General features: G+C 41.1%; 1 protein-coding gene across 1 annotated transcript; it reads left to right on the forward strand.

The window, feature by feature from the left end:
- The first annotated feature begins 6,610 nt into the window (after positions 1–6,610).
- LOC138752818 (G-protein coupled receptor 20-like) lies at positions 6,611–49,205 on the forward strand. The gene is made up of 2 exons (XM_069915450.1): positions 6,611–6,728; positions 47,208–49,205. The coding sequence occupies exon 2, from the start codon at positions 47,227–47,229 to the stop codon at positions 48,259–48,261; it is 1,035 nt and encodes a 344-aa protein (XP_069771551.1). The 5' UTR covers positions 6,611–6,728; positions 47,208–47,226; the 3' UTR covers positions 48,262–49,205.
- Positions 49,206–72,089: the final 22,884 nt, after the last annotated feature.

Below are 72,089 nucleotides of genomic sequence, written 5' to 3' on the forward strand. Positions count from 1 at the left end.
AGATGTGAATACTGCTGTCGAACAATGTTCCTGCTTCTGTCCAAAAGTTGAGTGATTGAGTCAAGTATTCACCACTTTCATACTGGTCCTTGGCCAAGAGTTTCCAGCCATTACATTGCTTGCTCCCGTCACCCTCCCTCAATTGCCAAAAGACTTGAGAAAATGGTCCAAAGAACGAAGAAGCCTGTGCATGTATTGATTTAATGTGTGCTTAATGTTGAACTCCAAGAAGCACATGAAACTTCACAAATTAACCAACTAATTCCAATGGCACGAAAACCACAATGATTGGAGCTGATGGATTTGTTGCAGCCTTCATCCACTTTCACAGCCATTGAGTTCAGAGTAACTTCATCCACCTGTTCCACTGCTGAGGTCTTGGTTGGATTGTTAATTGTCAGGGACTTCACCCTCAACCTTACCGCCATTGGTGGCCCTACCAGGAGCATAGGTCCAGACGGCATCACTCTCAGGATCATAAAACCACACAAGCTTCTCCACCACAACAAGGTGACAATCCATGGAGAAGAAATGTTAAATATACTGATACCTTGACAATTATATGACAAAAGAGGGCTCAGAAAATCTGTGATGACCCTTACCGCCCCGCGTGCAGGATATTCCAGCTACTCACGACAGGAAAGAGATATAGAAGTAGTAGAACCAGAGCCACCAGGCTGAGGAACAGCATCTTCCCACAGGGAGTGAAGATTTCTGGATGATTGATGAACTGCTAAAGCAACCCTCCTAAAGTGAGTAAGGAAGGATGTTAGCCCTTCTGTAGTAGAAGAATCTCCCGACTCCTGGGTGCCTCAGTCTGCTTTTTTTGCTGGCTAGAAAGTGTCTCCAGTAGAGAACAGCTTCAATAATAGCCTGGGCTTCTTTTTCAATGGCAGGATGTTTAAGCTCAGATCCATGTAACGTATGGGAGAAGAATGCCACAGGTCTGCCCTTTTGATTAAGGGTTTCTGCCAAGGCACAATCTGAGGCATCAGTTTCCACTTGGAATGGGACATCCTCGTCAATGGATGAAAGTACAGCTTTGGCAATATCAGCTTTAATTCTCTCGAAAGCCTTCAAGGCCATTGGAGAGAGAGGAAAAGATTTAGTGTCAAACATAGGGCGTGCCATCGTGGCATAGTCCTGAACCCATTTGCAGTAGTAGGAAAAGAATCCCATACATCTTTTAAGGGCTTTTTGCTGAGTTTGGGGGTGGTAACTTCTTAAGAGGGGCCATTCTTTCCGGGTTGGGGCGGATTTCGCGCTTGCGGACAATGTAGCCCAGAATGGGTAGCTCTGTCGCGTGGAACACACATTTGCCCTCGTTAAATGTAAGGTTGAGTTCTTTAGCTGTTGCTAAAAATTTCTTTAAATTGTTGCTGTGCTCAGCCTGTGTTTTCCCACAGATAGTGACATTATCCAGATAGGGAAACGTACCTGTAACTCATACGTGCTAACAATCTTATCCATTTCCCTCTGAAATACGGACACATCAGGTACCCTTTTAAACTGGTATAACCACCCCCCCCCATCAGCCTCAAAAGCCATATAGGGCCATTCCCTTTTCTTAATGGGGATTTGATGATAAACTGCTTTGAGGTTGATAGTGGAGTACACTTTGCATTGCGCTATCCGATTAATCATTTCATTGATGTGTGGCGGGGGGTAGGCATCCAGGTTCGTGTAACGGTTGATTGTCTGGCTGTAGTCAATAGCCAGTCGTTTCTTAGTGTGATTTTTCACGACTACCACTTGGGCCCGCCACGGATTCTTACTAGGTTCAATTACTCCCTCTTTAAGCAGTCTCTGGGTCTCAGCTTTGATAAACTCACGATCCTCTTTGCTGCAGGAATGGCTCTTAGTGGCAATCGGCTGACACTCAGGGGATAAATCATTGAAAAGGGAAGGAGCTTTAATCTTTAATGCAGACAGACTGCAGTAACTAGCACAGGGGAAGGTAATTATGGATAGTGGCCCACCGAAATTTAACAGTATTCTGTTCATCTAACCCCAGTACCACAGGGGCGCAGAGCTCCGGCATAATAAAGAGCCACACATCAGCTAGGCAATGTCCCTGCAAATTTAGAGTAACTTTACATTTGTCCCGTACAGTTTTTGTAAGTTCACTACAAGCCATCGATATCTTTCGGTTTGCTGGATATCTCCACAAATTTAAGGCTCTGGCAACTCTCTCGTGGATGTAGCTGTCAGTACTTCCCGAGTCTATTAGACAATCAAGGGTCTCACCATTCACCTCTCCCTTCATAGTCGACCTTTCTAGTCCGTAACATCCTCCAAGCTTTGGAGTCAATTGAGCTATCACAGGGGAATCTCACCTCGCCATCACTTGAAGTCGATTCACCCTGCTCGTCTGAAGATTCCCCCTTTTCACAGTTGTCTTCCATTCCTGCAGCTCCAGGATGCATTTTCTTGGTGCTTCTCTTCTTCTTCTTATCAGAGGGAGTACTTTTCACCTTACACGCTTTAGCAAAGTGGCCGAGTTTCCCACAATAGCTGCAGGTAGCAAATCGAGCCGGGCACTTCTGTCTGGGGTGCCAGCTCTTATCACAGAAGTAGCATTTTTCAGGAGTTTGCCCTTTTCTTTACTTTGGAGTTCTAGCATTCCTGGAAGTTTCCTTTTCTGTTTCTAGCATTTCACTGGACTGCATGGCATTTCTCAGTGCTTTGGCTAGATTGACTGCCCGGTCGTAGGGCTCTGTCTCCAGCAGCCTCTGTCGGATGTAACTGAAGTCAATCCCGTTGACAAAAGCATCAAGCTTCAAGGCATTGCGGTGTTGTTGCACATTGACTGCCCTGACATCACATTCGTTTGCCAGTGAGTCGAGGGCCAGTGCATAGGCAGCATTTCTTTCCCTGGGTTTCTGGCGTCTAGTCAGCAACTGGTGTCGAGCAAGCACCACATTCCATGGCGCTGCATAGTAAGTAGTCAGACGTTCCCGGGCTATAGCCAGAATATTAGCTCCTTGCGTTACGGCAAAAGGGACCTCATCCAGCAGAAAGTTCAGGTGGCCCCACTGTATCGCTCATCGACCACGTTGTTTTGACTCATGTAGTAATCGAAACAAGCAATCCAGTGGTTGAAAATTTCTCTGGCCCTCGGGACAGACTGGTCGATTATCAGCCGCCCTGGCTTGAGTGCTGCATCCATTTCTGCTAATAAAATTGAAGTGCCAGTTGATGAAGTAGACAAAGATGATGTGGTCAAACAATAATCATGGCTTTTATTAGCAGAAACTCATGGTACAATAATGAAAGACTATAGGTGCATATACAGTTATATCCAAGGGGAGTGTCCTTAACAGTAGAGATAATGCACAGTCAATGTTAGTACAGCAAGGCTCGCCAGAGGGGAGACAGGCAGCTTGGCAGACATTCACCACACCTCCGAGACTCCACAATTTATTAATAATATTTATTTTAAATATACGTATACTTGGGCTGTTCTTGTCTGTATGTGTGCTATGTCTGTGAGTGTGTTTGCACTGTTTTGCACTATGGATCAAAGAAAACTGTTTCATCAGGTTGCATTGGTAAAATCAGATGATAAATAGACAAACTTGAACTGTAAGGTAGCTATCAATCTGTTAGCAATGTATATTCGGGACTACTGTTGAATCTATTACTTAGCTATTATGCCAACCAGCATAATATATAGTCAGTGCTTGCTGTCTGCTTGTCATTTGACCCACAATAAAGACCAGGTCCTACGCAACTTCTAAGCTATGCTTTCACAACCACAGGTCAACTGTGTCTCTGACTTTATCTGCCTCATATTTCCCTGTGAAACTGAGCCTGTTTCCTTTGTTAGTACAATTCTCTGGCAACTGAGGACTCCTGAGAACAAGCTGAGAGATTGTGGCTGAGTTCCAGCAACAATTTGAAACAGATAAACCAGAGAGAGAAAAAACTGCCCTTCTGTCTCCATCAAAGCTGGTTCACCTTCACTAGGGACTGAGCTCACGCTTTGGGAATCAAATATAAATTGGATAACGTGACATTTAGATGTGAGCGCATCGGACTTGTCAGCCACAAACGAGCCTGCAGCTGACGTGGACATTACCCCTCCATAAATATTCGTCCGCGAAGCCAAGCCAAAGAGAAGAGAAAGTGTCCTAACAGTCAGTCTAATCTCACCACTTAATTTATATAATTATCTTTACAAGGCTCATCTCCTTTCCCATTATTGACGCAGCCTGCCTTGATAACGCCAGGAAATATCTGAATTCAAGCTGTCACAGGCCTAATAATGAGCATAAGAAATAATAGCAGAAGTAAGCCATTCAGCCCCTCATGGCTGCTGATATTTTTTACCCCAGTGCCACTTTCCTGGACTAGTTCCATATCCCTTGATTGCCTTAGTATCTTTGTGACTGCTTCCCCCCCCCCCCCCCACCCCACAGCCCTTGGGTTGAGATTCACCATCCTGGGTAAAGACCTTTCTTTCATCTGTGTCATAGAGTCATATTGTAGAAAACAGAAATGGACCCTTCAGCCAAATGGGATTACCTCAAGTGGACAACTTAGTCAATACGAGGAGGGTGTCTGTTTCGATGACCCTCAACATGTTTCCTTTAGTTTGTATGACAGTCAACCCAGGTATTCAGCCTTTCTGCTAATGGAAGCACATTTCTTTTCCCTGGATCTTTATTTTGTTTTCCTATAAGTTAGTCACACTTACGCTGACCCTATTTAAACATAAAACCTCATAAATTAGGATAAGGGGAACTAAGAGTTTGCAGAATACAGTGAAGAGAGTTGGTTTCACTTGAAATATGATACTGTTCTCTGCCCTCCACACATAACAATGTATTTTCTATGCATGCCAACAAAAAAACACAAACATTTCTTGCTTACTATTTTTCCACAGCAAACCCGACATAATGTGTTTTGCTTTTAAAGCTGGAGGAACTCAAAGGTTCAGGTAGTATCCATGAAAGGCATAGAAAGCCATCGTTTCAGACCAAAGTCCCTCATCAGGATTCCTGAAGGTTGACTTTCCATGACCTTCTATTGATACTGTCTAACCTCATAAGATATTCCAGCATTTTGTGCATTGCTCCAATTTTCTAGCATCTGTAGTCTCTCTTGTTTATCTCCATATATGCAGGAAGTCTATCTTTGGCTACTGTAGAGCAGAAAGAAACCAGGGAACAGGATTAAATCTGTTTCTCTAAATTCTTCAAGGGAGCTACGAAGGCTGAGTTTTGAGAACATCCACTGTCTGATAAATCCTATCAGCCTGTGTTTAAGTGAACAGGAGAGGTGATTCATCTGCAGGCAGATTGAAAGTAACTTCCTGTTGGGCACAAACATTTGGAAATTTGAGCTGAATATTATCTTCCAAGAATTAATTAAGAGTGTTGGAAACCTGAAGGAGACAACTTGAAGACTGGTGAGAAGTTTCATTTGGCAAGCCATCCAGGAGGAGAAAATATATTGTAAAATGACTCCAACTGACTGAGCAAGATGACAGGTACATGGACAGAAAATCAGAGAAGCTGCAAATCTCAAAATTTTAAAAATATCATGTGGACATTGCTTTTCTTCTCCCATGATTATGAGTCTCCAGAGATAAGGAACAGGGTATCTAAAGGAACAAAATGTTACTAGAACAAATTAGACATTTTAAGAAGGAGTCTACAGGAAGGATAAAGACTAATAGTGAAATATAACTCAAGGTCAGAAAGGTTGACAGAAGCACCAATCATCTTTGCATCTACAAGGTACCTGGATGAGCTTGTGATGCACCCACTTAGTATGATTCAATCCACTTCAAAATCAGGTTTGATATGCAGATTGCTTATAATCAACTTTCAAGTGGAATTCATTTTGGCATTTACAGACTATGTTAAAATGTTGCACTAAGTTCAAATTTTGAAAGCCCGTGGCCACCACACAAAAGTGTCCTGCGCTGTCCGTAAGGAGGTTGTACATTCTCACCATGTTTGCATGGGTTTCCTCCCATACAGGGGTTGTAGGTGAATTGGGTGTAATTGGATGGCACAGGATCATGGGCCAGAAGGGCCTGTTACCATGCTGTCTGTCTAAAAAAAAAATTAGGATCCTAAAGTTAAATGAGAAAACCTGTAAAAGAATGGCTGAGAAAAGTGACTATCTTGAAAACAGATGGTGACATGGTTTCTGTGGCATAAATCTATAAAAATAATACATTTTAAAATGTCTTCCCTCTTTTTAACAATGAAATGTGATGTTATAGTTAAATCCAGAATTTATTTATTATTCACTTCTGTGCACAGTAATTCAAGGATATAATTCTGCACGTAATGGAAATCTGAACTACCAAGATGATTGTTTTTTTACAACTTATGCCCAAAGTTTTGTGCTCCATTTGTGTGAACAATGTATGTACAGTTTATAATGTTACTCCTTTTGATTAAAAAGTTGTTAATCGCACTTTTCCCCTTTTACACATTTCACTAATTTAAGGGTTTTTTATTTGAGTTAATCCCACAGCCCCAGAGAGTCGTGGGTTGTAAGCAGTTCACAGCATTTAACCAAAGCTGTTCAGACTTCAAGTGAAAGAAAGGAATGACGTCAGATGCTTCTAAATCATCCCTGAGTTCCTCAAAGCTGGCCAAAGGCTAGTCCGAATCGATGCACTGGGTCACATCACTGAAACATCTGAATTACAGAGGGAACCAACTACTCTCACTGAAGTCGACCGCAGTTCTCCTGGTGTGCACTTGGTAAGAAAAGTTTTTAAAGGACTGTTTATGAAATGTTATTAATATTTCAACCTACTTTAAAATTCCAAAGTGAAATTCTCTCTATAATCTGGGTCCTCATTCCTCAGTGAAACAAATCAAGCATGTTTTTAGAAGTAAACTTAAGAAGAAAGTTTGGAATAAATTAAAATATAAAGTACTCCAATACTTACTTTACCAGCTATTACATGAATTTCAATGTTAGACATATTGATCGTTACATGAGTTATGTATAATGTTGGCAGTAAAACTGGACTCCTTCAGTAAAAGTCCTGTATTAAATAATAATTTAAAGTAAATCTATCATGGATGTTATTTGCAATTCCGTTAGTTCCAGCACTGACTTTAAGAGAACATAGATAGTTTATAATCTTTTTTTGCATATTTTTAAAGTATTATACATTTTAAAGTATTATACATTTATGTATGCTATCAGAGAAGAAGTGTTTTCTACGAGAGATTAAACCGAGATAAAAACATTTCTGGCACTTGGTAATTTTTCCTCATATTTACTGTTTTAAAAATAAAATGTGCTACTGTACAGAGTAGAATCTTTTGAGTAAATGTGGAGGTTATTTGTTAAAACCACAAGAGGGAATCAACATTAGCACAGATAATGTAAACGGTATGTTAGATGGACACTTCCAGCGGTCAGATTTTGAGAGGCTTTTGTAAAAACTCTGGGAGCCATGGCAAGTGTACATGAGGAGACAGTTTCAAACAATGAAGTAAATGTATTGATAGTCAGGCATGTTTATTTAATACGAGGTAGAAAGTAAGTTGACAGTGGTTTGGAAGTGGATCTAAAAACTGATGGCTTGGAAGTTGAGCATTGGGAAAAAAATGGTACTCAGAGATTTCAAGGGAAGTAATTGTAATTAATTAATGAAAATGAACTTAAATACCAAGTTTTAAATGAAGTGAAGTTGTGCAAAAGAGATGATTAGTGTGGACAGAATTTGATAAATCCAATCTAGGAATGATGTATGCACAAATTTTGAATTGAGTGAGAAATTATGCTGTAAGTAAATGATTTGGGGAGGTAGAAAATAGATTTTTAGTGATAGTCAAAAATAACCTTAAGTATTGGGAAATGGATTCACTGCTGCTGTTCAGATCATGAATTACAAAATACAAGGTTTCCTGGAACTTCTCGAGCTGTGATTCAAGATCACTCTCAAGAACTTTTAAGAGCGCAATCTTACCCCACCCCATTCCTCCCCCCGAGTTTCTAAACCTTTAGCTGGACCTTGTCAAGAACTCCCAGGGTTAGCTAAGCACCAAATTGGGAGAACCAGCTTAGGTCAGAAATTGGTAGAGGTAGAACAGGTTCCACGAAGGAACTGAATTTGATGAGGAGAATTCAAGACTACCTTTAGAATGGCACATAGAAATAAAGAGGTGGTAACAATTTGCCTTAAAAATGAAGGAACACGCAAGTTTATTACTCTGGTGTCAGATGTAAAGCAAGAGGAAGGAACACAACGGCTGCTGAAGTATTCCATTTTATTTGCAGCCCTCTAGACTAGTACTTAGACTAATCACTAATCACTTTTCAAAAGGTAGTACTGAGCAGGCACTTGAACTGCTGGAATATGTCTCGCGAAGAAAAATTAACAAAGTAGTGAAGTTTAGGAATCTAAGTAAGACCATGTATTATTTGGAGAGAAAATAAGATGTGATGGTGTTTCCAAGTGCCCATTAAATCCTGTTATTAAAAATATACTTGGCTCTTTTGCATATAGTCTTTTTGTGTTTGTCCTAGGTTGCTTCTCTTTTTCAAACTGTTGAGTTACATCGAACGTATATACAAGAGGAGAATTCATGTATTAACAAGTGTGCAAGAAAAAGAACATATTAATATTTAACAAATATATATTAACCATTGAATTCTTATCCTTTTGTAAAACCAACAGAAAAAAGAGAGATTAAAAAATACTTAATTTTTATTACAAAATCCCTCTAACTAATCTGAAAAAAAGAAAAAGGGACTGGGCAGCCCATTCTGAGAGTAAAGTAGGAAAACAAAGGGTTTCCTGGTTAAAACCAAATTTACCATAAGGAACTAGAAGAGAATCCAGTATAAAATTATGATTCTTAAACTATATAGAAATGTTGAAGTAAACAATCGCCAAACTTCTTCAAATTTAAAAGATGTATCAAATGTCCGACTCCTAATTTTCTCCAAACTTAAACATGACATGACAGCAGAGAGCCATTGAAGTAGAGTTGGTGGGTAAGGATCCTTCCATTTAACTAATGTGGGTTTTCTAGCAAATAATGTTGAAAAAGTAATTATTTGCTGTGCAGAAACAAGTGTATGCCCAGTCTCCGCTGGTAGGATTCCAAAATCAGCTTATTAATAGATTTAGGTGTAATTCTAATCCTGGAACTTTTGCTGGGGTTTCAAAGACACCCTATGTTGCTTCTCAAGTGTATGATCTGAGGTTTATTCCTTCTCTACATTTTTTAAAAATCATATCTTTGATCCCGCATGCAACAAGCTAGTCAAAAAGGACGGCATTCAGTTTCGAGTTTGGATCATAAAATCTCCCAACACTGTTATAAGATAAGCAAGGAAATCCATATTCTAGAAAACTGAAATGAAAACTGGGAATGCTGGAAATGCTCAGCAGGTCAGCACCTGTGGAGAGAAAAAAGGAGTTCACGTTGGTATCTTTTGGCAAAACTGTTGGTGTTGCCTGAACTGCTGAGTATTTTCAGAATTCACTGCTTTTGTGTCATTCCTTCTAACAAGATCATTTTATGACTTGTCTGTGTCTTTCAGACAGACATACATAGAACCATGCACAGGCATACGGATTTCTTTGTTCACATTTACGATCTCTTTCCCTAAACACGTCATCTCACCTTTCAAACACAATCAGGCCTCTTTTTACCACCCATATTTTAATTTCATTTGATAATAATCTCAGTTCTGAATCAGAGCACTGTCGGCTGAAGTCACACTCCAAGGACTTGACCCCAAAAATCAACCACATATTCCAGTGAATGGATGAATGAGAGTTTACTGTCATAAGTACAATACAATATAACTCAATGAACATCTTACTTGCTGTAGCTTCTCAGTTACATGCTGATGTAAATTAAGCATAATTAAGCTAATAACAGGAAGAGAAAATAAAATAAATTATTAATATTCACATTTGGTTGACCATTAGTCCAAAGAATGTAGTGAAACTGGACTCTGTGTGGTTCTGGAAGGTGCGGCCGCACTGGAGGCGAATACACATACACTCTGGGAATCTGAGGGAACTCACCTTTGCTTCTCTTTCTCAGATTGTAAGAGACCTTTCAGGCAATTTCTTCTGATGGTGAACCTGTCTGCCTTATGGCAGATGAAAAGAAATTCGGGTACTATTACGCTGTCTTTATTACCTAACAATAAAGGATCTTGAATCTTGGTAGTTACACAGCATCGCTCAAAATGCTGATCTTTGGATGAGATAGTAGCCCAGATTTTCTGAGAAATGCTGGCATTTTCCCTTATAAAAATCAAGATGCTCAGAACTTACTGAACTGCCAACTGCATTAAGTTCATCGTGTACCTCACTCACATCCAGCATGAGCAATCATAGCCAAAACTTCTGCCCTTTAGTTTTCCATCTCACCTGACTACAAAGTGCCTCGCTCTTGCTCATTTCTACCACAGGGCATAGCATAGTACAGCACAGGAACAGGCCCTTCAGCCCATGACCCTTGTGCCTAAATCAAATTAAAAATTTTCTACGCCCGTTTGGTAAATATCCATCCATCCTCTTCATGTTCATCTGTCTGTAACATAAGCACATAAGAAATAGGAGCAGGAGTCATCTATTAGGCCCGTCAAGCCTGGTCCACCATTCATCTGGCTGTGGACTCATCTTCACCTTCCTGCCTTTTCCCCATAACCCTGAATTCCTTTGATAGATTTAATGAGGTAGCCTCAACTTCATCCTTAAGCAGAGTCTGCCACAGATTCACCACTCTCTGGGAAGCACAGTTCATCCTAAATCTACTCTCTGGAATCTTGAGGTTCTGTCCCCAGTCTCTCAACTTTCCTGCCTCTTTCTGATCTAGAAGCCTTTTAAAAGTTACTATTGAATCTGCAAAATGATCTGAGGATACACTCAGTCATATTTTTTTTACATGGTCGCTTAGTCTCTGACAGTCCTTTACCATTACTATGTTTATAACTATTCCACTCGACTGTGTAAAAACTTGTGAGCCTAAAATTCCAAAAGGATTCAATAACTAAGGTAAACAAAAATACTGCACATGCTGGAAGACTGGTCTTTTAACTATCCTATTAGAAGTAAGACGAGGACAAGTTGGAGATTTCCAGGTCAGGGAATAACTTCTTCCCAAGGGCTGTGAGACTGATGAATTATATCCTGTAACCATGAATCATCCCAAAAATTTATATGTTCAGTGTATATATTTATTTTGAATATTTATGTGATTTTTGTGTGCCAGGAACTGTTTGTTTTTGTGCGTGGTCTGGAGAACCACTGTTTTGTCAAGTTTTATGTGTACATTGGATGATAATAAACTTGAACTTGAATTGGAATAAATTCCACCAGTCCCCAACAAAGGTTAAGGCAGATAAACGCAGTAATGACAGTGAATTTCAGGACCCCAAACTTACACTTCTATTAAATCAATGGATAAAGAAGGGAATATATTGCACACAAATGTCATCACAAAGAAAGTACATGAACGCCCCTATTTTCTCAAGAGTTTGCAGAAGTTTGGTATGACATCAAAAACCTTGGAAAACTTCTGCAGATGTGTTGGGGAAAATGTGCTGACCGGCTGTATCACAGCCCGGTGTGGGGGCACCAATAACTCTGAGTGAAAACCCCTGCAAAAGATAGTGGATGCAGCCCAGTACATCACATGCAAAACTCTCCCCACCAGCGAGGAAATATACATGGAATGCTGCCGTAGGAGAGCAGCAGCAATCATAAAGCATCCACACCACCCAAGACATGCTCTGTTTTCGCTGCTGCCATCAGGAAAGAGGTATAGGTACTTGTACCGCCAAGTTCAGGAACAGTGGCCACCCCGCCAGCATCAGACTCTTAAACCACAAACATGTCTTAAAAAAAACAGCCTCAATCCTCAAGGACCCCCCAGTATCCAGGCCATGCCCTCTTCACTCTGCTACCATTTGTGAAAAAGGTACAGGAGCCTAAAAACGAACTCTCAGGAACACGAGGACAGCTTCTTCCCCGCTGCCATCAGATTCCTGAATAATCAATGACCCAAAGACACGGCCTTACTTTTCATGCACTTTTATTTTTATTTTTTATAGTAATGTTGTAAGATGATTATAATATAAATGTTTACACTGTGACGCTGCCGCAAAACATCGAATTTCATGACTTGCTCATGACAATAAATTCTGATTCTGAAACTCAGATACTCACATTATTATCTAATATTTATTTTCTGTATTGCACAGTCAGTTTGTTTACACTTCTTTGGTTGTTAACATCTCTCTCTTTTACTTACATATTTTTTCTTGAGTGCAATTTTTTGCACAACTGATAAGTAGAAATTCTGCCTCACCTGCAGGAAAAAGAATCTCAGGGTTGTATGTGATGTCATACATGTACTCTGACAATAAATCTGAACTTTGAACTTTGAATATATTAGTCAATAACGCAGAGAAGTCCAGGATCTGCTGCAATGATGCAAATTTATCTTTTCATGAAGTGAAGATGGCCCTGCAGTGGTAATGCCGTATCTGAAGAGTCTGTGTTGGTAGTCAATAAAATAAGTAAAATGGACCAAATGACAGAGATAAAATTCGAGTGACTGAGGCCCAAAAAAAGAAATAAAGAGAGGAAATGGATGTATGATTTAAGAGAGCACAAGAGTCACAAAATTAGAAACCTGTTAAAAGGAATGAATTGAAAAAGAGGATAAAGTAGACCGTTGTATTTGGAAACAAAATTTTAAAAAATCATTGGAAAAGCAATGTGCTAAAGATTCTTTAACTTTGATGAAATTACGATTCAGATAAGAAAGAGAGATTTCTTTGCTGTAATGAAATGGGTGATTGAGTGATGGATAAATTCCATCTTCACCCTTCTGGTTCCATTTGACTTTGAAGTCATGAACAAAAAGGATTTTTAATATCCCTAAACTTGCAGTTGTAGTTACACAATTGAATGGAATTGAATTATATTTTTACTGTCACGTGTACAATTTTGAGTGGTATATATCCAAGTCTACTCATAATTAAGTGTAGCAAGTAGAACAATAATAGAAACGAAAGTTTCTATTACAGTAAAAGTGCCTGGTCTAATGCTGATAGGAAAAAGTGCAGGATATAGAAACAGTGCAGGGGATCATATTTTACCAATGTGAGGTCCACTCAAGAGTCTGATCGCAGCAGGTTCATGTTTTCAAGCTCATGCTTTTCTTCCTGACAGAACTACATTAGGGCAGGAGAGAGTATGTCCAGGGTGGGATGGTCCTTTAATTTGTTGGCATTTTTCCCAAGGCTGTGGAAAGCACATATGGAGCCACTGGCGGGGAAATTTGTTTACACAATAGCCTGAACTGCATTTACGAATTTATGCAGTTTCTTGTGGACTTTGCAAAGCAGTTGTCAACCAAACTGTGATGCATCCAGACAGGGATACTAGCTATAGTGCATCTATGAAAATTGGTAAGAGATGCTGGGGACATATAACCATATAACCACTTACAGCACAGAACAGGCCAGTTCGGCCCTACTAGTCCATGCCGTAACAAATCCCCACCCTCCTAGTCCCACTGACCAGCACCTGGTCCATACCCCTCCAGTCCCCTCCTATCCATGTAACTATCTAGTCTTTCCTTAAATGTAACCAATGATCCCGCCTCGACCACGTCTGTCGAAGCTCATTCCACATTCCCACCCCCTTTGCGTAAAGAAATTTCCCCTCATGTTCCCCTTATAATTTTCCCCCTTCAATCTTAAACCATGCCCTCTAGTTTGAATCTCCCCCACTCTTAATTGAAAAAGCCTATCCATGTATACTCTGTATGTCCCTTTTAAAATCTTAAACACCTCTATCAAATCCCCTCTCAATCTTCTACGCTCCAGAGAAAAAAGCCCCAGTCTGCACAACCTTTCCCTGTAACTCAAACCTTGAAATCCTGTCAACATTCTCGTGAACCTTCTCTGCACTCTCTCTATTTTGTTTATATTTTTCCTATAATTTGGTGACCAAAACTGTACACAGTACTCCAAATTTGGCCTCACCAATGCCTTGTACGATTTCATCATAACCTCCCTACTCTTGAATTCAATACTCCGATTTATGAAGGCCAACATTCCAAATGCCTTCTTCACCACACCATCTACCTGAGTATCAGCCTTGAGGATACTATTTACCATAACTCCTAAATCCCTTTGTTGCTCTGCACATCTCAATAGCCTACCATTTAATGCATATGACCTATTTAGATTTGCCTTTCCAAAATGTAACACCTCACACTTATCTGTATTAAATTCCATCAGCCATTTCTCAGCCCACACCTCCAGCCTTCTTAAATCACCTTAATCTATGGTAATCTTCCTCACTGTCCACAACACCACCAATCTTTGTATCCAATTATCCACCCCTACTTCCAGATCGTTAATATATATAACAAACAATAGTGGACCCAGGACCGAACCCTGAGGAACTCCACTAGTCACCGGCCTCCAATTGGACAAACAATTTTCTACCACTACTCTCTGACACCTCCCATCCAACCATTGCTGAATCCATTTCACTACCTCCTCATTTATACCTAATGCTTCCACCTTTTTTCCTAACCTCCTGTGGGGAACTTTGTCAAAAGCTTAACTAAAGTCTAAATAGACAACATCCACAGCTTTCCCTTCATCAAACTTTTTTGTAAACCCCCTCGAAAAACTCAATCAGGTTTGTCAAGCATGATTTACCCCTGACAAAACCATGCTGATTACTCCCTAGCAATCCCTGTACCTCCAAATAATTGTAAATACCATCCCTCAGAACACTTTCCATCAACATGCCCACCACAGACGTCAGACTCACGGGCCTATAATTCCCAGGTTTACATTTAGACCTTTTCTTAAAGAGCGGAACCACATGCACCACCCTCCAATCCTTTGGCACTACCCCCATGGCTAGTGACATCCTAAATATCTCTGTTAATGGCCCACTATCTGTCCACTAGCTTCCCTGAGTGTCCTTGGGAATATTTTGTCCGGTCCCGGAGATTTATCCACCTTTATCTTTTTCAACACAGCCATCACTACCTCCTCGGTTATCCTTATATGCTTCATTACCTCCCCACTATTTTTCTTTACCTCAACTGGTTCAATATTTTTTTCCCTAGTGAATACTGAGGCAAAGAAATCATTCAAAATTTCCCCCATTTCCTCTGACTTCTCACTCAGCCTACCCTCACTATCTACAAGGGGTCCAATTTTATCCCTCACTAATCTTTTATTTTTAATGTACTTATAGAAACCCTTTGGATTTATTTTTACTCTGTCTGCCAAAGCATCTTCGTGCCTTTTTTTGGCCTTTCTAATTCCTTCTACACTCCTTGTAGTCCTCCTTCAAATTGTCAGCTCCTTGTTCTTTATACCTCTTGTACACCTCCCTTTTTCTCCTAACCAAATTTCCAATATTTCTCAAAAACCAATCTTCCCTATGACTTCCAGCCTTTCCTTTGATCCTCACTGGGACATAACTACTCTGTACCCTCAAAATTTCTTTTTTGAATATCCTCCATTTCTCATTTACACCCTCACCTGAAAATATCCTGTCCCACTCAATACTCCCCAAATCCCTTCTTATTCCTTCGAAATTTGCTCTTCTCCAATCCAGACCCTCAACTTTAGGCCCCTCCTTGCTCCTCCCTAAAACTACCTTAAAACTAACAGAATTATGATCACTAGACCCAATTGGATCTCCAACATTAATGTCTGATACCTGACCTAGCTCGTTCCCTAACAGGAGATCCAGTATTACACTGTCCCGAGTCGGTTCTTCTACTAATTGATTCAGAAAACAATCTTGAACACATTTAACGAACTCTAGCCCATCCAGCCCTCTAACTGTATGGGTATCCCAATCAATGTGAGGGAAGTTAAAATCTCCCATGATCACTACCTTATGATTCTCACACATATACGTAATCTCTCTACACATTTGTTCCTCTAGTTTTCTTGACCCATTTGGTGGTCTGTAATACACCCCTATTAGCACCCTTATGCCTCCTTCACCCCTCAATTCCACCCAAACAGCCTCACTGGACGATCCCTCCCAACCATCTTGCCACCTCACGGCAGTAATGTCCTCCTTAACAAGCAGAGCAACTCCTCCCCCTTTTTTACCCCCTGATCTATCACATCTAATGTATCCTGGAACGTTAAGTTGCCAGTCCTGCCCCTCTTGTAGCCAGGTCTCACTAATTGCCACAATATCGTGACCCCAAGTATCTGTCCATGCTCTAAGCTCATCTACCTTGTTCACTATGCTTCTTGCATTAAAATATATGCAATTCAGAGAATGACCCTCACATATATTCTCTTTTCTACCTTCTACCCTAATCTCCATCCTACCTTTGTTATCATTTTTATTCTTATCTAGGTGGCCATGCTCCCTTGACTCTGCTCTCACACTCTGTTCCCCACCCCCCTGCCAAACTAGTTTAAACCTTCCCCCACAGTTCTAGCAAATCTGCTTGCCAGCACATTGGTCCCCCTCCAGTTCAAGTGGAGTCCATCCCTTTTGTACAGGTCCGACCTTCCTCAGAAGAGATCCCAATGATCCAGAAATCTTATCCCTTTCCCCCTGCACCATCTCTTTAGCCACGCATTCATCCTCCACATCCTCCTATTTCTACCCTCACTAATGCCAAATATCTTTAGACCTTAAGGTACAGGAGCCTCCCCTTTAATGACATGATCTACCAAGATTGTTGTCTGAAGAGGGTGCGCAAATTCATTGAGGACCCCTTCCACCCTGCACACACCATCTTTCACTTGCTCCCATCAGGAAAGAGTTGTAGGGTGTATAAGCACCACCTGGCCGAGGAACAGTTTTTTCCCCACGGGCAGTGAGAATGTTGAATGATCCAAAAGAACTGCTCACACTAAACATCTGAGACTCTCATATTCATGAAACAACATTTATTTATTTATTTATTTATTGTATAACTGAAATAATTGTCCTGCATATGTATGTGTTTTATGTCTGGTTGTGTGTTTACATGTTCCAAGAACAGGAGAACGCTGTTTCGTCAGGTTGTACTTATATAATCAGATGACAATAAACTTGACTAGAAATAAACTATTCAGCCCATCTGGTCTGAGCCACAGTTTAATCATGATGTTTATGCAGTGTTATGGTTGGACCAGGTCAGGTCTTTGATGATAAGAACATAAGAACTAGGAGCAGGAGTCAGCCATCCTGCTCCACCATACAATAAGATCATGTCTGATCTGATCATCGACTCAACTCCATCTGCCTACCTTTTCCCCCATCCCTTAATTCCTTTTTTTTATGCAAAAAAATCTATCTAACTGAACCTTAAATATGCTTAATGAAGAAGCCTCCACCGCTTCCCTGGGCAGAGAATTCCACAGGTTCATGACTCTCTGGGAAAAACAGTTTTTTTCTCATCTCTGTCTTAAATCTACTCCCCTGAATCTTGAGGCTGTGGGTCCCCTAGTTCTGGTGTCACCTACCGGTGAAAACCATTTTCCTGCCTCTGTCCTAATTTTATATGTTTCTATCAGATCTCCTCTTGTTCTTTGGAATTCAAGTGAGTATAATCCAAGGCGATTTAGTCATGGGAACGTGATGATCTCCATATTAGTGCTGTCAGTGTGTGCCCTCATCCTCCTCTCACCACTGTTTCCTAGTCAATGCCCAGTTGCTGTTTATACTGACACTGGGGAAGGCACCATGACTCCTTTCCTCGATACTTACGACAGGAGTTGCCAGCCTCAACAGCCTGCAGTGAGATTAATTTGCATTAACATCTTCAACCCAGCAAATTCAGTGGCATGATTAATGTCAAAGGAGGGCCTCACTGTGAGGTTGCAATTAATTTGATTTTGGCAAGATTTACTATGGTGAGGCTAAAAACTGGTCAGAGTTTAGAAGTTATCTTCATTTCACCGCAGAGTGATGGGGTATTTTTTTTTAAGCAAAGTGATTCTGCAAGCTCTGTGAACTTGCAATTTCTGGACAAAAAGGATCCAGAACCTTGAGATCTCAAGAAACCTTTTGCACGCCCTTTCAAAAAAGCCACTTTGCATGAAGTTGGTGCGTGGTGCAGCTGTCAGGGAACACTCTGCAGAGCTGAGCTGACAAAGAGCTGATATGGAAAGTTGAAAGCATGTTTTCATTTATTTTTTAATGTAGTTTTGCAATTAATTTGCTGCCACATGAACTCTAGTCATGTTTTGCCCAAATGGCATCATTTGAGAGATTGTTCGCCGCTCGTAGCCCAAAGTTATGTTTGAAGCAATTTACTAAAGCTGAGAAATTATTATTAGCTGAAGTGAAGCAGACATTTATAGTGACGACATGGCAACTGGAAAGGGAAGGATGGCAAAGGAAACAAATAGAGCTACAATAAATTAAAGTACAAAGGAGTTCTCGTGGTTAAAATACATTGCCTTTATATTTATAGTAATCTTTATGACATGTAATAGGGCCCCAAAGGGTACAAGCTAATTCTCAGAAAACAGAATAACAATCTTCCCAAAGCATTCTTCCAGCAAAAGTGCAGTGGGAACAGAAATCCTTATATGCTTTGCCAAAACTGAAACCTTACCCCAAATCTTTTGTGGGTCAACCTTTTGCCCTAAAAAGGAACAAAATACTGTATCAAATTACAGATGATGCAAAGGTTGGAGATGTTGTGGATAGTGTAGAAGGTTATCGTAGGTTACAACAAGATTTAGACAGAATGCAGAGTTGAGCAGAGAAGTGACAGATGGAGTTCAATCCTGATCAGTGATACACTTTGGACGGTTGAACTTGAAGGCTGTGTATGTGGTTAATGGCACGAATAGTGTGGAGGAACAGAGAGCACTTAGGGTTCAAATCAATAGATACTCAAGCTTGCCATGTAAGTTGATAGGGTGGTTTAGAAGGTGTGTGGTGTGCAGGCCTACATTAATCAGGAGATTGAGTTCAAGAGCTGTAATATAATGTTGCAGCTCTATAAAACTGGTAGACTACACTTGGAGAATTGTGTTCAGTTCTGGTCACCGCATTACAGGAGGATGCAGATGCTTTAGAAAAAGTCCAGATGAGATTTATCAGGATGTTGCCTGGATTTAAGAACATGTCTTGTGAAGCAAGTTGACAAGAGACAGGGTGTTTCTCTTTGGATCAAAGGAAAATGAGAGATGAATTAAAAGAGAAATATAAGATTATGAGAGGAATAGATAGAATGACAGCCAGGATTGTTTTCCCAGGGTGACAAGAGAAAGTACCAGAGGACATCTGTTTAGGGTGAGTGGAGGGAAGTTTAAGAGATAAGAGAGATGAGATTTTTTGTACAGAGTGTGGTGGGTGTTGGTACTATAGGGACAATTAAAAGACTCTTAGGTAGGCATGTGGATATAAGAAAAAATATAGGGTTATGAGTATCAGGTAGGGAAGAATTAGATTGTTGTGGAGTGGGTTTTCAGAGATTACCATGACATCATGAACTGATGGGCCTGTGCTGTGCTGTAATGTTTTATGTTGTATTTCACTATTTTCCTTTATCATCTTTGATGCCACAGACATTCTATTCCCAGTTATACATATCATCCATGTACACTAGTCCCATTTTATTCCTCCCTCATTTCTGCACTTACCTGACCACCCAAATCTGAGATGCTTAGCACGATTACTTCCACAACTGCTCTACAATTCCATAACTTCGTAAGGTCTGAGGAAAGAAGGTTTTCTTTTACTCTGCTCAAAGATTGTTAACTTAATCAATATTCCTGCAACCTGGACTGCCAGAGACAAAAGAATGCACAGCTAGAAATGTTGGTGCAGCAGTTAGTGCAACGCCTTTACAGGACCAGACCGGGGTTCAAGTCCCATGCTGTCTGTAAGGACAGTTTGTACGTTCTGTGTGGTTTCTCTCCAGGGGTTCTGGTTTCCTCCCACCGTTCAAAAATGTACCGGGGTTGTAGGTTAACGGGGTGTAAATTGGGCGGCATGGACTCGTGGACCGAAATGGTCTGTTACCGTGCCGAATGTGTATGTCTATGTCTGAAAGGTTGCTGGAAATCTGAAATAAAAACAAAAGATATCAGAGACACTGTTGACCGCAGAGGACCTGAGCTTTCATTATAGGGCCACTCTAACTTCCATAGAATGTTACAACTTCTTTAACTCATTCACTTAAGGTACTGGAATATGTTCAGTAATTTTAATGGAAAATTTCCTTCATTAAAACAGTCATAGAAAAAGAGAGAGAGCATCTTCTTGCGTGCCTGCTATCACACGGAAAGCCAGATTTGTACGTCTGAATGCCATAACATTTGTAATCACACCAGTTTAAAAATAGGTCACATGGTAAAATCCATAAAGGTTCTTCTAGTGTGATACTACTTATGTTGCCTTCTTTCTTTAACAACTCAAAAAAGTGAAAAAATAAATATTCAAAAATATTTCTCCATCCCTGTGCACTTTAATGCAATATCTTCCAGATTCTTGGGTTAATGGGTTGACCTTCTAAATCTGATACTAATGTCCTCAAGTGATAGTCTTGCATGACAGAAACAAGCCATTTGGCCCTCTCTGCCCTTGTCAACTACTGTACTTATCAATATTAATCCCATTTGTCTGCATTAGGTCCATAATATTCCAAGGTGATTCAAGACCCTGTCATGTTAAATGTTGTGATTGTACCTGCCTCCATCACCTCCTCTGGCAACTCATCCTTCAAGAGAATCTTTAGGGAATCCTGCACTAGGACTCTCAAGTCCCTTTGGACCTCTGCTTTCTAAATTTTCCCCCATTTAGAAAATAGTCCATGCCTCTTTTCCTTTTGCTGAAGGTTTTCAGCATCTCTGCAGGAGTGAGTCCATTTTCTTTTGGCCAGCTCCAATTATCCTACATTTGTTGAGCTGCCTGTTGTCTCTTCTCAGGAATGCTCATCTCCCTTGGTCTGAGCTATTGTCAAAGGCTAGGATGCTGAAGAATGAGGTCTGCTTGTGATAACGCAGCTTTCTTTAACAGTTTTTTAGCCACCTTTACAATGTTCTCTTCCTTTCCACTAGCAAGTGGATGAAGTGATATTGTCCAGTGATCAAACAACCAGTCAGTGGAGAAGCTCATTAGGTTGCCTATTATAATCTGTGAGGATCAATACTCTGTTTCTTTCTCCACAGATATTTCCAGTATTTTCTGTTTTTATTTCAGATACCCAGTGTCTGTGTTTTTTTTTTAACTTTTAATTAAATGAGTGAAAGTATGTTCATTGCTTAATGTCAATCGGGGATTATCTAATACTATTTTCATGAATTCGCACTTTAGTTTATTAAACTTCAAAGTTAGTCAGGACATCAGAGAAGCTTGCTTATTCCCCTTCACGCAGTGACTGGAATCATCTGTGGCCATATGAGAGCCAAAGGGATTTCAATTTAAAATGCAGCACTTTCTTACTACTCCACTCAAGTGCCAATTAGACTATGCCCCCCCCCCCACCAAATATCTTTTGAACCATGTATTTTTGCCGCAGAGGAGAGAGAGAGCTAAAAGTGAGTAAAACAAGATATTGGTTTGTATTTTGAGATTGGTAGCTTTAGTCTATTACAGTAAAATCCCCAGAATCTGGCACCTGCAGTGACTGCGGACAGATACACAAAACTTGCCAATTGCCTGAGATACACTCTCACAATGCCGAAATAACACATCTGAATTAAGAATAGCGACAGTTGAAAATGTAAAATTAATTTGAAAACAAATCCGCATTGTAGTCCTTAATTATGTGAAGCTCACTTTAATCAAGTAATTCCCCAAACTTAAAAAGAAATTAAATTTGAATCCCAGTCACTGGCATTGTAACAGCATTACCCTAACTGCTGTGCTAACCATAATTAAGCCCCCTCTCCCAAGTTCACAGATAAAGCCTTATTAATATACTTAACACTAGCAAAAATTATTAGGCAGGGATAGGAAGACTTTGGGAGAGTCGCCCCAGCGGTGAGCGGCATTGGCCGGCTCTTCCTCTTGGGTGACGACATTTTATTCAAACACAGATTTATTCAAACAGCTGGTGTGGGTGGGTTGCAACCAGGGTGCTCCGCCGGGTGAATGTTTGCTCCCCTCTTCACCGAGGAGTTGGGTGTTGATTCGGAGAGGATTTACTTTGACAATTAAATTTTTTTATTTATTTTAACGTTATTAATTAATGAATTTATTTATTTCCTCTTTTTTTGCTTGGGTTTTCAATTGCTTGAATGCCTGAGACTGGGAATTTCACTGCATATTTTAAATTTATATGGGACAGTTGACATAATTCTTCAGTTCCTGAAAATATAAAAAAAGCTGGCAGATACTGGAAATGATAAATAAATATAGAAAATTCCAAAACCACTCAGCAAGTGAGGCATCTGCGATATGACCTGCCATATTCTAAGAGGTTACGTTTTTCCAGCATTTTATGTTTTTATTTTGCACTCCCGTTAAATGATTTTAACCTGTGTTCATACACTGGAGTGATAGCTCACTTTATGATGTGGGCTTGGCTCGATCTCCTCCATGCAAATTCATGAATTATTTAGCAAAAAGCATTTAGATTGAGATCATGCACCTTTATAGATAAATGTGATGGCTGATCTACAGCAGAATACAGGAACCTGCTGCATGGACAAATGATTGTCATATACCTGGTGGGTGAGGATAAGGGTATGATAAGTGCGAGGGGGACTTTTGTAATGTCCTTTAATTGATTATGGCAATTTATTTCTAATAACCTCTATTTACTTGTACACCTCTGATGTATAGTCAGCATGGAACAATTATTGTTGTGGAAATACAAGATATTTTGATAAATAGAATTTATTACCCGTGTCTTATACAAAATTGATGACTGATTTAATTCCACTGCAAGTGCAGCACGGTTGACATAGTGGTAGGGTCGCCCCAGCGCAACGCCTTTTCGGTGCCATCGAACAGGACTGGGGTTCAAATCCTGTGCTGTCTGTAAGGAGTTTGTACGTTCTCCCCGAGCCTGCGTGGGTTTTTTTGGGGGGGCTCTGGTTTCCTCCCACCATTCAAAATGTTCCGGGGTGTAGGTTGTGTAAAATTGGGCGGCATGGACTCGTGGGCCGAAATAGCATGTTACCGTGCTGTATGTCTAAATTTAAATTTAATGTGTTAGAATTTATTCAGCGGCCTCCTTCACTTCCTCCAGAAGCTTCATAGTACTTCTGAGGAAGTGCTGGCTTTCAAAAGGAACAATAAAACCAGATGTGAAGGATTGTGTGAACCTTCATTTAAAAAGGCACAAATTGGTCAAGAATATTCACCACCAATTTATTAAGGGAAGGTTGCATTTGACTAACATGACTGAGGACTGAACAAGGAGAGCCAATGAATGAAGTCAGTGCATTTGACAAGGTCTCAAATGGCAGAAAGGTCAAAGAAAGGAAAAGCTCACGGAATCCAATGGAGAGGAGCAACTTTTGTCCAGAAATTCAACAATGGCAGGGAGCTGAGGAAAAAAACAAGAACATGTCCTCGATATCATGAAAAGAGAAGTAGAAATGGACACCCCGCCCTCAAGCCTGCCCTGCCAATCTATATGATCATAGCTGATCTATGAGGCCTCAACTCTTCTTCTGAGCCATTCACTGTAATCCTCAATTCCCTAGTCTATCAAATATTTATCTATTTCCACATTAAATAGAAATAACCTGGCCTCCACCAATCACTAAGGCAATTAATTTCGGAGTTCCACTCCCCTAAGAGATAAAATATTTGGAAGCACCTCAGTTTTAAATGACAGGCCCTTTATTTTGTAATTTTGTGCCCCTTGTTCACGATTGTCCCATTTGTGAAAACTATCTTGCCTTGCCTTCTTGGGATCCCATATGCTCACTAAGGTCACTCCTCGTTCTTTTAATCTGCAAGGGTAGCTGGACCCAAACTGTCTGGAGACTCTGGATTGGACATCTTAATGGGTGACCGATCCTGGAAAATGTTTTGAGTACTCAGATTCTTGCAGCTCACACTGTAAATGAGCTTGGTTGTGTAGGTGGTATTGATAAAGGAGTGTAATAAAAAAATTTGCACTGTGATGAGAGTGAGTTAGAGGATATTGGACGCCAGTGAACAGACAAGAAGCAAATCGAAGCCAATGAGCAAAATGCAGAACAATGCATTTGATAAGGCAAAATAACAGAGAAGGACAGAGAATTGTGGAAAACAAAGGGACTTTGTGCATTTAATCCTTAAGTGTAGCTGACAGGTGAACAAGGTGATTAAAAAGCTTTAATATTATTGCTTTCCTTTATTACTAAACAAAGACAAAAGAATCCGTGCCAGAGTTCTATACAATGCCATAGCTTGAGCATTCACTCTGTACTGTTTTGACCACCACTTTACAGGAAAAATTTGTTTGAACTGGAGAAAATGCAAAGGAGAGATACAATGATGTTGTTAAACAAGAAAGTCTGCTGAGTGCAATACACAAAGGTGCTAGAGAAACTCAACAGGTCACTCAGTAGTTTTGGAACCTTCATTGAGGCTGTAGGGAAGTTGCATTTCACTGCAGGTTGACTTGCCTGGAAAGCACATCAAGCAAAGTCGAAGTTTTTTTTTACAATGTCTCAGTGCACATGGCAATAAACCATATAACCATATAACCATTTACGGACCGCACCGGTTCACTGATTTTGTGCGCCCTCTTCAGGCATTGGTGATTTTAAGTGTAGTGTATCTTTGAGAATTTTAACATCTATCCATAGGTACTCTGTACTTTGCAATCAATTCAATTTAAAAAAAAACAATGAGCACAGATTTGAAATAATTGATGGAAGGATCAGTTGATCGAATCCATCTCTGGCCAATGTGTGACTCCAGACCAACCAATACGGTTGGCTTAACAAAGAAAATCAGAGATGAAAAATACAAATTAAGAATCATTAAGAAGACTGCAGAACTAATGGTGGATTAGAATGAGAAGCCATTATTTTGTCCAGAATGGACACAATGGGCCAAATGGCTTCTCCGCCACAAATCTTCTACTTACTTTGGATGAAAAGATCTCATGGCATCATTCTAAGGAGGGGCACACGTTTGGCAACCAGGTCTCTCAACCAACGTTACCGAAAGCTTTTCTGGCCATTTGATTACAAAACTTTATTGTCTGCTAAATTAGTGCCATTGCTTGTCGACAAGTGATAACGACATTTCAAAAGTACTTCATTGGCTCTGAGAGGTTTTAGAATTTCTTATTCCATTAAAGGGATCTTTATCTACTTGCTTTCTTCACATTAAAAGGCTGTGGAAGAAAATAACTGTGAATCTGTAGAAAATCCAAAAATATTTCACCATTTAGTAATCAGGCTATTTATTTCAAAGTGTGTCTGCTAATAATTATGTGATTTTAGAAAATCACTGCTAATCATATTCTAAAGTTTAAGTCTGCTAAAGGTTCAACAAACATCTCCAATGACCTTCTCAAGTCCACGATGACCAAGAAAGTGCAGCCTGAAGAAATTTGGGATGTTATCTGCATCCCTCAACATCTTCTATAGATGCACCATTGAAACTATTGTGACAGATTATGTTATATTTTATATTGTATATAGATATGTTTTAAAGGAGATAAATTGGGGCAGGTTTTTTAGTGTTGGTCACATGCAAACACTTCAAAACAGATGCCAGAGTCCTGCTCAAGCCAGACAGTCCAGGCTCCGAGTGCCTTTGCAAAAACTTTGAAGGATGCCTATAAGGACTTCTCAAGTAGGTGTTAATTGGACATGCTGTGGAGCAATGGATTATTGCAACAGATCAATGAACTCAGAAGATTAGGTCTGGTGCCGCAGTTTGTCTGAGTGCAGAGTGCTGTTCTAAGAGGGTCACGTGGTTTTTTTCTGAGTAAGAGAGAAAGAGAGAATTCAGTTCAATAGCGCAGCAGCAGCTGGGACTGGAACATGACACGCTGGCAAGCTTGTGGAAAAACCCCATTTTGAAGATGGGTGTGACTTTTTAGTTCAGCCAGGTCAAAGAGGAGATGACTGGCTGTATAATGTTTCACTTGAAATAAGGGGGAAATAAAAGGAACTCTGTGGTGACCTGAAAGAAAGAGGTTATCATCTGGAGAACCCTGATGGGTCAAGTTTCTTCTGTAAAATACTGAAGTGGCTGATCGAAAGGAATCAGTTGTGGGTGTCCAAGGAGAAACAAATGTCTTGCTGAAAACCAACAAGAACTTTCCTGGGCGGTCACCATTTACTTTTCAAGCACCAAAGCCTGGCGAAATTCATAAATGTTAAATTCTGTGCACAGTCTAAGAATTGCCTGCAACCAGTGAACTTGGAGGAGTGAGAAGTGAGATTTGACGGTGAATTAAAGAACTTTTCTGAACTTACACACATTTGTGCACTTAGAATTAGAAGGGGGTTAAGTTAGGTTAAGTTAAGTTAATAGTAATGTTTGATCCTGTTTTCATGCTTAAAAATCATTAAAAGCAACTTTTGTTTAAGTAACCATTTGTCTTAGTGAATTTCTATTGCTGCTGAGTTTTGGGGTCCTCTGGGTCCATAACACTATCCTGTCAGGGTGCATCACTGTGTGGTATGGGAACTGGTCTGCCCAACATTTCAAGATACTAAAGAGTTGCGAATGCAGCTCCAACCATCGCACAAACCACCCTCACCTCCACCCACTCCATCTACACTTGGCGCTGGATTTGAACAGAAGGACTCATCCAGCCCAGGAAGATTATGTCAGGGAAATTCATGGGAGTGAGTTCACACACCACCAGATCCAAAGGCAATTCTTTCCTGCTGTTATCAGCTGCAAGAACAAACCTGACACCAGTAAAATAATATTGCCTTTGCTCGAACTGGTCTTTATCTGCAACTCTGCATCTGTATTGTGTTTATTCTGTGGTACTATGTGTTGGTTGGCTGGCTAGATTGCTCACAAATCAAATTTTCTATCTGTACTTCAGTCCATATAACAGGAAATTTTAACTTGGACATTCCTCATTTGTACACTTGGCAAAAATTCAACAATGTATCTTAAAATATTTTTAAAGCTATTTTTTACAGTTTGAAAAACTTTATAACATATTTTTTAAAAAAGAGGTGGCTATTTGATCCCTCGTGTTTTGCTCCCCAATAAGATCATGACAGATCTGTTGTCTCAGTACAACTATTCTGCACTAACTTCATGAGCCTTAATTTCCATCATAAAAAATGTATCAACACATCCTGATTATACGCAGTCCCTGAACATTCATAAACCTCTTGGATGATGAATTCCAGATACAATTTTAGTAAAAGCCCTGAAATCCAAACTGCTTGAGGACTGAGTCGGTCCGGATTTTTGGATTTTCCACAGTCTCGGGCAGTACTTTTGACATTCAACTTTAAGTAGAATAAAGAGATGAACAGGTAAACTTTGATAGTTTATTAGCAAAACATTTTTCATATAAAATACAAAGTACGAAAAAACATAAATATTTATCTGTTCATTTTTGCGATCTGTGCATATGTGATGCTTACACATGAACACACGAACACCATAGCCCGCTAACTTTAAAAAGTTTGAGAGTTTTCGAGAAGTCCGGATACTCGAGTGGTCTGGATTTCTGGCATCCAGATTTTTGGAGTTTACTATCCTCTGGCTAAAGAAATTTCTTCTCAGCTTTGGTTAACACGAAAATCTGCAGACACCGTGGTTAAAGTAAAAAAGCGCAATGCTGGAAAAACTCAGTAGGTCAAACAATATCCTTCGATCAAGCAAGTCAAGTCACCTTTATTTATCATCATACCATGCTCGCATGGTAAAGACGAGATTGTGGTGATGCACATATCTGTAGCGGTGAACCGGCCCCGCTTGTCACGCATGGTCAGCAGGGCAGCCTTAGCAAAAATAGCATCGAGGGATCTTCTGGTCCAGACTGGAGGGGCGCTGTATGCTTGCGTAATCACGAAGCAAGTGCTGGAATGCAGGGAGCGGGACCAGAGACTGGCTCAAAGGCAGCAGCGCAAAATTCAAATTAAAGCAGTTATGACACTCGAGCTCTCAACCTGTTGTCTCAGACTTTTTGCTGCGCTCGTTCACAACTCGCTATAGGATAGCATTTCTCCAGGACTATGGAGCATACTTGCATAGCATTGGTTGTCCTTCAGTATGAAGAAGACACGTTGTTGTGCTGTTCAACTGTTGACTCAAAGGAGACTTTGCAGTCCCAGTCTGGAAGCGCAGAGACAAGCACAATGGGGACACTGGAAGTCCATTTTTGTAACAAATGTGGCCGCTGCTCTGTGATGCCATTCATGGCTTTCCATCAGTTTTTGGCAGTGCCTGTCTTCAAAACTAGCATAGGCTTCATAGCACAGGGATCACCAACGGCATCTGTCAGCAGCTGTAGCTTCTAGTTCTCTTGACTTGATGCCACAGTAGCGTAGGGTTTTCTTCACAACGTCTTTATAGCGCGTGTGTAGACGACCTTGAGATCTCATTCTGGTATTCAGTTCGCAAAAGAGCAGCTGGTGAGGCATACGATGGTTGTCCATTCTGATGATGTGTCCCACCTGTTGCATCTGGGCTCTGATGGTCAGGGATTCAATGCTGGTGGACTTCACAGTTTTTAAAACAATTGTATTTATTTTTTTAATGTGTTTGTTACTTATTATTTTTGATATATATTTACATAAATATAATTTAAAATAGAAGTTAAACACATTAAAATATTAAATATTAAGACATATACTGGAACTCGCTGGTACCACGGTACTCTATCCACATTCAGGAGTCTGATAGCCTGGGGGATAAACTGTTGCCCAATCTGGACATAAGGGCCCATGTGTTGTGGAACCTCCTACCAGATGGTAGAAGGGAGAACAGTTTACTTGAGGGGTGTGTGGAGTCCTTCACAATGTTTATTGCCTTTTGCCTGCATCAAGTATTGTCTATGGTAGGAAGAGAGCCTCCAATGATCTTTTCTGCTGATTTCACTATCTTCTGCAGGATCTTGCAGTCCAAGGAGGTTCAGCTTCCAAATCAGGCAGTGATAGAGTTGCACAAGGTGCTCTCGATTCATCCTCTGTAGATCATAGTGAGGATGGTGGGGGGGCGGGGGGGGGGGGGTGTTTGGGAGATGAACTTTTCTCACTCTTCATAGAAAGTAGTGCCTGGGCTTTCTTGACGATGGAGCTGGTGAGATTCCCCTCTAAGTGCCCTCCAAGGAATTTGATATGCTTGATTACTTCAGTGGTGGAGCAAGGTCCCTCCGACCCTCCTGATGTCGATATCTATCTCTTTCATTTTTTTTAACGTTCAGATGCAGGTTGTTGGCTCTGCACCAGTCCCTTAATGACTACATCCCATCTCTGTATGCTGACTCAGGGCCACCACGGTCATGTCATCAGTAAACTTGATGATGTAGTTTGAGCAATGTTTAGCTGTACTGTTGTGCTTTATATAGCAAAGGTTAAAATACATAACCAACATTTCAGGTTTGAGACCTTCATCAAGGTATGGAAAAATGTCGGCAAGTGTCCAAGCAAAAGAGTAGGGGAGGGGTGGGGGAGGTGTGGTCACAAAGGCAGGAGGTGATGGATGGAGAAGGGAAGGAGGGGACAACCATGATCAAGAGGGGAGAGATGGTTAGGTGAAGGGAAGGGGAAGATGGGAAGGAGAACTAGGAGGGGAGGGAGGGAAGAGGAGAGCAGGTTAGCAGAAACCGGAAAAGTCGAGGTTAATGCCAATCTGGTTGGAGAGTGCCCAGACAGAAAACTGTTCCTCAAACTTGCGGGTAGTCTTGGTGGGATATTACATAAGGCCATGGTCAGACATGTAAGTATAGGACTACAACCAGATGGAGTTCCCGACGCCACAGCCACATACACTAATCCAGACTCCAATGTTGATTCCATCCACCTACTTGCAAGACTCCTGACATTGTCGCCACTGACTCTCACCTGAGCCCTGTCCGGCCTCGGGCCAGAGCTTCTCACCCAGACTCCATCCACGTGTCTCCCGAAATAGGCTCCTACTGTAGTCCTGATTTCACTGCTTGATCCCCACTTACTCATCCCCCTCACTACTCCTTACACTTCTCTTCCTTCTATGCCTCTCCCTACTCCACCTCTCTGTCCCCCTCTTCTCCCCAACCCTCTAAACCTCAGGCCTCATCCCCCCTCTCTGGTTACCCCCTTAACTCCACTCACTCTGACCTCCCACACCCTCCTCTTTCTTCCCTTCTTTCCTCCCCCACCAACTCCCCCCAACCCTTCACCTCTTCCCTCCATCCTCCCCCATCTTGATTGGTCTTTACTATCCCTTCTCTGAGAAGGAGTGCACAGTCCTCAGCAAAGGCCTTACCTTCGTTCCCCTCTGTCCACATCTTAATAAGTTCCAGGCACGCCACGATGGTGAACTCTTCTTCCGACACCTCCACCTCCGGACTTACTTCCATGACCATGACTCTCTAAACCCCCCATCCAAGACCCCTTCTCCCTCTGTGAGCTTTCTTCCTTCTCCTGGTCACCGCATCCTGGCCAGCTGCCTGCTCTGGACTTTTTTTATTTCCAACTGCTGCCGAGACATTATCTGTCTCAACTTCACCACTCCCCTCTCCTATACTAATCTTACTTCCTCCAAATGCTCTGCCCTCCACTCTCCCTGCAACAATCCTAACCTTACCATTGGGCCCGCGGATAGGGGATGTGGTGCTGTTGTAGTCTGGTGCACTGACCTCTACCATGCTGGTACAACAGCAGTTTCATCACCTCTGGTGACCTGCCTTCAACAGCCGCCAACCTCATTGTTTCTCATCCCCACACTGCTCATTTCTACCCTCTACCCAAGATACACAAACCTAACCATCTGGCTAGACCCATTGTTTCTGCTTGCTCTTGTCCCACTGAACTAGTTTCATCTTATCTTGGCTCTATAATTTCTCCCTTGGACCAATCCTTCCCCCACCTGCATCCACGATGCCTTACATGATCTCCATCTCCTTAATGACTTCAGAATCCCTGAACTGGACTGCCTCATCTTCACAATGGATGTCGAATCCCTCCATCCCCCATACAGAAGCATTTCATTTCTTTCTGGACCAGAGACCCGACTGGTCACCCTCTGCCACTACCCTCCTCCGCCTGGCAGAACTTGTCCTCACTTTAAACAGCTTCTCATTTGACTCAGCTCACTTCCTCCAGGAGTGGCCATGGGTGCCCATATAGGTCCCATCTGCACCTGCCTACGTATGGACTTTATGGAGCAATCCGTGCTGCAAGCCTACACAGGCAAGACCCCTCAACTTCTCCTCCAGTATATCGACGACTACAGCAGGGCTGCCTCAGCACCCATGAATAGCTTGTCAACTTCACCCACTTGGCGGCCAACTTCCACCCTGATCGCAGACTCGCCTGGTCCATCTCTGGATTTATTTTTATCCATCTCGGGAGACAAAGTTTCCACTGACGTATTACAAGCCCACCAACTCCCACAACTGCCTTGCCTGCACTTACCCTAGATGGGGGGTGGGGATTCTATCTCTTCTCTCAACTTCTCCTTCTCCACTGCATCTTTTCCCTAGATGAGGTCTTCCATTCCAGACCTTCTGAAATGTCTCCTTTCTTCCACAACTATGGTTTCCCCTCCACCACCATCAGCTCAGCCCTCACTCCCATCTCCTTCATTTCCCACTCATCCGCCATGCCCCCCACCCACCCCCGCCCCCAAATGCAACAAACATAGATCTCATCTATCACCTTACCAGCCACCACATCCAACACATGATCCTCCGGAATTTCTGGCACTTACAACAGAATCCCATTGCCAGACACATCTTTCCTTCTCCTCTTCTCTCTGCTTTCCATGGGGATGGCTCCCTCTGAGACTCCCTCATGCACTCATCCCGCCCCACTGATCCCCTCCCGGCACTTTCCCTTGTGGCTGCAGAAGTGCAACACTTGCGCCATACCCCCACCACCCCCCCCCCCCCACCCCACAACGGTCCAGGACCCCAAACAGGCTTTTAAAGTGAAGCAACACTTCATGTATATCCGCAAGATTGATTTACTGCATCGGGTGCTCCCTTTGTGGCTTGCTCTACATCAGAGAGACTGGGCGCAGATTGGAAGATTGTTTCACTGAGCACTTTCACTCTGTCCGCACCAGTGACAGGGACCTTCCAGTAGCCACCCATTTCATTCTGTGTCTGTCCATGGCCTTGTGTACTATCCCACCAAGACCAGCCATGAATTGGAGGAACAACACCTGATTTTCCGTCTGGGTGCTCTCCAACCAGATGGCATTAGCATCGACTTTTCTGGTTTCTGCTAACCTGCTCTCCTCTTCCCCCTCCCTCCTTCCCTTTCCTTTTCCAGTTCTCCTCCCTCCCTCCCTCTCGCCTTGATCGCTGCTGTATTCTCCCTCTCTTCTCCACCGATCACCTCTGCCTTTTCAACCACACCCCCCCCCCACCTTAGTCTTTTGCTTGAATGCCTGCTGACATTTTTCCAAGCCTTGATCGAGAGCTCAAGCCCGAAACATCATTGATGTATCTTTATAAAGGGTACTGCTTGACTTGCTGAGTTTCTCCAGCATTATGTGTTTTTTCTTCTCATCTTTGCCCTGAATTGCCTATCCCTTTATTTTGAGTCTGTAACCTCTGCTTCTAGATACCCTAGCCAGGTGAAGCATTATCTCTGAATCAAGTCCCGTAAGACTTCTGCACACACAAGAGATTACAAATAATGGAATCTTGATGAAAGGCTCAGACCCAAAACGTCGACAACTTCTTTTCTCCTCCTGATGGTTTTCCCCCAGCAGCTTTTTTTTACTGTAAGAATTCTGCATTCTGCTTCAGTGGGATTAAACCTCATTGTTCAAAACACTGTAAACTCAGCCTCAGAGGACAATCCCCAGCATCTCACAAAGTAACCTGAGAAGGAATGTGTTTAAGCATGATGTGACATTTTTACCAGAAGGAAGCGGAATATACTGAAACAAAATTGCATTCCTTCTTACAAAAATGTATCCTTTCTTAGATCATAAGCAAGGAAATCTGCAGATTCTGGGGTCTAGTGCAATGCACAAAAAGTGCTGGAATAACTCAGCAGGTCATGCAGCATCCGTAGAAATTCCTTACTTCCTGTGGATGTGGCGTTTCCCGTTGAGTTTCTGCAACAATGTGGGCAGGAAAAATTTAGCTGCAAGGATAGATTGGATTGGCTGCATTTTTAATTCTCAGGCACAGGGGCTGAGAGAAGATTTAGTTGAACTAGGAAGCCAAAGTTAATCAATGTTTTGGGCCTGGCCCCTTCATCAGGAAGCTTTGTCTTTTCTTTGGTCCCTATGTTTCTTACATTTGGCATTCAGTTTAGGCCAACACATACTTTTTAATCATACATTGATGAAGGGCTTGAGCCTGAAACATTGGTTATGTATCTTTATCTTTGCTGTATAAAGTACACTGTTTGACCAGCTGAGTTTCTCCTGCATTGTGTTTTTAATCATCCCATTTTAAACATTTTTGAAAGTAGACATGAGGGAACTTGAAAATCAGAAAATTAGGTAACAGTGAGGATTATTCATTCTGTTTGAAGAGATACTGCTAAAGGGATGAAGACCTTCCTTCAAGTGATCATTTCTTTGGCTTCTTTGAGAACCTTTGTGGGACAATGCTATTTTCTCATCTACTGCTCTCAAAAAGCCAAAGGCTGGAGCAGACAGGCTTCTCAACCGTCGAAACAACAAAAGATTCCAGCTGCTTAAAGTCGTAAATAAAAGCAAAAACCATCGGAAATCCTCAGCAAAAAGAGAAATCGAGTCAATATTCCAAGCCTAATAGACATTTGTACCTAATTGTTGGTTGCTCCCTTTCCAGATTAGTGACTTCTTTCCTTTGGTAGGGCAACTGGAACCACAGGCAGCATTCCAAATGTGGCATTGCCAATGTCTTGTACAGCTGTAACATATCCTGTACTCCGTGACCTAACAAATGAAGGCAAGTTCTTCAAATGCCTTCTTTGCCACCCAGTGATCTTGTGTCACTACTTTCGGTGAACTTTGTTCCTGAAGCGTTCTCCAGTGCAGAAGAATTTGGAATTCTCCGAATTAAGCTCTATTTGCCATTCCTCAGCCTACTGAATCACTTGGAGTTAGCCATGGACCTCGATTTTATGTATTGGCATTGTATCAATCTCATCTGCTCACTAGGATAATCTTTCATTCTGAAATTCTGGGCAGGGCCTTGTGTGGTCTCATGGACAGACCAGCACAGGCCCCCTGCGCAAAGCCATGTCCCATGCCTCAGCCTGGGATATTTGGAAACTAATGTCCTCAAATATCCCCGAAGTACCCATGAGTATTGAAAAAGTATTTTAAATAAATGCAAGCTTTACATTAATTATCTCTTTCCATTCTGGGATAATTTAATGTATTACCATTGTAGTTGGTGCATCTTACGTACCTGTTTGGCCGAAAAAAGTAAGAATTTCAGACAACTGTGCATTGAACTTATGGATATGATAAATTCATTATTATTATCAAACAATTTTTTTTAATTTTACATTTTTTTTAAATGTAACTTACTTTATTTTTACTTTTCCTTTCATTCCTTATAGCTATAAACAAATTCTCCATTCTAATGAATGGCAGATCCTATGCCATATTAGATAGAACCAGAGAACATTATTGGACATAAAAATTCTCTCTGTCCCATTTAGACTGTGATGAACTGTTATTCTGTCTAGTCCAATGGTTCTCAACCTTTTTTATCCCACTCGCATACCTTCTTAAGTAATCCCTTACACAGAGCACAGAGCATTTATGGCATAGCAGGTGCCATTGATCTGCAGCTGGACTATAGCCCTCCATACCCTTCCCATCCATGTATCTAACTAAATTTTTCTTAAATGTCAAAATCAAGACCATATTCACCACTGGCAGTTCTTTCCATTCTCTCATCACTCTCTGCAGAAAGAAATTCCCCCTGATGTTCCCTTTAAACATGTCACCATTAACCCAGGTCCTCTAGTTCTCGTCTCACCTAACCTCAGTGGAAAAAGATCGGCAAACTCCTCATTTTAAATGCTGTGAAGTTTCAGTAATATCCTGTCCATAAGTGGGCTCCACATGATGAACAGCTGCAATACACATCCAGAAAGACATCAGTGAAAATTAGTTAACAAGTTTGCGACTTCCCCATTTGCACAGAGTAGTAACTCAGGGTCATTTTGTTCATCTGCTCACAGGTCCTTATGTCCATCCACTCCATACTAACCTTCAAGTATGCATTAACTTGCTGAGACTTTCACTGAGAAATAGTGACTGGGTCTGCAGGAAGAACCTTTCACTGTCCAAGTCATAAGATTGAGTGACTACCAACGTTTTTTGCATAACCATGACCCGTAATAACAAATGTTGCTTTATTGATCTCTTGAACCACTCAACGCAATCTAAGAGTGCTTCTTTGGAAAAAAATAAACAGGACAGACAGAAGATAATGATATATTTGAGGCAATCAGTTTAAAATGCAATCATGTTGGACAATCAAGTAAACTTTGGCTTGCTTAGGAATTTTCCCATCTTTCGTTCCAAAGGAAGCAAATTGCTTCTATGCGGAGGGAGATGGATAAAATAAAAATAGTTGGTAACTATTTGTCATTGCTCAGTGAAGCATAAAATTGCGTCTCTGAAGCAAAGAGAGTGAGCACCAACAGCTGTGCAGAGATATTAATAGCTCACAACATGGGAGATACAAAAACTCTAAAAATGTCTTTTGTTTGAACAATCTATTAATAGGACACATGATCAATAGAAGAGCAAATAGTGGATAATTTGGGAATTCTTTTCCAATGGCTTATATTAGAGGCCAAGATTTTAACTGAATACGTGCATAAAATCTATTGGCAAGTTTCTATAGGTAATTTCTCCATAATCAATTTGGACACAACATCATCAGATCCTTGGAAACAGATAGGCCAAGATAGTACAATTGAGTACAATGTAGTTAAGATCAGGAAAAGGATAGAGAATTCTTTTTAGATTATCCTTTCAAGAAACCCTAACTCAATTAGTCACAGACAATTACAAAATCTAAACATTTTAAAAAGAATAGCTATTTCCTCTTTACATTTATTTTGTCAGCAGGCATAAGAGGGGCGATGAGAAAATTAATTCACATGGCAATCTCAATGTGCATTTGTAAACATGTTGAGAAATCAGTACTTCCCTGACAGTTAATCTGGAGCCTCAGTTCCCACTGAGGCTGTGCTTACTTTCCCACAAAGGCCACATACTAATTATAGTAACAAAAGATAGTCCACTACATGGGAAATAGAGGAAAAAAACGAATTAAAGCGCAAGAAGTGCCCACATATTTCAGCTGACTCATTGGAGACTTTGCCAGTGTAACAGTTAACATGATTAGAAATTGTTAAGGATCAAATGAACCAACTGAGAGCCCCTTATATTTCAGGGGAACAGCCCACTCTCTGCCATTGGTTGCTCAGCTATTCTCAGATGACCACGAATGTGTGGCCAAATACAGAGCTTGAAACCGAGCTGAGGTACCACTTGACTTCTCCTTTTACATCCAGCCTTCAATTTTCCACCAGGATTGGCTAATGTAATAATCATGACCCAATTCATTTGAATGGGATCACTGAAAAAGCTAAGTGCACATAAGTGTACTTTTAACTAATATTTATATTTATGATCATTTTAATTAGCCTATTCTCATATAAATAGGCAGCTGGTTAACATAGCAGTTAGCACAACGCTGTTACAGTCAACGATCGTGGCCAGGGTTCGAATCCGATGCTGTCTGTAAGGAATTTGTCTGTTCTCCCCATATCTGCACAGGTTTCCTCCAGGTGCTCCAGTTCCTCCCACTTTTCAAAACCTATGGTGGGGTGGTAGATCATTTGGGTGTAATTGGACAGCACGGGCACATGAGCCAAAGGGCTTATTACCATGCTATATATCCAAATTAAAATTAAATTTAAATTTAAAAATGTATTTAATTCATTGATCAATGACTCTATCAGAGACACCTTGTGACAATGGCGAGCTGAACTGTTCACAGCCTCCTCTAACTTGTGGGATTTTCTCATATACAAAGGACAACACCTCATCTTCCTTCTGGGCACCCTCCAACTGGATGACATTAACATTGACTTCTGAGGTTATCCCCCCGCCGTCACCTTTCTCCCATCTTGCGTTCTCTCTCTATGTCTTCCCTTTTCTGTTTCCATTTACAGAGTCAAAAATCAATTCTCTCCTTTCCTCCGATATTCAAGTAACACTTTATTTTTTGGTCTGGATTCCTCCCCCTGCGATTCTTCAGTCTTTATTCTGATGCCTTCCTGTTCTTCTATGCTTATACCTTGAAGAATGGCTCAGGCCCAAAATGTCAGCAATATGCATGTATCTTCGTGCTCTATGTACTCTGTGAGTTCAGCTGAGTTCCTCCAGCATTTCCCGGTCTGCTTTTGCAGACTTTCATATTTCACTCCTGCTAATTGTTCATTCTGCGTCCAGAGCTCAGGCCAAATCAAACGCATCAGGCCTTGCACTTATTGCCTGTTTAAATGCACTACCTTGTACTACGGCTAATGTTCATTGGTTCAGTCAACTGAATCATTCGGTTTAATCACACTTCTCTGATCGAACTTTAGCATAAGACTCAATAAACTACAGTACAACTCTCAATTCCAACACCAATGGGACTTTGATGGAGTAAATTTCCCACACTATTGGAGGTAACTACTGTTAATACTCTCAGACACAGTGCTACCTCACACAGGAGAGCCTGCAAATCCTGGAATCTGGTGCAAAATCAACAATATATTGGAGGAACTTAGCTGGTTGAGCACCATCAGTGAGAGAAAAAGAATGATTGTGTTTCACGCCATTCTTGATTAAAGGTTCCAGCCCAAAATGTTGACCATTCTTTTTCTCTCACTGATGCTGCTTAGCTCGCTGACTTCCTCCAACAAGTTGTGTTTCTATACACTGATTTCAATTTATTTTAGACATAATTGATATTCCAGTGAACTTAGCGAGTTTAAAGGAAGCAGCTGTTGAAACTGAGTGAGGGAGATGGGGTCCTGGTGAGCTTGAAGAGAATTAGGAAACAGTGCCTTGGAGTGTTTAAAGGGAGTGCAGGAAACAGAACACATATTATTCTCTATTTAAAATTGTAAATTGTTTATATTAATCACCTCAACTACTCTGTAAGGTCAATGTCCTGGAATCTTTGGAATCAATCTGAATGCCAAATAGGATGCTTCCACCAGGGAGACAGTAACAGGTGAGTTTCATAGACACAAATTTCCAAATTAGGAACATGTAAACCAATTTAGTTTTGATACTTTAAAATCATTAGTGATGTCTCACCACTTTAATTTTACCACTTATTTACAACATAAAAGAACCATTCAGTCCATCTGACTAACATCGCTGGTTGTGTTGTAAATAAGACCCTTCCACTTTGTATATTAAAGTTGGCAGTTATAAATCCATTTTGCGCCTTGCCATAATTTCACCAAAAGATCCCCATCCTGGCCTGACATTCATATATAGAGCATTACTGCACTCTTCAGCGCATGACGTCTATGTGAAACATATTGCCTGAATTAAAGTAAATTTCTTCTCCTTGTACATGATATCTATCACTCCAGTCTCTATGTTATCTATCTCAAGCAGCCATTCATGGAGGAGGCCACAGCTCATTTAAGGGGGTGCACCGACTGAAATTATAAAATATGCTTTATGTTTTTATGTACCATATATACTTGTGTAATTCTTGTTCCTGTGTAAAAGTCAACCCCCTATTTTTGGTCCAGACTGCCCGCCCAACTGAGCTCCCAATACCCCGACCACGAACCTCACCTCGGCCGCCCACCCATCTGAGCTCCTGATGCCTTGACCGTATGCCCACCAGAGCTCCCAATCCCCCAACCACAGATCCTCGCCCTGGCCACATACCACCAGAGTTCATGATGTACAGGTTGCAGACTGCCTGACTGCCCCCCCCCCCCCCCCATCCAAGTTCGCAATGCCCCAGCCACAGACTCTCTCCTACTCCAAACCTGGCCTCATACTCCAAACCTGGCTTCTTCATTTCAAATCCTGCGGGCAGGTTGTTAAATTTGCTCTCTTCAAGGCACCGTCCCACACAAATAAAATGAACTGAAAAATGGGGGGAAACTTTCACATCAGGTTGAAGGCTACAGAGGGGAGATTGCCTCATGTGATTAGATCTGTGATAATATGAGACCCAGTGGTCTGTTTTTGTTGTTAGGTTCATGGTCCAGGTGTAGGTATGAGGAGGTGTCCCAGAGCCACTGTCTGGTTATAGCAAGGTAGAAAATAGTCTGTCAGACGAAAAAAGGACCATCCTTGTCTGATGACTCTGAGATCATGTGTTCCCAACAAAATCATTTATTTTCCATTTATTATTCAACAATAGTAAGATAGCTAAGTTTAGCAAGAGATATTCCACTGAATTAAACAAAATTGGTTAAAGACTTAACTATCAATGGAGGTGCAGCATAGATCAAGATTTACATAAGGGCCAAAAATTATTGAGGGTGCAGACCCCGAGACCAAGGAGATGTTGATGAGATTAGAGTGGACAAACCTTGAACACATCAAGGACACAGAAAAAGGAAACTGTGGAGGAAGTTCGAATTGAATTCAATTAAGTTTTGTTCCGTGTATTAAGATGCAGTGAAAAACTTTATTCTGCGCGCCATCCTGGCAGATCACTTCATAACCAAGTACTGTACAACAAAAGTGCAGAACCTCATGTTACAGTGAAAAGTGTAATTGAACCAGTGCAAGGTTTGCGTTGAGGCTGCTTTTTGTGTGTTGGAGGCCCATTGAAGAGTGTGATAATGGCTGGAAAGAAGCTGTCATTGAATCTGGTACTACATATTTTCAAACTCATGTCTTTTCTGCCAGACAGGTGAGGGGAAAAAGGAGTGTGTGTGACAGGGGCTGGAGTTGTATATGTTCAAGACATTCTGGATGGAGACTGAAGAAGAAACAAAGATGTCGTATGTTTCGAAGTGGAGATCTCGATGATGGATCAGACATGGATTTGAAATTCAGAACCTAGTTGAATGGAACACTTAAAAGGGCATATTATGAAGATTAAGCCATCAAATAGACTGCTATAGAGGGCGTTAACTGATCAGATGGAGCTTTTAGTGTATGCTGAATATAGAGATTCAGTTAACTTGTACAAAATGTTAATTTATTCAATAAGTTATGAGAAAGGTAGTTTGATGAGGTAGGAAGTCAGGTATTAAATGAGACAGTGTTTAATTAAAGTAAGGTGCAGATATCTCTCCTGTGGATAATATCTCCAAAAAGCAATGTGTATGAGAGGATAAAGGGCATCATTAGTCAAACATGGCTACCCTTGAGGCAAAATATTGCCATATTCATAGGAATTATATTGTAATAGGTAACAGCAAAACAAAACAGGAACAATAGATGATAGAGAGATGCTGAAAGAGAATTCAGTCATTCGTTTTCAATGCCTTTTAAGATGAGAGGAAATAACAAGTTTTGTTATTGCAGAGTGTGGGGCAGCAAGTTTTGAAGAGTTTTTATGAAATTAGCAGAAAATTACAGACACTTGAAAATTAAGATATGGACGAAGCTGAAATAATACTTGGATAGCATGGGTTCAAGTGTTAGAATTCAGCAAGAGCAATTGTTCATTTTCAATGGAGCAAATGGCCATTCATTAAGGACAAGTTTCAAAAAAATAAATGTTTAGGTGTTGAGCAGGAGAAGCCTCAGAGTTGGTATCAGAGAGACAGGCAATCCAAAATTAATCTTATCAAAATGGACAGACCGGAACATTGCCGAGATTATTAAGTGGGACCTGATTTCAGGCCTTATCTCAGGAATATTCTTACCTGTTCTGGAGAAACTCTGCACCCTCTATTACTGTGGAAAGCACTGGAGTTCTTGAGAAATTGGAGAAATTGTGTAATTGCTTCTATCTGGAAACAATTAAGGTTTTGGACAAGTTCTGAAGCTCTATCTTTAGAAAGAACTGAAGCTCTGGAGTAATTCTATACTCAATTATCTTTTTACATGCTGACTAGTTCTGGAGTAATGTACACAATTACCAGCTTCCTTCAACAAATCATCTGTGTTCATTCTTCATGAATGAGTCTTGACAATGAGGAAGAATTTTATAGGGTGTCCCCGAGGCTCATTTAAATAGTCCGACTGCGGCCCTGGCTTATACTCACAAACTTATATTGGGATTTATATGTCTGTTCTTCAAGTCTTGGCACCATGAAGAGTGATATATTTGCTTAATGAATGACAAGGCCTATATTTAAAAGATTTCAGTTCTTAATTTTTTTCTAAGTTGTCACATTCGGCAACCTTCTCTCCTCTGGGAGATTTTACTGCTCTGTAAACAGAAGCAGTGGATTTGAACAGATTGCACCATTTAGGTTGCTATGGAACTGCAAGTTCAACAGAAAAAAATCTAATTTCCTTTTTAGGAAAGTCTGCGATTTTGAAATGCACAAAACCTTTCAATCTAAAATAAATAAATAAAATTAAACTTTAGCTGCAACAAATAAAATCTGATTGGCAATCAAAAGCAACCAAACTTGAAAGTGATTTCTGAGCGTTTTTTAAGTGAAGCTCTGTTAGAGACATTACTAATGCTGGGGCACTCTCTGCTCTGTAGCACAAACTGACCTTGGCTACAAACTGCTTTTGCCAGGCAAATAGCAATTCTAAAGATCAGTAATCCAGGCTGGAAATCATTACTATTTCCAGTATCCAATACTCTACATTCATGGGCAGACCGCAAGGGCCCAGCCATAGACGATGTTAGGAATGCCTGTTAAACCAATGCCAAATAACAAAAATGATGAAAATACCTAATTAAATCTAGCTGGAGAAAGGAATCTCCCAGCTTGATCAATATAATAAAATTTTTAAAACCCACTTAGAGTTGATTATCAGACCAAAAAAAAGATAAATATATAGAACATATAATACGACAGCACAGTACAGGCTCTTCGGCCCTCGATGTGGTGCCCACCCATATGTTCCTCCTAAAAAAAGTACTAAACCCCACCTTGTCACCCTCTATCTTTCTTTCATCCATGTGCCTGTCTTAGAGTTTCTTAAATGCCCCTCATGTTTTAGCCTTCACCACCAATTCCTGGCAAGGCATTCCAGCACCCACAACTCTCTATGTAAAAAAAAACTTACTGAGATGTCTCCTCTAAACTTTTCTCCCTTCACTTTGTACATATGTTTGCTATTCCTGCCTTGGAAGAAAAGGCGCTGGCCTGCCTAAACCTCTTAGAATCTTGTAGATTTTGAATGAGTCTCCTTTTATCCTTCTTCACCCCAAAGAGAAAAGTCCCTGCTCTGCTAACCTTGCCTCAAAACATTTTCCAATCTAGGCAACATCCTGATAAATCTCCTCTGCACCCTCTCCATAGGTTGCACATCCTTCCTTTAATGAGGTGACCAGAACTGAACCCAATACAGGTCCTCAAAGTGTGATCTCACCTGAGATTTGTAGAATTGCAACATGACCTTATCAATGAAGCTCAACTTCTTAACTATCTCATCAACCGGTGCGGCGACCTTGAGGGATTTATGGATTTTGACCCCGAGGTCCCTCTGTTCATCCACACTCTTAAGTATACGACCATTAATCCTGTGCTCAGCCTTCTGGTTTGTCCTTCCAAAATACATCATCTCACAGAATTCATCTGCCACTTTTCTGCCCAACTCTGCATCCTTGTCTACTTCCTTTTGTAACCTACAACAATCATCACACCATTCCCAACTCCTCCAACCTTCATATCATCACCAAACTTTATTGACCCATCTTTCCACTTCTTTATAAAAATCACAAAGAGTGTAAGAGGTTGCCAAAGGCACATTCAAACAGGTTGACTTTAGTTCGATTTTTTTGAAGTTGGAAAATTGTCAAAAGTCAATGGGATTTAAGTGGAGCACACAAACAAAAGAAGATAATTCAGACATTTCAGTCTTTTATCCCTTGCCTGATAACTTCTCATCTAGGACATAACTCGTAAACACACATGCCTAACAAAAATCAATCAATCACTGTCTGTCCATGGCCTCATGTATTGTCAAACCAAGGTCACTGGTAAATTGGAGGAACGACACCTAATATTCTATCTGGGCACACTCCAACTGGTTGGCAATAACATCAACTTCACTGGTTTCTGCTAGACCACTCCCCGTTCTCACTCTCTTCCGCATTCCTCTGTCTTCTCCAGCTTCCCACCCTCTTCCCTCTCCTTTCACAGAGCCATTCCCCCTCTCCTTTATTTGCTGCTCTACCCTCCCTCCCTAATCCACCTATTACCTCCTGCCTGTGGGACTGGGCTCCTGCCCTGCCCCTCCCCCCATCTCCGCCATTTTGTTCGAGCCTGTGCCGACACTTTGCACATACCTTGATGAAGGGCTCAAACCCGAAACATTAATTATGTACCTTTATCTTTTCTACATGAAGTAACTGTTTGACCTGCTGAATTTCTCCAGCATTGCGTGTTTTTACTTCAGTCACAATGTCAGCAATCTTTCGCGTTTTAGCCCTCTCTTTATTTTACAAAAATGAGTCAATCTCCGTTCTGAAATTTACAGTTCATATCGCTTCCACAATTTTTTTAAATCAAGTTCAGGATTTGCATTTGAATTTGTGTGAAGAAATTTATTTTGATTTCATACCTGACAACTCAAATTGCAAAGTTATGCCCATTTGTCCAAGAATCTCCCATCAAAAGAAATAATTTATTCCAGTCCACCCTATCAAATTCTTTCATAAACTTCCTAATTAAAGCATTGTTCAATTTTCTATGTCCAAGAGAATGGAAGACTTGCCTTTGTAACCTGTTCTCATATTTTGACACAATATGCTTTGACTATCATCTACTGACCATTCCCAACACTCCATACCAAACCAAGATGTTAACTGTCCATTTCCCTTCATGGATGCTGAGTTCCTTTTGCAGTTTGCTGTTGTTGTGAGTGAGGAAACAGGTTTGATGGGTCTCAAAGGCAAGGACTCTGGACACATAGTTTTGGTTGCAAAGGATTTTATTGAAGGAAAAATGTGGGAGAATGGTAGCAGTTGCAACACACACACACACACACACACACACACACACACACACACACACACACACACACACACACACGCACACACACACGTGCACAATTTACAGCAGCTATGGAAAAATGTAGCGGCAGTGAAACAATATGTACAGTTTATTAGCGATCGTGGCCAAAAGTCAGTAAGCAATTAAAGACACACAGGCAACTAATAACAAGCGTGGGAACAAACTGCATACACACACAAACCAAGGGAAAAGTCAATAGAATGCCTACTACCCTTGACACTGTGCAGGCATGGCTCTATGCTATTTAGGAACAATAATCAATGCTCCCAACCTTCCTTAGTGCATAGCTCACCAACAGTTTCACCAGCCCCATTCCACGTTGTTCAGCCTGAAGTGGCACAAGGTGGTCCCTCAAAGATGGCAAAAGAGGGAGAACAAAGAACACATGGCACCTTTATAGTGCTGGATGGCCCAGCCTAGGTCATTAGCAGGATCCAATGGCTTTGTGCCAGGAAGGTTAATCCAATTACAACAGCCAATGGCCCAAGGCCAAGTACAGGCAGGCTGGAGAGTCCAGTCCAGGTGATTTACATGGAGCCAAAGACAAGGTGTGCACAAATGGGTGTGGCGGAACCAAAGCTTGATTGGCAACTGATCTATCCTCTGACTAGGTAGGGGGCAGTGCTGTCACGTCACAGCCACATCCCTTCCCTATACAACTGTTTAACTTTTTTAAAATTTAGACATACAGCATGGTAACAGGCCATTCCAGCCCACGAGCCCATGCCACCCAATTACACCTAATTGACCTACAAGTCCTGTACATTTTGAAGGATGGGAGGAAGCCGGATTACCCAGAGGAAACCTATGCAGACACAGTGAGAACATACAAACTCCTTATAGACAGCATCAGATCCGAACCCCAGTCGCTGGTGCTGTAACCACGTTGGGCTAACTGATACGCTAATCATGCTGCATTTCATCATCTGTAAGTCTGTTATGTCATCACAATTACCTATTACCTCTAGGACTAGGATATGAATTCTTCCAAAATGTATGGCACAACAGTTCTGTCTGTTGTAACTCATCCATTTCTTAATAGGAAATTGTGATGTTTCAGGATTCCATGGGTTTTCTGCTCCTTTCTAAAATATGCAATAATATTTGTTCAGGTCGAACAATCTGAGGTATTGGGACATTGTGTTGTATTCAGATTAGGTTCAATGGGTTCAAAGAGAATCTAGACTGGACACATGTGATTAACAAACTGTGGTCTTTATTTACACCAGTGGTTCCCAACCTTTTTCTTTCCACCCACATACCACCTTAAGCAATCCCTTATTAATCACAGAACACTTATGGCATGGGGAATACTTAAACTGGTATGTGAGTGGAAAGTAAAAGGTTGGGAACCACTGATTTACGCAGAGGGAATTCACAAAAGGGCCCACACTGTGCGCAGAACTAACCATTAATTAGCACCTGGAGGACCAATCACACGACAGCTGCAAGGGGCAAACACGCATCAGCCTCACAGGTGGGAAGATCTAGCCCTTGATTGGCAGGTGAGGTGACTTCCGACTAGGTTCCAGCCAGAGAGGTCACATGACCCTCCACAATCCACACTACACATTGCCATCAAGTTGATGAATCATCAATCAGGAGAAAGCATCTTAAAATAATGCTTTAAATTACACCACCCCAAATGGGATTTAAATTCAATTTAAATCTGGAATTAAATAAATGAAGTTGTAAGGAGAGGCCATAAAACTTTTTGACTTTCATTTAAAAAATGATTCCCAATGTCCTTTCGACAAGGACATTTGGCAGACTTATCTGGACTGTCCTGGACTGAAGAGTCTGGAACCGTAAATATAACTTTCTTTATTCTCAGCACATGCCTGGATCAGACAATTACTCTGGTGGAGCTGATGAACTCTATCTGTTACTTTGGGTCAAGCAAGTCTCTCAGAACCAATGGCTGAGTTGCACAAGTTCTGTTGGACTGGGTGGGCTAGGACCTGCTGGAAGTACACCACACAATGCACCTGGCAGGAAACATGTCAGACTCCACGAGGAAGGGCATCATCCCCCTTATCTTCAAGCAGAAGGGGGAGAAGAAGGTAATCAGGAATTGGAAACCTATTTCATGACTAAATGTGAACTACAAAATCCTGTCGTGGGGTTCATCCAGCAGATTGTTTAATTGTTGAAGTATGTTTCCATGCATATCTGTCAATCAGCCTCCCACAATGAGGTGGCACCCTGCTCCCTTCATGGACAGTGGGGTTTATTTATCCAGCAGTCCTTATCATTTCAAAACTGATCACTGCTTGTGAGTTACATTTGGAAGAATTTTGCTTATATTGAAGCTGTGTCATTACTCCAGAAGATGGCCAACATAAAATTCGAGACAGAAAGAAAATTAGAACAAACAACAAAATGCTGGAGAAACTTAACTGGTTAGAGAGTATCCATGAGTAAAAATAGTTGGTCAATGTTTTGGGTCAGGTCTCTTTATCAAGACATATATGTAAATGGAGGAAAATAAGCTGGGATGCGGGGTATCAGAGGTGATAGTATATATTACAGAAGGTGCAAGAGGTGGAGAGACATGGAGAAATTCAGTTTCAGAAAAACCAAGTTAAAAAGATGAAATTACTTATGTAAAGTGGGAAAGAAGCTGGGGGAGGGGAGGGTACTCTAGAGGTGACCGGGTACAGGACAGAAGGTGTGAGAGGCGGAGAGATAGATAAAGGGAGAGAGGGAAATATAGAAAGTGTGACATTTATCATAATCTCATAACAAACCATTCAGCTCAGATGGAAATGGGTAATAATAACAGAAGGCAGCCAAGGCAGAGACTACCATGAAAGAACTAAAAATCTGGAATATATAAAGAGGCCAGTGAGGTGATTTTGAGTTTTACCAATCAACTGGGAACTCACCAAAACATTCAGTTGAATTAGAAATGGGGTAATTGCTCAATGGAAAGAGCATTTGTCACATTTGCAATTGTCAACATTTCACCCTTTGATGTGATTGACTTGGTAAGTGTCTACTAATTTGCTAATTTCACTAAAACAATTTTTGTCTTGTTACAGGTCAACTAAAAGTTGAGCCATGCCGACTGCACCAGTTGAACAAAACCTTGCCAACATATCCACAAGTAGCCATGACTACGGAAATAACAGTGACAAGGAATCTTATCTACATAAACTAGCACATTTCGACGAAGACTTATACAATGACTACTACAGTCTGTGGCTAGTCTTGATGATCATTAACATCCTTATATTTGTAGTTGGGATTGTCCTCAACTGCGTTGCATTGTACGTTTTCTGCTTCCGCACCAAGACTAAAACAACATCTGTCATCTACACCATAAACCTGGTAATCACGGATTTGATGGTGGGTTTCTCCTTGCCGGCCAGGATAATAATGTATTGCAGTGGTGGCAAATGCTCAACGTGCTCATTTGTGCACATTTTCAGCTACTTTGTGAACATGTACTGCAGCATTCTGTTCCTAACCTGTATCTGTGTGGACAGATACCTTGCTATCGTCCAGGTTGAAGCATCCCGCAAGTGGAGGAACCCCCACTATGCCAAAGGGATTTGTGTCTTCATATGGCTCTTTGCCATTATTGTCACCTACTCGATCCTTACCACGGCAATCAAGTATGCGGCTTGCTGTCTGTCTAAGCTGTTTGCTCTGACGGTGTTTGAGTATTTCCTACCTTTGCTGATCATCACGGTCTTTACCGTGAGGATCATGTGTGCCCTTGCCAAACGAAACCTAATGCAGCAGAGCAGAGAAAGGCGAATGAGAGCTGTCCAACTTCTCATTACTGTTCTAGTCATTTTCATGATTTGCTTCACGCCCTTTCATGTTCGTCAGGTCATGATCTATGTCAACCCTGATATCAACCCGCAGACCAGCCTAATCGTGTACCACATCACAGTGACCCTCAGTAGCCTCAACAGTTGCTTGGACCCAATTGTCTACTGTTTTGTCACTAACAACTTCCAGTCCACTGTGAGGAACATCTTTGTCAAGAATGAGCCTGAACAAAACAGTGCCGATATAATCAGCATGCAGAAAAGTTCCAAAGTATCGACGGTAAAATCGGTGTATGCACTGGACAACGAACAATGAACAGTACATGAAGCACTGCTGTTCAACGATGAAGATGGGGACTTTAATGAGTCAGAACTTTTTCCTAACTTTGCCTTTTGTTTCATTTTATGCCATGATGTTCATAATACATCATTTTTTACAGTTGAGGTGAAATTTGTTCAAGGTGTCCTTCACTGGAAAAGAACAGCAGACCTGCTTTTTCAGTTTAGATTAAGTTCCATTAGTTCTGAGATTGTATGGTGTTGGCTGACAAAGAAAAGAGAAACAAAGTCGCAATGTTTGCTTCATTGTTTTATAAAATGGGGCAGAAATCTTTGGATCTCGGCCAAGTATATTGGGAAATCTTTGTTCTTGTAAAAAACAGACTTTTATTAGTGAGCAAATCAACAGTGTTTAGATACCAGTCTGTTCTATATTTCTGTTCTTACTACTTCACTTTGGGCAGTGTTGAATATATTTTGTGAAATTCTCTAATTTATTAACCACAAGCATATCTAACATTTTGTAAAGCTGCATAGTACAAAATAGCCACTGGAGACATCATTAGGTGGGCAGCATGAAGACATATCCGTCCAGATCTCTTTTTTCTGGGAAACCATTTCATCCAGCCTAATATTTCCCATCAGTAAAATACAGAAGGTGTTGTATTGCAGATTGGCAAGATCAAGTTCATTTAAAGTACTCAGAATCTCACAGAGCAAATGCCAGCCAATTCATTTTCTAGTGAGTGGGGCTTATGAATCTGCATAAAGGATGAAGCTAGGGCAGCAATCATACCCAAGGAAAGGTTAACAGTTATTGGGCTGGTTTTGAATGGTTGAGGGTGACCTGGTGGGATGGGAAGCGGAAGAGTCCAGGTATTTCCACACACTGCCATAAGGCTCTGCTTCATCTTGGTTTCTGCTTAAGACTAATGTGATCACAAAATTCTGCCCTGTTATTTTGAAAGGAAACTGTGATGCCAGCCACCTGGGGTGGGGGGGGGGGGGGTTTACAGGGAGTTTGAGTGAAACACAAAAGTCTGCAGTTGCTGTGATTGCAGGAAAAACACACTGAAATGCTGAAGAAACTCAGACAGTCTTTTCATCGTCTATGGGAGACAAAGATATATTGCTGACATTTGAGGCCTGAGCCCTTCTTCAAGGGATTTACAGGTTTATTGGGGTACTAAGAATCCAGAAAATGTCTGTCATATATGGTTTTATGTCAAATCACTTCTTTAGCAAAGAATCTGGTCAATCACTCCTTCACCTCCACCCACGCTTTCACATCTTGATAAGTACCAAGCAAGGAAATCTAGACAAATGTGGTACAAATGGTTTAAATATTTATCACCAGATCTGGATAGGCTATATCAAGCACCACCCAGCTTCTTCTCATTATCATTACACTACTCTTTTTCATCTGGTCATAATCAGAGATCTCACCTGCTACCTCTCCACTACATCAATGGATGATATATTTTTCATTAACTTTGTGCAAGGCTGACTAGGAAGGAGTTAACAAGAACGGCAGGACAACTTGAGGTTACCTAGGCCGCTCAAAATACCTCCATTTTAGCCACTCCACTGTGCCTGTGGTGTTGACCTATATATCCAAAATTTTATCTTGGATAGTCTAGAATACTGCAATTAAACATTTGGAAATAAAACATTGTCTTCCCTTGCTTCCACAGATCTTTTAATCGTTACCTTTAATTCTATTTCTCTCTCTGGCCATTATTACAGACTGAAGCAAATATTTGTTCAAGATCAACATGTTGAAATGGCAGGTAAACATCAATATTTTCTTGCAGTCTAAGTTTACCAGTTCACCCTTCACTGTCATAAAACTAACTGATCAAAGCAATATATTAAATTTAGACATAGGTACAGTGCGGTAACAGGCTCTTCTAGCCCAGAGCCCATGCCACTCAAATACCCCAATTGACCTACAAATCCCATACATTTTTAAAGGTTGTTGAAAACCAGAGCACCCAGTGGAAACGCACACAGACATGGGTAGAATGTATAAACTCCTTAGAGACAGCACTGGATTCGAACCAGGATCACTGGTGGTGCAATATCATTGCTTGTGTAATTGCTACGCTAACTGTACCATGCAGCTACGCTATACAGGCAGATTAAAATAATGACTAACACAAGTCTCACGGAAAAGAATATTCCATCCCTCAGATAAATTATTACTGATGTTGACCTCAATTGCATTTACTTACCTTTGCTACATACCCTTACCTAATAAAAATGTATCTCAGTCCCAAAAGCTATAATTATCACGAAACAAACAGTCTTTTTGGAGTGATTTTCAGATTGCAATGTGCCATCAGAAAATGCTTTCTCTCCTGTTCTTAACTCAAAGTTTATTACAAATTGGATTTGACTATTAGAGGAAGTAGCAACTGAATCACGTCCTTTAAACATTTTAAACATCTTCATCAGATCACTCCTCAATTTCTTATATCTAAGAGAATGCAAACAAGTTCATGTTTGTGGCATGGTTAGGATAGCGGTTAGCACTCCAGTGATCGGGACCCTGTCTGATAGGAATTTGTACGTTCTCCCCATGACTGCATGGGTTTTGCATGGGGGCTCTGGTTTCCTCCCACTGGGGGTTGTAGGTCAATTGGATGTAATGGCCTGTTAGCATGCTATATGTCAAAATTTAAATTTAAAATTTAATCCATTGTTACCATTTAAACCTTTTTGCTCCTTTATTGTTCTGGTCAATCTGAGATCTGCTTCTTCCAAGACCAATTGACAAACCATTTGTCAATTTGTTGAACATTCATGCTCCAGGAATTATTATACAAGAATAATTTAGCTGAACCAGCCACATAAAATCTCAGGTACAAGAGTGGATGACAAAGAGAGTACCCTGCAAAGTATAATTTACCTCCAGCTTCCCAAAGGTTACAATCCGCAAGGCACAAATCCAGAATATGACCAAATACACTATTCGGGAAGATTGGAATCACCCAGGACAAAGTCATCCAAGTATTAGCACATATCCACCACCCTAAACCTTTTAGTCACCAAAGCTACTCCAACAGCATCTCCTAAGTCAACCAGGTTGAATTGCTAAAAGGTCAAGGGCAGTAGGTAAATGGGAATGTCACCATCTGCAGGTTCCTTCCAAGATACACACAATGCTGGCTTTACTCCTCCTTCATTGCTCCTTGTCTTAATCCTGGTGCTCCCTACCCGATAGCGCTGAGGAGTAGGACTCAAGCAGTTGAAGAAAGCGCCTCACCACCACCACCTCAAGGACCAGAAGGATGGGTAATAAATACTGTCTTTGGTAGTGATGTTCTCATCCAATAGAACATTTTATAAGATTATGAGGAGCTGACCAACATGAGATCATAAAATGAAATATGTTTACGACCATATTTTGTACATCTTCAGAAAGGTAAAGGTTCCATTATTGTCACATAATACTACATTTAGAATGTAACATACATGAAATTCTTTAACTTTTGTCTACCATAAGGCAGAGAGAGAGTCGTCACTTTGTCCAGCCCTCCTCACAGAAACCTGCAGCACCTGGTGTTCCTAGGTAGTCTCCCCTCCAAGTATTGACCAGGCCTGAGCCTGCTTAGATCAGCCAATCTCAGGCATATTCAGGCCATTAGGTGCTTCATAAATGAGTGATTGCCAGATCTCAGAGCTGGTAGTTATTAAAAAGCTGCATGAAGACTGACAAAACAATTACAGACTCTGTTTTATGTCCATGAATTCAAATGGACGGCTTGTTATTTAATAATATTTCAGGTCAGCACCCTATTCATGTTCTGCCACAAGATACCAGCAGTAAGTATTAGGGAAAAGTCTATTTAGAAATCAGGGTAACTGCATCTAGTAATGCATGGACCTTAGGGTATATTAACCAAATTCACTTACTGATAGCATGGATTGGACATAGCGTCATGGGTTTTACAGCACGGAAACGGGCTATTTAGCTCAATTTGTCTATGTCAACCAAGTTGTCTATCCAAGTTAGTCCTATTTGTTGGCATTTAGTCAATATTCCTCTGAACCTTTGCTATCCATGTACATGTCTAAATATCTTCTAAACATCACAATTGTACCTGCTTCTATCACGTCTTCTGGCAGCTAGTTCCATAAACCCACACCCTCTGTGTGAAGAAGATGCCCCTCAGGTCCCTTTGAAATCTTTCCCCTCTCAACTTAAATCTCTGCCTCTAATTTTAGATTTCCCTAAAAACAACGATCATTCATCTTAACCATCTCTCCTATGATTTCATATTTCTTTATTTTTGTCTTCTCAGCTTCCTACGCTCCAGAGAGAAAAGTCTCAGCCTATGCACCCTCTCCTTATAATTGTAGTGAATCTTTTGTGCACCCTTTTCATCTGAATGATATCTATAGAATAGCTGAATGACCAGAACTGCACACAATGCACCAAGTGTTGCCACACGATATCTCTGCTCCTGTACTCATTGTCCTGACCCAATGCCTTCTTCACAATCTTAGCTATAAGAGTCGCCACTTTTATGGAACTACGCGCCTGCACCCTACTATTTGCTATTTCTGTTCTACAACACTCTCCAGAGCCCTGCCATTCACTTTGCCCTCATTTAACCTACCAAAGTGCAACACCTCACACTTGCCAGTGAGGATGCCTATTTACAATGTGATTGTCATCATCTATAAAATATGGGATTCTCATTAGACTGAAAGCCAAGAGTTTCCTCAAGATATCATCTGACTAAAAGTGAGTGCACAAACCTTGTTACCTGCTTAATTTCTTCCATCCAACTATCTGGAGTCCTCGTAATGATAACAAGGTTTTACATTCAGCAACTTCACATTATGAGTAATTGAGGTTTATGTGTCCTAAGAAGTTTATGGCATCTGAAGATTAGAGAAGTGAATGTCATCCTACTTTCACCATCTTGCTATTCATCTGTACCCATTACTCCATTCAAGTGCTATAGTGCGAATGACCGGAACACCAGCAATCTGAAGCAGCAAGGGCTATAAAGATAGAAAGCGAATGTGATGAAAAACCCAATTAAGGTCTTCATCAGAAAATTCAGGCAGAGCAATTTGGATGTAGAGTATATTGTGACAGAAATAACTTGTTTTAAATAAATATAGCAATGTTTAATAAATTTGAGTTAGAAGAAATGCATTTGTTGACTTTTGTACAGTATAAAATATGTGCATAACTCTTTGAAATCACAGGAAGCAAATTCAATAAGATTATGATTAATTTTTGATTTGGCAACAATGTCTAAACTTTCAAAGAATTGCATTCACTTGCATTTAAGTTTGTAATACTGTGCAGATAGTGTTCCAAGTGCGGCTGGAATATAATCAGTTTAAGCTACCAAAGCTGCTCTGTCATTTAGTTCAGGACACATCCAGAAGCATCGGTTGACTTTTGTAATGGTTCAGCTGTTTGACATAGAAAGGATGTCACTAGTAACATTACTAAAAACAGAAAGTTTTCTTAATGCCAGCACACTTTTTCAATGAATGCTACCAATACACATGCAACAAATTTTCTTCTGTAAGAGGATTATATAAACATGTTATTTAAATAACTGGCTGAATTGCTCACATAATGATTCTGATGTATTACTTGATGGCAGGCCTCCATACACACTTCACTGGTACTTCAATGCATGTTCCAAAAGGAAACAGCCATTGATGTCAAATATGTCGTATATATTGAAGAGATGCTATGCTGCTAATTACCATTACATGCTAATTTACAATTGAATTAATAAAGTTATATTTTATATAATGTTACTACTTCTTTCAAGAGTATTAATTTAGAAAACACTGGTATCAGTGTCTGGGAATATAGGGAGGGAATGCAGTAGCATGTTGGGTGAGACAGACCTGAAAAGTCCTGGGGTTGAGAGCCAATGGTTATCCACAGTTTCTAACATAGCCTGACAGTCAGATAGACTACATGGATTGGCCACTAACCAACATTAAGCTCTGAAAGAGGAAATGAATGGACTCCTCCAAGTTAACAATCTCAATTTTGATTATTAAAAACACAATGCTAGAGAAAATCTCCAGGCCAAACAGGATACTTTATATCGCAAAGACACATAATTTTTGTTTTGGGCTTGAGCCCTTCATTAAGCAATGAGCAATGTATAGGCAGGTGCCTGAATACAATGGCGGGGTGGAGGGGTGCAGGAAGGAGAAGGGGAGGAGCACAGGCCCACAGGCAAGAGGTAATAGGTAATCATTGCTATATAAATTAGGTGCTTGATCTGATGAGTTTCTCCAGTGTTGTGTTTTTATTTCAACCATGGTGCCTGCAGACTTTCATGTTTGGACTGCACATGGTAGGAGAAAAGATAGCAGGAGAGTTAATATATAAGTGGGACCTAAATTGATATCAAGGGAAACAGATAGCCCCATATAAAAACATGTAATTCAGACATGGAAAAAAATAAATCAATGTTTCGGCCTAAAGGTGGGGTTGTCTCCTAAAACACCCTTGTCCCAGAACAGATTAATACATACGACTCTAAAGATTCTGGACACCTGGTACCAGAGGACATCAGGTGTATCAAGGATTGTTATGAACATGGGCAGCTCATGTCATTTGTACAGCTGAGGAATAAATACAATTTATTGAATAAAACCACTTCTGTTATCTTTAGTAAAGATCTTCCTTGAAGGATAATTTGAGACCATTTATGGTCCTACCCATGTGCAGTGACATGGAAATTCTAATTCGAAAGGGAAATACATGTAAGTTTATTTCAATGATACCTCTCCTATTCCAAAGTGAGGGCCCGAAGCTAGGCTTAAATAAGGCAAAGGAATGCTGGGAGACAGACTTGGGCACAACGATCCACAAGCGGTGCTGGTCAGGCCTGTGTCGGGGCAGCATGACAGCAGTTATTAATGCCAAGTACAGGTTGGTGCAATACAATTTCTTGCATCAACTGTATCTCACACCACAAAAATTACATAAATCCAAACCAGAAATTATGGAAATGTGCTTTAGGTGTGTGGAGATTGGAACCTTTATCCACTCAACCTGCCTGGGAAGACCTGGGAGACATTCTGAAAAAAGTCACAAAGGTGGATTTTCCACAGGATCTGAAATTGTACCTTTGGGAAACATTATGGACGTGTGCTTTAAACTGTTCAAGTATCAAATTCAGTTTGTGAAGGTCGCCTTGTTGGTAGCCAGGAAGTGTATAGCGTTCACATGGAAGTCCAACTCCCAACTAAATATTACACAATGGAATATGGAGATAGAGATTTGTATTCCCCTGGAGAAAATCAAATACAATTTAATGAGAAAATATGATATATTCGTTAGGGTATGGCAGCTGTATGTGCAACATATAGGTACGCAGATCTAGTTACACCCCTTCTAAATAGAAGATAGATAAAAATCCATTGTAATTGTGGAACAATTGAGATAAATGAAGTGGGTCAGGGCACAGATGATGTGTTCTTGTTTCATATCTTTTTCATTTTACTTTATGTTACTCTGGGTTTATATTTGGTTCCTTAAGGGTCTGTGATTCTATAGATTTTTGCTTTTTTTATGTTTATTTAATTTACATTATTTTTTTCTTGGGGTATTAGGGTATAAGAGAGAAAGGAGAGGGTTGGGAGGGGGAAAAAAAGGGCTCTGAATGTAATATGTCATTGTTGAGAAAGATTGTTCTATTATTCTGGATTTGTGTGTGTTAGAAAATCAAAAATAAAATATTCCAAAAAAAAAGAACATATCATAGAGAGCTTCACAGCACAGTACAGGACCTTCAGCCCACAATGTTGTGCCAACATTTATATTCCTTCCTAAAATATATTAAACCCTTCCTACCTCATAACCCTCTATTTTCCTTTCATCTGTCTATTTAAGAGTCTCTCAAAGGCCCCTAATGTTCCAGCTTCCACCACCATCCCTGGCCAGGCATCCACAGCACTGTTTAAAAACTTCCCTCCCTTCACTTTGTACAGATGTCCTCTGTGGTTTACTATTCCTGCCCTGGGAAAAAGGTGCTGTCAGTCCATCTTATCTATGCCTCTCATAATCTTGTAGACCTCTATTAAGCCTCCTCCCATCCTTCTTCGCTCCAAAGAGAAAAGTCCTAGTTCTACTAACCTTGGCTCATAAGACTTATTTCCCAATCCAGGCAACAACCCGGTAAATATCCTCTGCACTCAGGTTCATTCCCAGCTTTTGATGCCATTCATATGGAGTTTGTCAATTGTCAAGTTTCTCCTGGGTGCTCCAGTTTTCTATTTCATCCCGAAGACATGCAGGTCAGTAGATTGATTGGCCATTGTGACTTGCCCTTCATGTATGGGTGAGTGGTAGAATGTAGGGTGATTTGATTGGAATGAGGACAAATGTGAGGTTTGCATTTTTAGAGGAGAAAGCAGGCTTAGACTTATAGTGTAAATGGTAGGGAACTGCAAAGTGTGACATAACAGAAGGAACCAAGAATACAGATACATAATTCCTTGAAAGTGGCTACTGTAAACTTAAAAAACAATACTTTTTGTAAGTCCACATCTTCTTTGTAATGAATCTGAACAGCAGTAGCAAGTCATAATTGTTTAAGCGCACAACAGAAATCTCTGAGCTGAACAGATATGGGCGATCAAACATTTCACTTTCACAATCTATGCTGCACTGAAAGATCTCAAGTGGTTCTAACAAAAAGCTTGCAAGCTCATTGTCCAGTGTTTGCTCCAGTAACTCTAATCTAGGGATTGATGTTTTAATGTGTGATTGTACCTGTAGACCAGAGCAAGGCCTCTCTGCAGGGAGAGAAGGGAAGAAGTGAGCCATGTTGCATTAGCGAAACCAGGAGAACCTGAGGATGTGAAGGTACTGCTGAACTTTATGGCAAAACCTCATAGCTAGTAGTCCTTTGCAATTTTCTGTCCTGCAGTCAGTTGCTCTGTCAGACATTGGCTGTGAAACCCTAAGGCATAAGGCCACAAATGGGAAGACTTAAAGAAGGCTGCCAGCAAGGAGGAAATGATCCCATATTGAAATGGGGTAGGGGGGTGGTGTTTAACATAAGATTGTGGGTGCTGTCAGACTAACCATAAGGATTAAAATCTTGGGTTTGGAATGGGGGCAATGTAGAGATTGGGGATGGAGGTGGGGGGGGGGAGTAGTTATTGCAGTGAAATGTTTGCTGATAGGACCATAACTCCAACTTATCCTGGTTCTCAAACAGTGCAATAAGAAACATTCTATTGTAGCGAGTTGTGAGCGAGCGCATCGAAGAGACCGAAACAACAGGCTGTGAGCTCTGGTATCACAACTAACTTTATTTGACTCTCGCACTGCAGCCTTTAAGCCTTGTCTTGTTCCACCACCGATGTGCTGACGCTTGCGTCCCGATGATGCAAGCGCGAACGCGATGCTCTGGCCTGGACCGGAAGACACAGTCCCACAATGCCATCCTTGCCGCAGCTGCCCCGCCTACTGCGCATGACAAGCAGGGCTGGTTCGCCGCGATAAGAATGTGTGCCGCTACACAACACCCCCATCCCATCTCCCAGAACCGGCACCAATGCCCTTGGAACGCGTCACAGGAGAAGCGTGCTGTTTTGGCGGTATATTTAAACTTAAAGAAAATTAGGTATAGTATTAAAAATAAAGTTTTCAGTTTGACAAGATATGGGGCCCATTTTTTGAATATTATCATAATTGCTAGTTTTAGAGGATTTTGGTGTTCTAGGGCTGTTCTATCCATCTCCTAGAGGTTGCAACCTGATCATCTTTCTATTTTTCTTGTAACCTTGATTACAGAGTGGGGGTAGATTAATTTTAGTTTTTTTTTCTTTTAGGCAAGTGGATTTGTTGGTTTAATTATAATGATCTTGTATAATATCCCTTTTTTAGATCTTATTAAGATATACTGTGATTTGTTGTAATAGTAATTAATTGATATGTATTATAATTATTTTAATAGAGAATCACAATTAATATTAAGTGATGGAATGTATACATTATTATTTTGTTTTGCTTTTTAATATAGATGGTTCAGTTAAACTTAATAAAAATATTTTAAAAAGAAAGAAGAAAGAAAATAAAAATGACTCAAACAGCCAGTTGTTCCCAAATGGAGGAAGAGACTGAAATGTTTACCGTTTAAATGGAACAACTGGCTGTTGTTTCAAATCTCATTAATCTTTGAAATCTCTTACCAGAGAACTGTGGTCACAGAGTCATTGAATGAATTTTGGGCTGAGATAAAGAGATTTTTGGCTTTTGAGGTCCAAGTGTTCAGGGAAATTTTTTATTTCCTAGTAGTTCCTCAGTTATATGTACACAGATAACGAGGAAGAATTTTGGTGTTGAACACAATGAGGTCAATGAAGGAGTTTTCAAAATCAGCATTAAACATCATCAAATGGCATGTGTCTGCTCATATACCCAATAAATTGCATTAACACAACAGGCCTATTTTAAATGGGCACATAAATAGAAGCATGGGCAATGGGAACCGCCTCAGAAAATGGACTCATAGAGTCAAAGCTTTAAATCATGAAGTCATACTGCGTGGAAAAAGCCCTTTGGCCCAATGTCCATTCCAACCAAGTTGGCATTCTGAGCTAGTCCCATTTGCCTGCATTTCGTCCATATCCTTCTATGACTTTCCTATCCATAAATCTGTCCAAATGCCCATACTGTGCTGTAATGTTCCATGTCCGATGTTACCTCAGATTTAGTGGGAAGACGCTGAGAGGTCATTTCCTCATGTTTCCCCTCGTAGAAGTAGCCGATGATACTTAAAAGTAAGGAGCTCCTATTAAAATTGCAGAGGCGAAAGAATATTTTCTTTCAAATCTCATGAATCTTTGAAATCTCTTACCAGAGAACTGTGGTCACAGAGTCATTGAATGAATTTTGGGCTGAGATAAAGAGATTTTTGGCTTTTGAGGTCCAAGTGTTCAGGGGAATGGGCAGGAAAATGGATTTGAGGTGGAGATCAGATCAGCCATTACCTTATTGAATGGTGGACCAGCCTTGAGGGGACATTTGCCTATTGCAGCTCCCATTTCAAAGTCCACTTCACTTCCACAGCAACCACAGGAAACACAAACCCTTTTAGATATCAGGCTTCCCATGTTCCAAGACTGCAAACACTCTTTTCATTTGAATCAAGATACTGAATTGCAGAATTTTCCATTTATTAAACCTCATCTGCCTAGAAATGTGGACAACCTTTCTTGATTGTTACCTCCCAGAACCCTCCAGTGTGAATTGAAACCAAGAGTTTTCTGAAGTGAATCAAATTCTAATTCCATTCTTTCCTTCTGGGACACTGTGAAGAAACAAAAAACCTGAAATAGAATTTTTTTTCCCATGAAAATAGCTAATTTCAAGAATATTATCTTTGCAACTATTTGCTTCTAAAACAATCAGCCTATACTGCCATCTGTAAGAGAAAATGTGTATTACATATCTTAGTGAAACTGGAGGGGCTGAAATCTTGAACAATGAGAAGATGGAGGGATTCAGTGGGTAAGGCACTAACTATGAAGGGAAATGGACAGTCAACATTTCAGATCGATATCCTTCTTTGAGAATCAACAGTCAAGTCAAGTTAAGTCAAGTCACCTTTATTTGTCATTCGTACCATGCTCAAAAGGTAAAGACAAGGTTAGAATAGAAGTTCAACACATTTAAAATATTAAGACTTATACATTAACATTACATGGTACAAATCCCCAAATGTTCTGGGAGTTCAGGAGTCTGATGGCTTGGGAGAAAAAAAACTGTTGCCCAATCTGGACGTAAGGGCCCGAGTGCTGCAGTATCTCCTATCAGATGGCAGAAGGAAGAACAGTTCACTTGAGGGATGTGTGGAGTCCTTCACAATGTTTATTGGCTTTCGCCTGCATCGAGTGTTGTAGACATCCTCACGGTAGGAAGAGAGCTCCCAATGATCTTTTCGGCTGACTTCACTATCTTCTGCAGGGTCTTGCGGTCTGAGGGGGTTCAGCTTCCAAACCCAGGCAGTGATGCAGTTGCACAGGATGCTCTCGATACATCCTCTGTAGAATGTAGTGAGGATGGAGGGTGGGAGATGAACTTTCCTCAAGATACTTTGGGCTGGCTTCAAAACATCGACAAGCCATTTCTCATCGTGGATGCTGCCTGATCTGTTGGGTCCCTCCAGGTTCTAGTTGTTTGCATGCAGAGACAATTTTGACAGTGTAACAACTTCAATACAGTGGCAGTAATAAATCTAAAACATTGTTGAGACCTAGGTGTGTTGCCCAAAAGGGTGTTGGATGCAAATTTTTTAGAAGTTTTAAAGTAGAATCAATAATGTACCTTGAGAGGAAAGAGGGGAAGGACAAGGGAACAGGAAATACTGAGTTTTTTTAAAAAAAGACCCCACAGTCATGCACTGGGCCATATGGTGCTGTTAAATTCTGTAATTCGATGGAACCAGAAATAATAAATTCAAAACCTCTGCCTTTGCTATTGAAGTCAAATCAAGTTTATTGTCATCTGACTGCACAAGTACAACCTGACGAAATAGTGTTCTCCGGTCCTCAGTGCTAAACTCGCAGAAACATAGCCAGACATAATATACATGTAGACAAACAATATTATATGTAGGACTAGAACTCATATATACAAATACATAAATAAATATTTTTTATAAATATATGAGTCAAGCTCGTCACCTTCTGTCTGACCAGCGACATGGATTCATTCGAGTCTGCCTATTGTAGCAACAGATCTACGGTAGATTCTGCACAAACCCCTGCAACACCTGGACAGCGAAGTCCTCAACTTACAACCGTAATTGGAACAAAAGGATTGGTCATAATTCAAATTGGTGGTAAGTCAGATTCAGATGAGGAATTAAAGCAATTTTTCAAGAAAAAATTTTAAAAATGAATCTTTTAATGAAGAATCTCAGCATATGTACAGTATTTTTTTTAAATCAGTTTGTTTACATTTATTTATTTGTTTCCAAGTGAAAATAGTCTACATTTTTTTTGGAACTACTAATAAGTGGCAATTCTGCCTTGCCCACATTAAAAGGAATCTCAGGGTTGTATGTGATGTCATGTATGTACTCTGACAATAAATCTGAATCTCAGATGGTTAAGTGTGAGCAGCTCCTTTTGTCGTTCAGCATTCTCACTGCCCATGGGAAGAAGTTGTTTCTCAGCCTGGTGGTGCTGGCTCTGATACTCCTGTATCTCTTTGCCAGTGGGAGCTGCTGAAAGATGGTGTGTGGAGCGTGGACATGATCCTCAATGATTTTGCACACCCTCTTCAGACAACAATCCAGGTAGCTCATATTGATGGGGGAAGAGAGACTCCATTGATCCTCTCTGCTGCTCCAATGGTTCTGTGGATTGACCTCTGATCCATTTGTCTGCAGCAACCATACCACACTATGATGCACATGGCCAGGATGCTCTCAGTAGAGCTCCTGTAGAAGGCTGACATGAGGGTGACCTGCTTCAGTCTTCTCAGGAAGTTCAGTAGTGCAGTTGTTGTTGCACCTTCCTGACAAGTTCGGAGATGTGTGTCCACACTAGGTCACTAGTTAAATGAACTCCAAGGAACTTGGTGTTCTCTTCTCTCTCCACTACAGAGTTATTGATGTGTAGTGGAGGGTGTACATTCCTGGTCCTCTTAAAGTCCACAATCATCTCCTTCACCTTGTCAATGCTGAGACTCAAGTTGTTATTCTCATACATCATGAGATTTTCCTCCTCTTCTCTGAAATATGTATCATTGTCGTTCCTGACGAGTCCAACTATTGATGCGTCATCTGAAAACTTGATGACACTGTTGGAGCTGGATCTAGTGATGCAGTCGTGGGTCAGTAGCATGAACAGAAGCGGGCAGATCACACAGTGCTCAATGTGACAGTGTTCAACATTTTATTACTGCCCCAGACAGATTGTGTCCTTTCATTTAGGAAGTTCAGAATCCAGTTACAGAGAGGGGTGTTGAGTGCCAGCAAGGACAGCTTCTCCACCAGCTTCTAGGGAATGATTGTATTAAACAACAAGCTGAAGTCTGGCATATAAGACATCATTCTCCAGGGGTTCAGGACAGAGTGAAGGGACAAGGCTATAGTCTGTGGAACGGTTTCCTCTATAGAATAATTTAAATGGGCCCAGCATGTCTGGGAGGTGTGCTTTAATGTGTTCCATCACCAGATGCTCGTAGCATTTCATAATTGTGGAGGTCAGTGCTGCAGGACAGTAGTCATTGAGTCCTGTTATTGTTGGCTTCTTGGATATCGGGATGATGGTGTCTGTCTTGCACCCTGTGGGAAAGTCTGTGAAGACCTCCGTCAATTGATCTGCACAGTCCTTCATTACCTGACTAGGTATGTTGTCTGGTCCCACTGCCTTGTGTGGCTTCGCCTTAGCTCATTCTCCTCGCTGCATTCACCAGGGGGACACAAAGCTTTCTTCCGTATCATCCTATTCTTTTCATCAAACTGTGCATAGAAAATGTCCAATGTGTCCGGAAGGGAGGTGGCACTGTCTTTAACTTGCAAGGTTGACTTTTGATCTGTTATGATCTTGATCCCTTGACGCAAGCCCCTCATGTTTTTGGTGTCACACAGCTGTCTGTGGATCCTCTGTGTGTACCCACACTTGACATTTCGGATTGCACAGGAGAGTTCAGACCCAGATGATCTTAGTGCCATCCTACACCCTGTCATGAAGGCAGCATCACTAGCTCTGAGAACTACATGGAATTCTGCATCCAACCATGGTTTCTCTTTAGCCCTGGATGTGAAGAATTTGAGCTCAGTGACATCCTCAATACACTCAGTGACATCCTATTGCAGGTAAACTGAAGCAGTATGGAAATTGGATTATTAAAAAAATGTAAAATCTTGAATGTTATCCAAACAACAAGCTGTGTTATGTGACTGCTACTAATGGGTGCTGCCTGAGCCACTGAGATCCTCTCAAAGTTTGTTTTCAGCTTTATAGCACTTGTGTTAGCTTTTAATTTAAGGTTGCTTGATTCAATTGATTAGATAATTCCAAATGTTGCAGTGAAAAATACAGTTTTAAATTCTCAGAACTGTGCTATTTGGACTTAATACTTTAAATGACTAATTAGATGTGGAACAGCCAACACCATTTTACATTGAAGTGATTAATTTAAGTAATTATATCAGAAATAACAGAATTACCACTGTGTTAACCACTTAATATTTACGGATCAACTACTGATCTTCATTACATGCTCCATGTCTTGTTTTGGGTGACCACAGTCAGCCACTGAAGAGTAACTCCTGATCCACCCAGGGTTCTCATAACACCCTCTTCTTTCCAGCCACCTCCACCTGATGTAACCCAGTTTCTTTCTTCTCCCCCCACGCCCCACCATCATCCATGAGGTCTGCCATCCCCTCCCTCCATTGTTCCCATCTTTCCAACATTCCTCCCATATCTGGTTCCTAATTTATCAGATTCCATATCCTGCAGCCCTTTATCTGACACCATCTCCACTCTTCCCTACCCATCTGGATCTGGCTGTCGATCAGCTCCTCCTCCCTGGGTTCTCCTATTACTTGTCATTTCTTGCCCCCACGCCTCTATGTATACATTCCAACTTGCCCCTACTCTTTCAGTCCAGATGAAGGGTCTCAACCCAAAATGTTCATTTCCTTCCATTGATGCTGCCTGAACCACTGAGTTCCTCGAGAAATATGTTGTAAGTTTTTTTTTGCACAGTTGCATCCACTTCCATGATCCCTACTAGATGTGTGTGACAAGGAGTGAGGGGGGAAGGGGTGGTTGTTGAATACTCCAATGTTCTTTTAAAGAAAATATCATTAATATGATGGTAGTTTTGCAGATAAAGTCATAGCTATACTGCACAGGAGAGGTCCTTCTGCCTGACTTCCCCATGCTGACCAAAGTGGCATTCTGGGCTAGTCCTATTTGCCAGCATCTAGTCCCTATTCCTGCCCATCCTCTATCCAAAGAGCTGTGCAAATGTTATAGTAGTTATTAAGTATTTGATTTTTTAGTTTCACATTCGTACATGTATTATTGGGTCATGTTCATTCCCTGTAATTGCGATGCTATTATATTTCTTATGCTTTTTCTGTTGCATTTTGTTGCGATTGTTAAAAAGAATTTGCATTTTTTGTTGCATAATAAAATATGGCCACAGCACAGCAAAAAAAAATTTGGCAATATAGGTGAAAACTATGAAGACAATGTAGTTACAAGTGAGATGTAAATTTACCCTTTCATTTTGCTAAATAAATTGGTTTACTGTAAGTATTATTTGTGAAATACATACGCTTGTTTATAGGGTTAGATTAGTTGTTTTAAATTTGCAGTAGACTCATACCAAGAAATAGAGGGGTGTGTGTGTGTGTGTGTGTGTGTGTGTGTGTTTGTGTGTGTGTGTGTGTGTGTGTGTGTGTGTGTGTGTGTGTGTGTGTGAGTGTGTGTGTGTGTGTGTGTGTGTGTGTGTGTGCGTGCGCGCGTGTGTGTATGCTAGGGATGTGGCCTGGGAGCCAAGGGGGCGGTAGCCCAAAAATGTTTGGGAACCACTGACCAAGTGAAAAAGTGGAAGGATGGGTCAGTAGGTTTGTGGATGATACAAAGGTTGGAGGAGTTGTGGATGGAGCTGAAGGTTGTGGTAGGTTACAAAAGGATATAGACAGGATTCAGAGATGGGTGGAAAAGTGGCAGATGGAGTTCAATCCGGATAAGTGTAAAGTGATGCATTTTGGAAGGACACACCAGAAGGCTGAAAACAGGGTTAGTGGTCAGGTACTTAACAGTGTGGAGGAACAGAGGGCCCTTGGGATCAAAATCCATACATCTTTCATGGTTGCCACACAGGTTGATAGGATAGTTAAGAAGGCCTATGGGATGCTGCCTGGATTAGAAAATAACTCTTCTGAGGCAAGGTTAGCAGAGCTGGGCCCTTTCTCTTTGGAGCGAAGAAGGATAAGAGGAGACTTAAAAGAGGTCGACACGATTCTGAGAGGCATAGATAAGATGGTCAGCCAGCAACTTTTTCTTAAGGCAGGAATAACAATGTGATGGGAGGAAAGTTTAGATGAGGCATCAGGGGTACATTTTTTACACAGAGAATTGTGGGTGCCTGGAATGCCTTGCGGTGGTGGTGGAGGCTGAATCATTAGGGGGCATTTAAAAGACTCTCAGACAGGCATGTGGATGAAAGAAAAACAGAGGTTATATGAGGTAGGGAGGGCTTAGATTTTTTGGTAGGAATGTATAAGGTCAGCTCAACATTGAGGGCCAAAGGGCCTGTACTGTGCTGTAATGTTCTATGTTTTATGTTCTATGTTCTAAATGTTGTATTATACCTGCTTCTACAGCTTCCTCTGGCAGCTACATCCGGGCAAATAACTGCAGTGCATTTTGTAGATAGTAGACAATGCATCCCTTTATGGTGGAGAAATGAATGCGTTGGGTGTGGAATAGAATACCTGATAATAATTGATGCTGAAACAATTAAGGTCACCATGTCTGACTGAGCGACATTCTGAAGGTTGCATCACCATTGTCCTGTTTGCACCCTTACCCCTTACCCCATCCAAAAGTTCCTCCTTGGACCTGAATGACTGCATTTTTACTGCATAGATGTAAGTATTTAAAGAACATAGCTAACATGATTATAAATGCCCCTGTTATTCCTCTCCTTGGGTTGGATTGTTGTAGTGCATCAGAAAAACATCAGTAAATCCTGAAGACTCCAGGACAATCCTGGAGAATGGATCTAATTTACTGGAATGTGAGCAGTCACCAGGAAATATTAGGCACACTGGACAGTAAACAAGAACATCTGCAGATGTTGGATTTTGGTGCCCAAGATCGTGTTCTATGGCGAGCTCTCCACTGGCCACCGTGACAGAGGTGCACCAAAGAAAAGGTACAAGGACTGCCTAAAGAAATCTCTTGGTGCCTGCCCCATCGACCACCGCCAGTGGGCTGATCTCGCCTCCAACCGTGCATCTTGGCACCTCACAGTTCGGCGGGCAGCAACCTCCTTTGAAGAAGACCGCAGAGCCCACCTCACTGACAAAAGGCAAAGGAGGAAAAACCCAACACCCAACCCCAACCCACCAATTTTCCCTTGCAACCGTGTCTGCCTGTCCCGCATCGGACTTGTCAGCCACAATCGAGCCTGCAGCTGACGTGGACTTTTACCCCCTCCATAAATCTTCGTCCGCGAAGCCAAGCCAAAGACTCAAAAGCTGGAGAAACTCAGCAGGTCACAAAGCATCCACAGGAAGCAAAAGGGGAGAGGGGGGTAGTCGACATTTTGGAGCCCAAGTCCTTCTTCTGGAATGTTGAAAATCAGCACGACACCTGAATAAAAAAATTGGGGGGGGGGGGGGTGGGGTAGCACAGGCTAACAGGTAAGAGGCAACAGATGGATACAGGTGGGAGGGTAGAAGCTGAGAACGAATTTGAGAGTGGGCAGAGGGCTAAGAGGGGTAGCTCTCTGAGAAGAGAAGGAAGGGAAGGGAAGGGAAGCTGGATGAAGGGAGACAGGCGGGTAAGGAAAAGTGAGAGACCAGGGGGATGGGGTTAATGGAAATTGGGGGTCAATCTTGACGCCATAGATTGGATATTGCTGAGACAGAATATAAGGTGATGCTGCTTCATCTTGCGGGTGGCCTCAACTTGGCAGTGCATGGGGCCATGGACAGACATTTCAGTATGGAAATGGTGTGTGGAATCAAAGTGATTGCGCACTTGGAGGTCCTTCCTGTTTGCAGCGGACAAATTGGAAGCTGATCAGAGAAATGACCTCCCAATCTGTGTCCAGCCTCCCCAATTTCGAGGAAGCAACATCAGAAGCACTGGATGCAGTAAATGACCCCGACAGATTCACAAGTGAAGTGTTGCTTCATTTGGAAGAGATTTTTGGTACCCCAAGTAGTGGTGTGAGAGGAGGGTGTGGGCGGAAGTGTAAGATCTCTTGCTGTCATAGTGGTAGGTACCTGTACTTAGTGGGCGATGGGTGGAGTAGGACGAGTGGACGAGGATGTCATGGAGGGAAACCAGAGAGGGGAAGGAATGGGAAGATTTGCAGCAGGTGTAATGGCAGATAAGGATGTGGGGAAGAGACCAGGGCAGATGTGCGGGAAATAAAGGAGATGAAGGTGAGTGGATACTGGATTGACTGCCAGAGACCTTGAACACGTCTCACAGATTATGCAGGAGACAATGTTAGCGGAGGCATAGTGCCTGTATTCTACTGGTTTCTAGTGTCTTAAACTCATCTGGTTCATTGTTGGAACTCAGGAAGGAGCCCCCTTTCACAAATGGTATTCATCAGAAAGAACTCACATTTCTTACGAATCAGTGCACTTACACATGGGTGAACTGACCAAAGTAGTTCAAGGTTACAATAACCCTTCAAAAGCAAAATATATTATAGAATTCTGCTCCCATACAGAACATCTCTGCACTGCTGCAATGCGAGTAGTACAGGGATCTGGCTGGTTTGCAATACACTGATTTCCCTTCAGGTGGCATTGTCAGCAGAAGTTTCATTGTTCCGTGGTCTCGTCATTCCTATGGTTTTTGTCCCAGTCTTTCAAACAGGAGCACACATGACTGTTCATTCTTATTTGTACAGTTGTGTCACTAACACAGTCAACCAAACCCATTTACAGTGATTAAATTGACTGCTTTCCCTCCAGTACACTGTTTTGGCCCACTTTACCTTATTTTCAACTCTGTGGCTTGGATCATTTCCATAATGGATGTTCTCAGGATTCTACAATGGAACAAAAACAAACGCCCTAGCTGCAGCCTACAACCAATGTTTCAATGTTCTTTACAGTGTCTACAGATTTTTGTGATTTACTTCTTTATACAATATTTCGTAAAACTTATCCTTTAACCAGGATTCTAATATCTCCTTTTGTAATTGGTGCATCTTATGACAGCGCATAGCATTTCAAACCCCAACCAACCAATTTTCCCTTGCAACCACTGCAACCGTGCCTGCCTGTCCTGCATCGGACTTGTCAGTCACCAATGTTAGAAACAGAAGTACCTTCACAGAAATTGCTCGAGACAAAAATTGAGAACAAAGAACATTTATTATACAACAATGCAAAGTTGGGTGCTTCCCCTTACCCTGGGAATACACACCTACACTGGGGCTCACCCAACTTTTATACAGTTGATTTCAGTATAGGAATACCCTCCCCCTTACATTCTTCTGCCTCCTGGATGAGTTTGGCATTAGGCAATCCTGTCTGCCATGTGCTGTTTCTGTGAACTTGGAGGACCAGGGGGTATCCTGTCTGTGTCCCATCATGTCATTATCCCCATTGTCCTTATTCACAAACCTGCCTGAGAGTTCTTACATGCAGAACTTGCTAATTCTGTCTAAGGCTAGAAGACCCTTATCTTATTCAGACTAACTTTACTTCCTACATTCTATTATCTATTATCTATTCCTTATCTTATTCATACTGGTGAACTTGCTGATTCTGTCTAAAAGGCTAGAAGACCCTTATCTTATTCAGACTAACTTTACTTCCTACATTCTAAATATCTATTCTTATCCTATTCATACTGGCTTTATTCATTACACATATATCTATACTAGTTTCCTCATCTTCATGTTTTTATATCAGTTTTACTCATCTCTCACAATCCTCACTTTTCTTTTAGATCAGTGTTACTCATCTCTCACACCAACGAGCCTGCAGCAGACGTGGACATACCCCTCCATAAATCTTCGTCCGCGAAGCCAAGCCAAAGAAAGAAAGAGCATTTCATGCAAACATTTGGTGTAGGCTCGTATACTGGAAGGGCCTGTTACCATGCTGTATCTCTAGATTGAATTTGCAGATAATAAAAGCTACTCAGGATCGTGGTGCAAATTAACAGGTTTATTTTGATTAATGTAATACAAAGGTCACATTGAGTCAGAACATAGAACATAGAACACTATAGCACAGTACAAGCCCTTCAACATTCAATGTTGTGCCGAAAATATGTTGGAATCTTGAAATACATGCCAGGCAACAGATCTTGAAATGCAAAGAATTGCTGGTGGAACTCTGCAGGTCTGACAGCATTCATCAGTAGAAATGGTCAGTCATGTCAAGATGTAGGGTCCAGACCTCAATGTCGACTGACCATTGTGATAGTACAGATTCTATCACCAATGTGTCTATGTACAGATGGTCGTGTAGGATGACTGTGATTGGCTGAGAGTGTAGCACCACCTACTGGCAGGTCTTAAAGGATTGCTCCTACCTAGACCAGGTCATTTTGGACTGGTCGACCTACTTGTGATATGCTCCAGTCTTTTAGTTAATGAAAGCCTTGGTTTGGATCAACAAGTCTTTGGTTCTTTCGACACGCTCTACAACCATTTCTACCCATGGATGCTGTCTGACCTACTGAGTTCCTCCAACAATGCTGCAGTCAAAGTAAACCCAGCTCCACGGAATGACGCACTGCAACATCCCCGATGAGTTAAATTTGTTCGAGGCTCACTACAAACATGGAGCCAACAGGGAGGTGACATCAGCATCATCTACTATAAGTGACGTCACACCCATGGTCACTGTTGTCAAAATCAGGGAGGCCTTCCAGCAGGAGAACCTGTAGAAAGAGAATGGCCTAGACTCCCTGAGTTCCTGGCAGACATATTTATAGATATCTTTAATCTCTCCCTAAACAGGCAACATCCAACTTCAAGCTTCCAGCTTCAAGAAGGAAATCGTGATACCAGTACCAACGAAAAGCACAACAGGAGGCCAAAACTTTCCAGGAATGAAAGGGTTATCATATGAGGAGCATTTGACAGTTATTGACCTGTACTCATTGGAATTTAGAAGAAGAAGGGGGATTAATTGAAACATTCCGAATGTTGAAAGTCATGGACAGAGTAGATGTAGAAAGGTTGTTTCCTGTGATGGGAGAGTCTAGGAAAAGAGGGCTCAATTTCAGGATTGAAGGGAGTCCACTTAGAACAGAGATGCATAGGAATTTCTACAGTTAGACGGTGGAATTTGTTGCCACAGGTGTTGTGGAGGCCAGGTCATGTATGTAAGACAAGTTCTTGATTAACCAGAGCATCAAAGGTTATGGGGAGGCCAGGCAGTGGGGCTGAGTAGGAAATTGGACCAGCTCATGATTGAATAGCAGGACAGACTCAATAGGCTAAATAGCCTATTTCTGCTCCTATGCCTTATGGTTTTAAATGACTATCACCCAGTGGCTTTGACACCCACCATCATAAAGTGCTTTGCGAGACTGGTCATGGCCCACATCAACTCCAGCTTCCCAGCCACCCTTGACCCACTTCAACATCCACAACAGATGGCAATAAGAGTTCAGAAGTCATGAGGTAAGGTTGTAGCACCATAAAACCCTGAACAAACTACACTTGGAACATTGTGTTCAGCTCTGGTCGCCTAATTATAGGAAGGTTGTCCAAGCTATGGAGAAGGTGCAGAGGAGATTTACCAGGATGTTGCCTGGATTGGAGAGCATGTCTTATGAGGCAAGGTTAACAGAACTAGGGCTCTTCTCTTTGGAGTGAAGAAGGATGAGTGGTGATTTAATAGAGGCCTCTAGGATTATGAGAGGCACAGATGGGGTGGACAGCCAGCACCTTTTTCCTAGGGTAAGACTAGAAAGTGCCAGAGGACTTCTGCACATGGTGAAGGCAGAAAAGTTTAGGGGAGATTCAAAGGTAAAAAAATTATAACAGAGAGTAGTGAGTGCCTGGAATGCATTATCAGGGTTGGTGGTGAAGACTGGTACAATAGGGACATTTAAAAGATTCCTAGTCAGACAAATGGATGCAAAATAAAAATAGAGGATTATGGGTCCAAGGTAGAGAAGATTTAGTTTGTTGAGAACGTTTATGGAGGTAGACACAGCATTGTTGTCCAAAGGGCCTGTACTGTGCTATAATGTTCTATGTTTGTTTTAATATTTTATTTATAAATTTTAAACCACAATAATAGATACATTACATTCAATTCCAGAAATTAGTTTGAAAAATTATACATCTGGCATATAACATCCCACCCCACCAACCCACCCTCCCACCTCCCGTCCACACCTCCCCTAAAAAAGAAGAGAAGGAGAAAGAAAAACTGGAGGATGCCAAGAAAATAAAGTATTTATACAATAAAATCTATTGGAGGTTGCCGAGAAGTGAGGTCTTCAGAGAGTCTATTAAACATGCAAACCAACATTTTGTAAATATGGGCGCCATATTTTCCCCAAAACATGATACTTATCTTGCAGATTATAAGTAATCTTCTCTAATGGTAGGCAACTGCAAAGTTCTGCATGCCATCTTGCCATACCTAAATCTATTTCTGACTTCTATGATGTTGCAATATGTTTCCTAGATTTTGATGGATATTTAATTTTAATTTTGGCTTATAGCCTCAATATTACTCAATAAAAATAACATGTTCTACGTTCTAAGACATAAGACATACGAGCAGAATTAGACTATTTGGACCAGCTAGTCTGCTCTGCCATTCAAATCATGACTGATGTATTTTTCCTCTCAACCCCCATTCTCCTGCCTTCTCCCTATAACTTGTGACATCATTACTGTCAAGAACTTATCAATCTCTGTGATGCACCATCAATAACTCCAAAAGACTGGAAGTTTTGTAAAACTCATAGGCTTTTATTCTCAAATAGATTGGAGGTGCATCCATGCTGGTCGACTGTCCTGAACTGGGGAGGGGGCTGTGGAACAGTCTCCTTTATTCAGGAGTCTGTGGGAGGAGCCACAGGTACAGTCAGTTAATGGGCATGTCCAGACTGTTAAATACACTAACAGTGGTTTACCACACTCTG

Source organism: Narcine bancroftii, chromosome 2, assembly GCF_036971445.1.
Source record: "Narcine bancroftii isolate sNarBan1 chromosome 2, sNarBan1.hap1, whole genome shotgun sequence".
Taxonomy (NCBI): Eukaryota; Metazoa; Chordata; class Chondrichthyes; order Torpediniformes; family Narcinidae; genus Narcine; species Narcine bancroftii.

What these genes read in the sequence shown, in the direction of transcription:
- LOC138752818 (XM_069915450.1), top strand. Translation starts at nt 47,227, where the DNA reads ATGCCGACTGCACCAGTTGAACAAAACCTTGCCAACATATCCACAAGT.